Source organism: Magallana gigas, chromosome 10, assembly GCF_963853765.1.
Source record: "Magallana gigas chromosome 10, xbMagGiga1.1, whole genome shotgun sequence".
NCBI classification, from domain to species: Eukaryota; Metazoa; Mollusca; class Bivalvia; order Ostreida; family Ostreidae; genus Magallana; species Magallana gigas.
In genome coordinates, this window is record NC_088862.1 from 32,565,722 (window position 1) to 32,637,810 (window position 72,089).

At 31.6% G+C, this 72,089-nt stretch overlaps 2 protein-coding genes and 2 long non-coding RNA genes across 4 annotated transcripts; 2 read left to right on the forward strand and 2 right to left on the reverse strand.

Annotated features, from left to right (window-relative positions):
* Positions 1-12,462: 12,462 nt before the first annotated feature.
* LOC117685654 (uncharacterized) lies at positions 12,463-36,665 on the reverse strand. Its single transcript, XM_066072681.1, has 3 exons — positions 36,502-36,665; positions 13,043-20,762; positions 12,463-12,597 (listed from the first exon to the last, which is right to left on the reverse strand). Exons 2-3 carry the CDS (start codon positions 20,759-20,761, stop codon positions 12,463-12,465), a joined length of 7,854 nt encoding a protein of 2,617 aa, XP_065928753.1. The 5' UTR covers position 20,762; positions 36,502-36,665.
* An 8,074-nt stretch (positions 36,666-44,739) lies between these two features.
* On the forward strand, positions 44,740-49,525 carry LOC105333026 (uncharacterized). The gene is made up of 8 exons (XR_010710343.1): positions 44,740-45,131; positions 45,238-45,296; positions 45,412-45,549; positions 45,944-46,027; positions 47,726-48,319; positions 48,445-48,506; positions 48,597-48,734; positions 48,870-49,525. It is a non-coding gene; the product is annotated as an uncharacterized lncRNA (long non-coding RNA).
* Positions 49,526-53,286: 3,761 nt separating this feature from the next.
* On the reverse strand, positions 53,287-56,029 carry LOC117683591 (uncharacterized). Its single transcript, XR_004597587.2, has 3 exons — positions 55,736-56,029; positions 55,491-55,628; positions 53,287-55,195 (listed from the first exon to the last, which is right to left on the reverse strand). It is a non-coding gene; the product is annotated as an uncharacterized lncRNA (long non-coding RNA).
* A 2,335-nt stretch (positions 56,030-58,364) lies between these two features.
* On the forward strand, positions 58,365-65,808 carry LOC136269783 (uncharacterized). Its single transcript, XM_066074122.1, has 8 exons — positions 58,365-58,501; positions 58,902-58,985; positions 59,353-60,129; positions 61,411-62,954; positions 63,084-63,145; positions 63,236-63,373; positions 63,505-63,594; positions 64,735-65,808. The coding sequence occupies exons 4-8, from the start codon at positions 62,869-62,871 to the stop codon at positions 64,899-64,901; spliced, it is 543 nt and encodes a 180-aa protein (XP_065930194.1). The 5' UTR covers positions 58,365-58,501; positions 58,902-58,985; positions 59,353-60,129; positions 61,411-62,868; the 3' UTR covers positions 64,902-65,808.
* Positions 65,809-72,089: the final 6,281 nt, after the last annotated feature.

Below are 72,089 nucleotides of genomic sequence, written 5' to 3' on the forward strand. Positions count from 1 at the left end.
GGTATCTGGCACAAGAGATGAGCTGGCTATATGAATAAAAACGCATCAGAGCCGTAATATAGCAGCTCTGCTGGTATATTCCCGAGAGACTTGAAGATGCTATGGATGGTACAAAAATAGCCAATGGGTAATAAGTATAAGTCCTGCGAGTTAATTAACTTTGCAAGCAAGACTATAACCCCCAAACGTTACATTATACCTTTAAAGGTATGTTTAAGGTATTGCTTTCTTCGTAAATGTCCTTTTAATGCAATACATATATGTACATTTATAGACTTTTTAAATAGAAAAATTAAAAAATTATAAATAAATAAATCATTGAAGTTTTTATAAACAATCAGGGTAATTTGATAAAACTAATTTAAATGAAGAAGGAAGGAAATCATTATTTCGATGACAATGCTATCTACCAAAACGTGTTAATTAAGGTTTCCTTACATTTTCTGAACAAGATTTTAATTATATCATAAACAAAATGAAAGCGATATTCACATTCCGATTAATGGGTTAATGATTTGTTGTGATTTTTTCTTCGAATTCTTCCAATATGTGTTCGGGGTGAGCTTAATGTCCGATTCCCCTCTTATGCAGTAGTCATAACCATTTTTTAACAAATATGTTTTGTCCGCTAATGTTGTAGCCTACATTGAACATGTTGCTGTCAGCAATTTATATGGGATCACTACCTTAAAAATGTAAAAGCATAAAGCATAATCATTTGATATAAGTTACGATATTTCTTGATATGATATGATGTATTTTAGAACAAGTACAGAAAAAACATACCGTTAAAGAAGACGGCATTGTGCATGAATCTATTTTCACGATCAAGGATTCGGTAGTTTAGCAAGTAGCTGCAATTTAGCCAACTAAAACATCCATATGCCCCCCCCCCCAAAAAAAAAACAAAAAAAAAAAACAAATACGGGATAACCTGAACATTATGATATAACACTTATTTCTTTGTTTTAGTTATTGCCTTTCGCGACGTAGTTAGGTTAAGACAACTCCAAGTTTGTAATGTAAAAAGATGGTCATTTAAACATTGTTTATTAAAATATTACAAAAACGCTTACTATTGATAACAAGTAAATGTGTTCATTTATAAATCATATTTATAATTTTAGTATTCAGTACGTATGTAATAATGATTTAATCGACTCTCAGTTCATTTTTATTGGTATTGCAATAAAATAATGTTGTTGATCGTGTTAATTAAATATTGTTATTGTTGACCGGATACCCTCTCAACACTGTAAATTTTGTAGAAAAAAATTATGAAGGTATTATCATTTACCAAACAAAATAAAATAAAAAACAAAAAAACAAACCAAAACTAGAACTTTTTTTTGTCTTCAACAAAAAGTAAGGGCTTTTCGACAGCCCCATTATCCCTTTTTAATTATATGTTCAAAAAGAAATTATTCTCTGATTTATTTCTAAGTGTTCTTAACGCGTTGGTATCCCTAGTTGCTTAGATAGGAACTTATGATTAGTGCAATGTGAAAAGAAAGATAACTCCAGAACTTTACAGGTAGCTACACTTCTAATTTCCAGAGGAATATTTTCAAAAAATCATATTAAAGTAAGTATTCAGTCTTCGGACACAAAACTTAGAATGCTTATAGTATTTGTGCTCTACATTCTTACAGCAAAGCGAGATAACTCTTACTAAAAAACATTTTGAAATTTAAACAAGTGATGATCTTCGTGCCTTCCAAACCCCTATAAGGAGTCAAAAAGTGGCCCCTTGGACCATAATTTTAAGATTGTACTCTTTATCCCTAACAATAAACTGAAAAGATTTTTAAAATTGGAAGAGAAATAAAAAAGTTACAGCTTAAGTGCTGTTTTGCACGTTGGCCCCTGCAGATCACTAATTTTCTCAAATTGTCTTCCCAAAAACTTTTCCGGTCTGCGTATTGTGTGTACCATTATACATCTGAAATATTGTAATGTTAACTTGAAAACTTTTTGAGAAAACGAACGACGCGTGATTTTTGTTTAACATTGAAACTCCCATAGGTGATTTTCATCGACCTATAAAACCGGAAGTAGTCAATATATGTCAATGAAACTCGGAATGTACGTTTATTACTTCTATCTTAACAATGGTAAGGTATAATTTAAATTTTTAAAGGTCATCTGAATTTTTTTGTTTTTCATCCCCCCCTTTTCTAAAGTTTAGGATTTAATATCTCAAAAACGGTAAGATATAGAAGGTTGTCTACGCTTACAATTTTGTACAACAAGACAAAATGTATCTAATTCCAAAAGCTGAACGTTCTAATTCAAAAACTAAACAAAATATTGCGTTTCGTTCAATTTTTACAATTTTCCTTATATAAACCGGAAGTACCGGAACTGGAAGTTCAAAACCTTACTTTCCATAAAATAATATATTTGCTGTAAGACCGTTCCATAATTGTATCTATATACCTTCCAGTTTTATAGAAATCGTTGACAAAAAACTGTCGAGAAAATAATAATAACTAGAACTTTTTTTGTCTTCAACAAAAAGTAAGGGCTTTTCGACAGCCCCAGTTTCCCTTTTTAATTTAAAGTGTCGAAAAAAAAAATATCTCTAATCTATTTCCAAATTTTTTTAAACGCCTCGGTATAACCAGTTGCTTAGATAGGAGTTTATGAGTACTGCAGTGTGAAAAGAAAGATAACTCCAGAATTTAAAAAGTAGCTACACTTCTAATTTTCAGAAGAATATTTTCAAAAAAATCATTCCAAAGTAAGTATTCATTCCTGGGACGCAAAACTTGGTATGCCAAGAGTATTTATGCTCTACATTCTTGGAGCAAAGCGAGATAACTCTTCCAAAAAATAATTTTGAAATTTAAACAAGATGTGATCTTTGGGCCTACAAAAACCCTTTAAGGAGTCAAAAAGTGGCCCCTCGGACCATATTTTTTAAATTGTACTCTCTACTCTCAACTATAAGCCGAAAAGATTTTAAATATCGGATGAAAAATAAAAAAGTTACAGTTGAAAGGCTGTTTTACACGATGGCCCCTGTAGACCCCTTATTTTTAAGAATTGTGTACCCAAAACTTTTTCCGGTCTGCAAAGTGTGTGTCTCAATATACAGAAAAAATATTGTAATATTTAAATGGAAACTTTTTGAGAAAACGAATGACGCGTGATTTTTGTTTAACATTGAAACTCCCATAGACGATTTCACCGACCTATAAAACCGGAAGTAGTCAACATATTTATACAAAACTCGGAATGTATGTTAATAACTTCCATCTTAATAATATTCAGGCGTCATTTAACCTTTTAAATGTCATTTGAATTTTTTTGTTTTTTCATCCCCCCTTTTCTGAAGTTTAGGGCTTTATATCTCAAAAACGGTAAGATATAGAAAGTTGCCTACGCTTACAATTTTGTACAACTAGTTATGATAAATGTAATTCTAAAGTTTGAACGTTCTGGATTGAAAAATAATCAAAATATTGAGTTTCAATCAATTATTGCTATTTTCCTTGTAAAAACCGGAAGTACCGGAACCGGAAATCTGAAACCTTACATTTCATAGAGTGGAAAATTTGCTATAAGACCGTTGAAAAATTGTATCGATATATCTTCCAGTTTTCAAAAAATCGCTGACAGAAATCTGTCGAGAAAAATAATAATAATAATAATAATAATAATAATAAAAAAACACAAAAACAATAGGTCTTTTCGACCGAAAGTCGAAAAGCCCTAATAAAACTAGAACTTTTTGGTCTTCAACAAAAAGTAAGGGCTTTTCGACAGCCCCATTATCCCTTTTTAATTAAATGTTCAAAAAGAAATTATTCTGTATTTTATTTCCAAGTGTTCTAAACGCCTTGGTATCCCCAGTTGCTTAGATAGGAACTTATGATTAGTGCAATGTGAAAAGAAAGATAACTCCAGAACTTTACAAGTAGCTACACTTCTAATTTCCAGAGGAATATTTTCAAAAAATCATATTGAAGTAAGTATTCACAAAACTTAGTATGCTTATAGTATTTGTGCTCTACATTCCTACAGTAAAGCGAGATAGCTCTTACTAAAAAAACATTTTGAAATTTAAACAAGTAAATGACCTTGGGGCCTTCCAAACCCCTATAAGGAGTCAACAAGTGGCCCCTCGGACCATAATTTGAAGATTGTACTCTTTATTCCTAACAATAAACTGAAAAGATTTTTAAAATCGGAACAGAAATAAAAAAGTTACAGCTAAAGTGTTGTTTTGTACGTTGGCCCCTGCAGGTCCCTAATTTACTCAAATTGTCTACCCAAAAACTTTTCCGGTCTGCGCATTGTGTGTATTATTATACATTTGAAATATTGTAATGTTAACTTGAAAACTTTTTGAGAAAACGAACGACGCGTGATTTTTGTTTAACATTGAAACTCCCATTGACAATTTTTCATAGGCTCATAAAACCGGAAGTACTCAATATATTTAATTGAAACTTGGAATATATCTGGAATACTTCTATCTAAACAGTGTCTAGGCGTCTTATTAAATTTCTAAGGTTTTTTGAATTTGTTTTCTTTTTCATCCCCCCTTATCTCAAGTTTGAGCCCTAATATCTCAAAAATGATAAGAGATAGAGAAATGGCTTCGCTTATGATTTTGTACATCTAGACAAGATGCATCTAATTCTTGAATTTGAATGCTCTAACTATAAAAAAAAAATAAAGATATCGTGCGTCAATGATATTTCAGTATTTTCCTTGTCAAAACCGGAAGTGCCGGAACCGGAAGTCCAAAACCTTACATACGCGTGCCATTTAAAATTGCTATAAGAGTTTTGCATATTTGTTTTAATATGTCTTTCCGTTTTCAAAAAATCGCTGACGAAACTTTGTCGAGAATAATAAAAAATAACTAGAACTTTTTTTGTCTTCAACAAAAAGTAAGGGCTTTTCGACAGCCCCATTATCCCTTTTTAATTAAATGTTCAAAAAAAATTATTCTCTAATTTATTTCCAAGTCTTCTAAACGCCTTGGTATCCCTAGTTGCTTAGATAGGAACTTATGAGTAGTGCAGTGTGAAAAGAAAGATAACTCCAGAATTTTACAAGAAGCTACACTTCTAATTTCCAGAGGAATATTTTCAAAAAATCATATTGAAGTAAGTATTCCTTCCTCGGACACAAAACTTGGTATGCCTATAGTATTTTTACTCTACATTCTTACAGCAAAGCGAGATAACTCTTACTATAAAACATTTTGAAATTTAAAAAATGTAATGATCTTTGGGCCTTCCAAACCCCTATAAGGAGTCAAAAAGTGGCCCCTCGGACCATAATTTTAAGATTGTACTCTTTATTTTAAACAATAAACTGAAAAGATTTTTAAAATCAAAAGAGAATTTAAAAAGTTACAGCTAAAGTGCTGTTTTGTTTGTTGGCCCCTGCAGATCCCTAATTTTTTCGAATTGTCTACCCAAAAACTTTTCCGGTCTGCGCATTGTGTGTATCATTATACATCTGAAATATTGTAATGTTAACTTGTAAACTTTTTGAGAAAACGAACGACGCGTGATTTTAGTTTAACATTGAAACTCCCATAGACAATTTTTCATAGGCTCATAAAACCGGAAGTACTCAATATATTTTATTGAAACTTGGAATATATGTTAAATAGTTCTACTTAAACAATATTTAGGGGTCTTATAAAATATCTAGGGGTTTGTTAAAAAAAATCTTTTTCATCCCCCCTTTTCTCAAGTTTGAGCCCTAATATCTCAAAAACGGTAAGAGATAGAGAAATGCGTACGCTTATGATTTTGTACATCAAGACAAGATGCATCTAATTCTTAAACTTGAATGCTCTAACTCAAAAAATAAAAAAAAAAATAGTGTGCTTCAATGAATTTTTAGTATTTTTCTTGTCAAAACCGGAAGTGCCGGAACAGGAAGTCCAAAACCTTACATACGCGTGTCATTTAAAAATGCTTTAAGTCTATTGCATGGTTGTTTTAATATGTCTTTCCGTTTTCAAAATATCTCTGACGAAACTTTGTCGAGAAGAATAATAATAACTAGAACTTTTTTTTGTCTTCAACAAAAAGTAAGGGCTTTTCGACAGCCCCATTATCCCTTTTTAATTAAATGTTAAAAAAAAAAATTATTCTCTAATTTATTTCCAAATGTTCCAAACGCCTTGGTATCCCCAGTTGCTTAGATAGGAACTTACGAGTAGTACAATGTGAAAAGAAAGATAACTCCAGAACTTTACAGGTAGCTACACTTCTAATTTCCAGAGGAATATTTTCAAAAAATTATACTGAAGTAAGTATTCATTCCTCGGACACAAAACTTGGTATGCCTATAGTATTTATGCTCTACATTCTTACAGCAAAGCGAGAAGACTTTTCTTATAAAAAAATTTGAAATCTAAACAAGTAATGATCTTTGGGCCTTCCAAACCCCTATAAGGAGTCAAAAAGTGGCCCCTCGGACCATAATTTTAAGATTGTACTCTTTATCCTGAACAATAAATTGAAAAGATTTTTAAAATCAAAAGAGAAATAAAAAAATTACAGCTAAAGGGCTGTTTTGTACGTTGGCCCCTGCAGATCCCTAATTTTCTCGAATTGTCTACCCAAAAACTTTTCCGGTCTGCGCATTGTGTGTACCATTATAAATCTGAAATATTGTAATGTTTACTTATAAACTTTTTGAGAAAACGAACGACGCGTGATTTTAGTTTAACATTGAAACTCCCATAGACAATTTTTCATAGGCTCATAAAACCGGAAGTACTCAATATATTTTATTGAAACTTGAAATGTATCTTGAATACTTCTATCTAAACAATGTTTAGGCGTCTTATAAAATTTCTAAGGTTTTTTGAATTTGTTTTCTTTTTCATCCCCCCTTATCTCAAGTTTGAGCCCTAATATCTCAAAAACAGTAAGAGATAGAGAAATGGCTACGCTTATGATTTTGTACATCAAGACAAGATGCATCTAATTCTTAAATTTGAATGCTCTAACTATAAAAACAATAAAGATATTGTGCTTCAATGAAATTTTAGTATTTTCCTTGTCAAAACCGGAAGTGCCGGAACCGGAAGTCCAAAACCTTACATACGCGTGCCATTTAAAATTGCTATAAGTGTATTGCATTGTTGTTTTAATATGTCTTTCCGTTTTCAAAAAATCGCTGACGAAACTTTGTCGAGAATAATAAAAAATAATAAAACAGAACAAAAACAATAGGTCTTTTCGACCGAAAGTCGAAAAGCCCTAACTAGAACTTTTTTTGTCTTCAACAAAAAGTAAGGGCTTTTCGACAGCCCCATTATCCCTTTTTAATTAAATGTTCAAAAAGAAATTATTCTCTGATTTATTTCCAAGTGTTCTAAACGCCTTGGTATCCCCAGTTGCTTAGATAGGAACTTATGAGTAGTGCAATGTGAAAAGAAAGATAACTCCAGAACTTTACAGGTAGCTACACTTCTAATTTCCAGAAGAATATTTTCAAAAAATCATATTAAAGTAAGTATTCATTCCTCGGACACAAAACTTAGTATGCTTATAGTATTTGTGCTGTACATTCTTACAGCAAAGCGAGATAACTCTTACTAAAAAACATTTTGAAATTTAAACAAGTGATGATCTTTGGGCCTTCCAAACCCCTATAAGGAGTGAAAAAGTGCCCCCTCGGACCATAATTTTTAGATTGTACTCTTTATTTCTAACAATAAACTGAAAAGATTTTTAAAATCGGAAGAGAAATAAAAAAGTTACAGATAAAGTGCTGTTTTGTACGTTGGCCCCTGCAGATCCCTAATTTTCTCGAATTGTCTACCCAAAAACTTTTCCGGTCTGCGCATTGTGTGTATTATTATACATCTAAAATATTGTAATGTTAACTTGTAAACTTTTTGAGAAAACGAACGACGCGTGATTTTAGTTTAACATTGAAACTCCCATAGACAATTGTTCATAGGCTCATAAAACCGGAAGTACTGAATATATTTTATTCAAACTTGGTATATATCTTGAATACTTCTATCTGAACAATGCCTCGGCATCTTATAAAATTCCTAAGGTTTTTATAAAAAACAATTCTGTTTCATCCCCCCTTATCTCAAGTTTGAGTCTTAATATCTCAAAAATGGTAAGAGATAGAGAAATGGCTACGCTTATGATTTTGTACATCATGACAAGATACATCTATTTCTTAAACTTGAATGCTCTAACTATAAAATTAAAAAAGATATTGTGCATCAATGAATTTTTAGTATTTTTCCTGTCAAAACCGGAAGTGCCGGAACCGGAAGTCTAAAACCTTACATACGCGTGTCACTCAGAGATGCTGTAAGACTATTGTATAATTGTTTCGAAATTCTTTCGCGTTTTCAAAAAATCGCTGACGGAAATTCTGTCGAGCATAAGAATAATAACTAGAACTTTTTTTGTCTTCAACAAAAAGTAAGGGCTTTTCGACAGCCTCATTAGCCCTTTTTAATTAAATGTTAAAAAAAAATTATTCTCTAATTTATTTCCAAGTGTTCTAAACGCCTTGGTATCTCCAGTTGCTTAGATAGGAACTTATGAGTAGTGCAATGTCAAAAGAAAGATAACTCCAGAACTTTACAGGTAGCTACACTTCTAATTTCCAGAGGAATATTTTTAAAAAATCATATTGAAGAAAGTATTCATTCCTGGGACACAAAACTTGGTATGCCTATAGTACTTATGCTTTAGATTCTTACAGCAAAGCGAGATAACTCTTACTAAAAAACATTTTGAAATTTCAACAAGTGATGATCTTTGAGCCTTCCAAACCCCTATAAGGAGTCAAAAAGTGGCCCCTCGGACCATAATTTTAAGATTGTACTTTTTATTCCTAACCATAAACTGAAAAGATTTTTAAAATTGGAAGAGGAATAAAAAAGTTACAGCTTAAGTGCTGTTTTGTACGTTGGCCCCTGCAGATCCCTAATTTTCTCAAATTGTCTACCCAAAAACTTTTCCGGTCTGCGCATTGTTTGTACCATTATACATCTGAAATATCGTAATGGTCACTTGAAAACTTTTTGAGAAAACGAACGACGCGTGATTTTTGTTTAACATTGAAACTCCCATAGGTGATTTTCATCGACCTATAAAACCGGAAGTAGTCTATATATGTCAATGAAACTCGGAATGTACGTTTATTACTTCTATCTTAACAAGAAAAAGGTATAATTTAAATTTTTAAAGGTCATTTGAATTTTTTTGTTTTTCATCCCCCCCTTCTCTAAAGTTTAGGATTTAATATCTCAAAAACGGTAAGATATAGAAAGTTGTCTACGCTTACAATTTTGTACAACAGGACAAGATGCATCTAATTCCAAAAGCTGAACGTTCTAATTCAAAAACTAAACAAAATATTGCGTTTCGTTCAATTTTTACAATTTTCCTTATATAAACCGGAAGTACCGTAACCGGAAGTTCAAAACCTTACTTTTCATAGATTAATATATTTGCTGTAAGACCGTTGCATAATTGCATCTATATACCTTCCAGTTTTATAGAAATCGTTGACAAAAAACTGTCGAGAAAATAATAATAATAAACTAGAACTTTTTTTGTCTTCAACAAAAAGTAAGGGCTTTTCGACAGCCCCATTATCCCTTTTTAATTAAATGTTCCAAAAAAATTATTCTTTTATTTATTTCCAAGTGTTCTACACGCTTTGGTATTCCCAGTTGCTTTGATAGGAACTTATCAGTAGTGCAATGTGAAAAGAAAGATAACTCCAGAACTTTACAGGTAGCTACACTTCTAATTTCCAGAGGAATATTTTCAAAAAATCATATCGAAGGAAGTATGCATTCCACGGACACAAAACTTGGTATGCCTATAGTATTTATTCTCTACATTCTTATAGCAAAGCGAGATAACTCTTACTAAAAAACATTTTGAAATTTAAACAAATGATGATCTTTGGGCCTTCCTAACCCCTATGAAGACTCAAAAAGTGGCCCCTCGGACCATAATTTTAAGATTATACTCTTCATTTTGAACAATAAACTGAAAAGATTTTTAAAATCGAAGGAGAAATAAAAAAGTGACAGCTAAAGTGCTGTTTTGTGTGTTGGCCCCTGCAGATCCCTAATTTTCTCAAATTGTCTACCCAAAAACTTTTCCAGTCTGCGCATTGTGTGTACCATTATACATCTGAAATATTGTAATGTTAACTTGAAAACTTTTTGAGAAAACGAACGACGCGTGAATTTTGTTTAACATTGAAACTCCCATAGGTGATTTTCATCGACCTATAAAATCGGAAGTAGTCAATATATGTCAATGAAACTCGGAATGTACGTTTATTACTTCTATCTTAACAATGGTGAGGTATAATTTAATTTTTTAAATGTCATTTGAATTTTTTTTGTTTTTCATCCCCCCTTTTCTAAAGTTTAGGATTTAATATCTCAAAAACGGTAAGATATAGAAAGTTGTCTACGCTTACAATTTTGTACAACAAGATAAGATGTATCTAATTCCAAAAGCTGAACGTTCTAATTCAAAAACTAAACAAAATATTGCGTTTCGTTTAATTTTTACAATTTTCCTTATATAAACCAAAAGTACCGGAACCGGAAGCTCAAAACCTTACTTTCCATAGATTGATATATTTGCTGTAAGACCGTTGCATAATTGTATCTCTATACCTTCCAGTTTTATAGAAATCGTTGACAAAAAACTGTCGAGAAAAATAATAATAATAAAACTAGAACTTTTTTTTGTCTTCAACAAAAAGTAAGGGCTTTTCGACAGCCCCATTATCCCCTTTTAATAAAATGTTTAAAAAAAATATTCTCTAGTTTATTTCCAAGTGTTCTAAACGCCTTGGTATCCCAAGTTGCTTTTATAGCAACTTATGAGTAGTGCAATGTGAAAAGAAAGATAACTTCAGAACTTTACAAGGAGCTATATTTCTAATTTCCAGAAAAATATTTTCAAAAAATCATATTGAAGTAAGAATTCATTCCCCGGACACCAAATTTGGTATGCCTACAGTATTCATGCTCCTTATTCTTACAACAAAGCGAGACAACTCTTTCTAAAAAAAAATTTGAAATTTGAACAAGTTCTGATCTTTAGGTCCTTCAAACTTTTATAAGGACTCAAAAAGTGGCCCCTCGGACCATGATTTTAAAATTGTACTCTTTATTCTAAACAATAAACTGAAAAGATTTTTAAAATCGGATGAAAGGTAAAAAAGTTACAGCTAAAAGACTGTTTTGCACGTTGGCCCCTGCAGATCCCTAATTTTTTTGAGTTGTCTACCCAAAACTTTTTCAGGTCTGCGGATTGTGTGTGTCATTATAAAGATGAAATATTGTAGCAATTACTTGAAAACCTTTTGAGAAAACGAACCACGCGTGATTTTTGTTTAACATTGCAACTCCCATAGGCGATTTCATTGACCTATAAAACCGGAAGTAGACATAATATTTTAATGAAACTTAGAATATATATATGTTAATTACATCTATGTTAGTAATATTTAGGCGTTAAATAATTTTTTAGAGGTCATTTGAATTTTTATGTTTTCTCATCCCCCCTTTTTCAAAGTTTAGGACTCTATATCTCAAAAACGGTAAGATATAGATAGTTGTGTACGCTTACAATTTTCTACAGCAAGACAAGATGCATCTAATTCTAAAAGTTGAACATTCTAATATAAACACTAAACAAAGCATCGCGTTTTAGTCAATTTTTACACTTTTCCTTGTAAAAACCGGAAGTACCGGAACCGGAAATCAAAAACCTTACATTCCATGGAATAAGAGATTTGCTGTAAGACCGTTCCAAAATTGTATCAATATTTCTTCCAGTTTTCAAAAAATCGTTGACAAAAATCTGTCGAGAAAAATAATAATAATAACTAGAACTTTTTTTGTCTTCAACAAAAAGTAAGGGCTTTTCGACCTCCCTAATGTTTAAAATAATGTTTAGATCTAAATAAAAGAATTAATTCGTTTAAATTCTAATAAACGCTTTGATAAAACTGAATTTCCATTCATGATTTGTAATGTCACCAAAACGAACTGATTTAAAACTATTTACATCTTCAATAATAAACATAAAATGAATTTCTGGGTTTGTTAAGAAGCTCAGAAAATTGCTAATTCAAGTGCTTCATGGTAACTATAGTATGTTGGAATCATTGATACTCTTGCATTTATATCTTTGCCATACACGTGATCTATCATGGTTCCACCATCAGTTGTTATTTCCGTTACTAGTTGAGTATATCCATTTCTTTCCATTAACTGCTTGATCGAAGAGATGCCATTGTTTATGTTTTGATTAAAATCGCCCATAATAAGGCAAGGAAGATTCAAAGTCTGAACAAATACTAACATTTTATTCATCTTTTTCAAAAAACATTCAACAGCATACGATGAAGGTCGGTACAATGTAATAAATAATACATTACTCGCTTTAAAAGCTATATATTCTAGATTGTCAATAGGTAAAATAACTCGTTCATACTGGCATTGTATGTTAAGCTTTCTGTAGACACATACTCCTCCTTTGCCCTGAGCTTGTATTGCATTGTCTGAAGTGTATGCATTTCTGCGAAGTTGATGGACTGATGAAAACAAATTCAGTTCCGTGTCAGGAGTTATTTCATTTGTCACCCATGTTTCTACTAAACAAATGAAATCAATACTTCGGTTTCTTAAAGTAATCTTAAGATCCTCTAAATGGTTTCGCAAACCCTCTATATTGTGATATAACACTGTCAGTCTCTTTTCAGTCACCTCTTTGTCTATGTCAAGAAACTGTTGCATTGAAGCCAGACATTCCGGGATACATGGATTTGAATATATTGACTTTTCATTAAAATCTCGCAATGTCAAACCTTCCAGGGAAGTTACACGACTTAAGGCAACATAAGCTTGTCCTGGTTGAAAAATCTTTTTCAATGACACAACTGCTTTAGAAACGGTTAAACCTTGCACTTTATGAACAGTACATGCCCAGGCGAGTTTTAATGGAAACTGTTTTCTAACAATGTTACTGTTTTTTCCTACCATCTCTTCTACTCGCTCGATGAGTACTCTAATTTCGTTATTTACTTTTGTTCCACGTCGCTTACCAACACTTTTGTTGTCAAAACATACTTCTACTAACTTCACTTCCGATGCATTCGTACTCTTTCCATGTACCAATTTTGTAACAGTTCCAAATGCACCGTTAACTAAACCATCTTCGATATCTATGTTATAAATCAGCATAACCCGTGCACCAACACATATCTGAAGCTCTTTTGCTAACCTGAATTGATTTTTTACCGACGAAAGCGTATTTCCTTTCTCTTCTCCTCGTGAAGACTTTTGTTTGATACAGTCTTCCGCTCTTAAAACCGTTGGTTCTATTTCATTGTTTGAACAGAGTGAAGCTAATGCTTGTGCATTGAATTCATTGACTTGAGCATTTGTCGAAAATATATGCAATGCGTTAATAATTTCGTCATTTTCCCTGCTCTGTAGTAAATCTTTGTCCTGCGAACTTAAGTTTTCCTTCTTAACCTTTATTCTACATCTGTTGAGAAGCTCAGCAAATTGTTTATCTTCTTTTTGTCTCATGATCTCGGTCAAAGTCACAACTTTAAAAGAATCATTCCAAAGATCAAAGTAGCAATCGTGTATGAAAAGAGGCTTTCCCTTAACAGGCGGTAACTGAAAAAAATCACCAAAGGCTAAAACGCTCACATTTCCAAATGGTGTATAATCTCCAGTTTGTTTTATTTGTCTTAGACGGCCGTGTATGTAAGTCAACAGTTTCTTATCAACCATCGAGATTTCATCAATTATCAACAACTTTAGCTGCCCAAGTTTTGTTCTAAGCGTATTTAACTTGTCATCACCAAGTGGTTGATATTCTAATGGCAAAGCGCTGTTTCCAGGTATAGCAAATGTACTGTGAATAGTTGCTCCTCCAATATTAAATGCTGCTACACCCGTTGGTGCCGTTAACAAAACTGATATATCGTCTGGATTTGCTAGGGAAGGAGCAAATAATCGTGATAACTCATAGTAAATGCTTTTAATCAAATGACTTTTCCCAGTTCCAGCACCTCCTGTGATAAAAACTTGTAATTGCGAAGGTTGTCTTCCACCTATTGTTTCAACACACCATGATTTTAGTTTGTAGAAAATCCTTTGTTGAGTTTCATTCAAAGATTGGATAATTTTTGTGCCTTCATCTTTTGAAATTAAAGGTTGGGAAATTTCAACCGATTTCGAAGACTTTTCTAACAAATCAGGAACTTGCAGTTCTAATTCATTATCGTCGGTTTCTTGAGCTTCTTTCTCAATTATACATTCAAGCCTATCAACTTCTGCTTCTGGACAAATCTGTGACCATGCATTTTCTCGAATACCACCATTTTCAAGTGTTTCTTCAGCCTTTTCTAAGGCATCTATATCCATTTCAAATGAACTCCGGTTTCTTTCAACAATTTCTTTAACACCTGGAGAGTTATAAAATTCCTCGTAGCTATTTCTAGATTTAAATTCTTCGATTGATCTGTGAGGACAAAATAATTGCAAAATACCGAAATAATATTTCTCAGGGGATTTATCTGGTGAAAATCGGGGGTATCGTATGACAGCTTTTTCAGTTAATGTTCTTTTCTGAATGTAACCCAAGTTCTTCTGCAATAAATAAATGGGGCTTCTTGGATTTTTTGATACCTGCGATGAAGCTAAAACTCTATACTCAGAGCAGAATGCAGCTAAGCACATACTATCAAATTCATTAGAGACGGGTCTTGCAATGTACTTCTCAGTGAGGCTTGACATCCAAATTTCTTCATCTGCATCTGATTTCTTTTCCAAAACTTTTAAAGGTAAACTCATACGAATCGGATTTTCACCTACAGGTATAAACTGAACTTTCCTTGAACATCCTTTCAACTGCAAATTGCAAACTCTGAAAGCAGCTTCTTGTGCACTAACCTCTCTGTGATGTAAATATGCGGTTCCAAGTTTTTTCATGGCAGTTCTTGCTTCATGATTACCATCTCTTGCTTCTCTTTGGGTGCAATCCAAAATTTGACTCATTTCTCTTTCTGCTTTTGAAATGTACGACACTATATAGACTACGCATGCATATGCATCAGTTACATATTGAATGTCCATATTTGCATTCCAGCAGGAGAGTAGCTGTGCGTTATACTGATTAATCCATGATTCTTTAGGATTCCGTTTAAGGACAACACATGTTGACTTTGTTAGAGAGTTGTTTGCTTCTTCAAACTGTTCCTGAGTAATACCTAATGTCTGGAACAATTCTTCAGCAACCATCTCTTTCGAGTCATTTTCCTTGATAAAATTCCAAATCCTTGATAACAACTCCTTTGATCTATCTTTTCGGTTGGTCTCTTCAATATTGTGTCGAATAACTTTATCGTATTCTTCTTCGGACATATTCAAGTCAACAGTCTTTATGTTTTCTTGCTGAGGATGACACACAAAAGTTTTGTTTGATGGTGGTCGTGGAAAATTGAATCTACATTCTTTAGAACCTTTTTTACATGACTTCGAATGCGACTTGCTGTGCGTTTGAACGCTTTTAACAATTTCATATGTTTCATCATTTTCACAAGGAATTTCACAGGTAACATATGCATCAATAAAGTCAATTACCTCACAATCAGCATCTGTATGCAATTTTGGCGCATCTTCAATCCAAAATAGACAATGTGTATGCGGAGATCCTCTTTGCTGAAATTCAACTCGATAAAAGTAATCTTTAACTTTTCCGATAGGATTTGCATTTGATAAAATCACTTTCTTGAGAAAGGTTTGAAACCGATAATCAAACATGCGTGAAACAGTTATTGGATTCTTTTTAAGAAGTTCCCATTTTTCTGAAAGTGTCAAGTCTTCAACATTTTTGAAGTCATTCTGTTGTTTTAAGATAGCTTCGAATATTTCTGGCCATCTCATTTCAGCAGCAGAGAAGGAACAAAACCATGTTGGAAGACCCAGTTGTCTGATCATTGCAAAAAGATCCTTTTGTGCTGTCTGCCAAAATGGGGGAGTCCCTCGAATCGGTTTTAGGAATTTATACCCGTCATCCGTTTTAAAAATTTCCTGCAGAGATTCTTTGTTTTTTAATGATTTCAAAGTTAACTTACTTCCATTAAAACCTTTCTCTGGTGTCTTTCTTAATGCTATTGAAACGTTTGATACGACTTGTTGCAATTCTGTTATATACTGAGAAAAGAAAATGAAATCGGTATCATTTGCGTATCTAGGGTCAACATTCATTAATTTGTTTAAAAGATATCTGGACAATGTTAAACGGACGTCTCTTTCATCGTCAAATACATTTTCACCTGTTGGGAAGTGACATGGAAAGCACTTTGTGTCTATTCCTTTTTCTGTCAAAATGCTAACTGGATTATTTCTTTCACAAGGTGCAAAACAAAATATTTGATCGAAATATTGATCGAGAACTTCTTGACCTAAATCAACTGGCTGCAGACAAGTATCATGTGGCAATGCATGATTCATTTCGTCATCAACAGTTTCGCACATTTCTTTTTCGTGTACACGTTCCTCGTCAGAGACTTCATCTTTAGCAGTAGACAATTCAATGGGATTTTCCCATGTCTCGTCAAATTTAAGGTCTTTGTAATATTTATTTGCTTTACACAAATACTCAATTGCTCGTCTGACCTTTTGAGTGTTAATGAACTTGAAATCGCAATGTCCTTTATAAGAAAGTTTTCTTTTTAACTTCACTTGAATCAATTGGTTATCATTTTCAGGTCGTGGCAGTGACTCTATAGTATCAGAAACATTGCTTGGAACGCATACAACAGGTCCTTGAACACCAAGCTGACCTCCTTTAGGTAAAGCCATCATTTTCCTGAATGGAATGATTCGCGAGACAAGGTGGCGCTCAACAGAATTTAATTCTTTCAAAACTTCTGGTACCTCTACATTTTCTAATTTATTCATATAACATTCACTTGGCATAGTTCCAGATTTGAGTTTTCTATGGCAAGTGTAGCAGACCCACAATTTACATCTAGAAGAACACATATGTGATTCAGTCCCTGGACAGCTTTCTAGATACTTTCTGGATACACATGCATGTCCTAATTCAGTTCCTTCTGGTGTTTTCTTGTCGTATATTCGAGGCTCGCATATCAAGACTTGTTTTCTGAATAATAGTTTGTTACATACGGAACACACATGATCGGGGTACATCTTCATTTCATTTCGAAACTGTTCTTGCACAAAATTCCAGTTCTTTTTATTTTCGTGATATTTCTTTCGTTTTGCATAAACAGAGTTCTTAATCTTTTGTCTGTAAACTTCGCTTGATTTATAATGTTCATAAGTAGCTCTTTTAACTTTGTCTTTGTGAATGATATCGGTTTTGTACTTTTTTACCGAAGCTTCTTGAACCTTTGTTCTATGATTATCGTTCATTTTGTACTTTTTGATTGATGCATCTTTTATCTTGTCCCTGTGATGCTGATCTACTCTATATTTGATTTTTGAATACAATTTTAAACTCTCTCGTAGCTGTTCGCTTGTTTTATATTTTTGTTGTGATGCATCGATCTTTTCCTGTTTGTATTTTTCATCAAGGATGTATCTTTTAGATGCATAGATTCTTTGTTGATCTTTTCGTTTATCTATCTGATTAATACAATCAAAATCATTACAATTGTTAAGTTTTGCTATTTTCTTTCTGTATAAATTCAAGGTTTCAGTACTTTTTCTTTTTCTTCTCGATTTCAACGAGTCAGCAATTTCATTCTGGTTGAGAGTATGACTCGGATTATAATCTTGAGAATCTGTGTTTTCAATTAAGGTGGACAGCTTTTGGCCGTTTTCTGAATTTGTTTGTTCTAATTCAATTATATCTACCTGATCACCGGTTTCAGTGGTGGAAGTGTCCATTTTGCATAAATACGAATTCGCAACTTTTACCCCCGTGATCTCAAACTGTTCTAACCTAGTGACTCTCATAGAATTTGCCAACTCTGTACAATGCAACCTAAGCTCTTCTGTTGTGTGAAACTCAAGAAGTATACTAGTTCCACATCCCGACACTTTACCATACATATCTCTAGAGTGAGGATCAAAAACATAGAACGAATTTCTGTCCTTCAGAATAATGTAGGTATTACCTTTGAATGTTACAAATGCACCATCAGATTCGACAAGAGCAATATCCAATGCTTCATGCACTGTATAGCTTTGAAATCCAGAATCGTGCACACAATTCCCAGGATTTATCAAACCATACAATGAATCAGCAAATTCAAATGTATATTCTTTATTGAAGCATTCAATTTGTCTAGGAATTTCTGTAACTAAAACATAATCATTGTGCATGGTAGAACTGCCTGCCAAATACTGATACAATTCATTTCCAGTATTCAATACAATATTCATGTCATTAACATTCCAGTCTCCGGAGTGCTTCACTTTGCAATACATCAAGGAAGCTAAACTGTTCAAAACACATTGTTTTCCTGCAGATGCACCGAACTTAGGATGTCCCTGATGACAACTGCCTTGAAGAATTTTTTTTCGATATTGAAGGCTACCTTCACCTGTGGTGCTTTGCTGGAGCTCTTCCATCATATTGTCAGTACTTGCACATTGGTAATAGAAGGTCTCGTTTTCTGTAGATACTTCCTTTGTAATGGGCATGGCTGTTTTTGATGCCAAATGAACTCTCTCCTCTGATGCTGTAGTTGCCGGTAGCTGTGAAAAGTTTTTATTTTTCTCCTCCACTGATAGTACAACTTCGTAATGTGCCCTGTAACAATGTTTAAGATAAATACCCTCTGTTTCAACACTTAATCTGCAATTTGCTTGCTTTCCTGAATACCTTGACCAAGATTTGTTGTTAACATCAAAAACAAAAATGTCAGTTTGTAGCAAGTGCGCTGCAGCAAACATTTCAACTTCGGTTGCCCAGGTACCATTTTTTAACATTCCTTTTTTCAGAACATAACTGCAGACTGATTGATATCCTGATCTTAAAAAGCTAAAAAATATATCATCATTCTTCAAAAGGTGATTCACAACAATGCTTCTAATCTTAAAATGATGGTATTCTTCACCAAAGATTGCAAATGAAAGCGCTCTAAAAAAACAATTTCCGTCCCCTATAATAGCTCTTGTTCTCGAAGGAAATGTAAGCAATCTGTCATTTGATGTAGATTGTTCTTTTAATTGACTTGCAACGACGATTGAGTTTGTTCGTTTTTGCAACCGTTCTTTTGTGGCATGCGAAAGTGGACAGAAATTAAATACGTTTTGTTCACTGTCAAACACATACACTTCTTTATCCTCTTCTTTTTGTTTTTTAGTGTCCCCAGGGATTTTAGTTTTCGGCTTTTGTTTCAAAACATCAATTAATCTAACTTCCCGTTTTCCATAGTCTGGCTCTGATAACTGGCGAAGTTTGCGTTCAATTTGATTTTGAATATCGGTTGAAATTGAAACACGTTTTTTCTTAGTTGCATCAGTAATCTCGCCAATCCTTACTTTGTCGCCCGTTTGAGTTTTTTTCCGCTTGTTTGACATTTTGAAATCACTTTCTAATCTCACCGAGTTGATTTCATCGTATTGAGTAACTTTGCTTGGTCTAGTTGCACATTTTGTTTCCTGCATTCCAATTTTTTGTTTGGATTTATTGGTAGGTTTTCTTCCAGTTCTTAGTATTGCTTTTGTTTCTTTTTCATAGTTCAGATTTGTTTTTGTCCCCATTTCTTTTTCTTGACTCAGTTTTGTTTCTTTTTTATTTTTCAGCATTGCATCTTTTTCTTTTTTATTGCTCAGCTTTGTTTTTCTTTCAATGTTTAGTTTTGTTTCCTTTTCATTGTACAGTTTTGTTAGTGTTTCACTGCTCAGTTTCGTTTCTATTTTATTGCTCAGGTCTGTTACTTTTTCGTTATTCAGCTTTGTTCTTGTATCTGTTTCATTGCTCAGTTTAGTTTCTTTTTCATGGTTCTCTTGAATTCTTGTTTTTGTTTCATTGCTCAGTTTAGTTTCTTTTTCATGGTTCTCTTGAATTCTTGTTTTTGTTTCATTGATCAGTTTGGTTTCTTTTTTCTTTTTCAGTTTTGTTCTTGGTTCTGCTTCATTTTTCAGTTTGGTTTCTTTTTTATTTTTTAGTTTTGTTTTTGTTTCTCTTTCATTGTTCAGTTTAGTTTCCTTTTCATAACTCATTTTTGTTTTTGTTTCCGTTTCATTGGTCAGTTTTGTTTCAGTATCTTTGTTCATTTTTGTTCTTGTTTCAGTTGTATTGCCAAGTTTCGTTTCAGTATCATTGTTTAGTTCTGTTTTCGCTTCAGTTTCATTGTTCAGTTTTGATCTTGTTTCAGTTTTTGTTTCATTGTTCAGTTTTGTTCTTGTTTCAGTTTTTGTTTCATTGTTCAGTTTTGTTCTTGTTTCAGTTCTTGTTTCATTGTTCAGTTTTGTTCTTGTTTCATTGTTCAGTTTTGTTCTTGTTTCAGTTTTTGTTTCAGTTCTTGTTTTTGTTCTTGTTTCAGTTCTTGTTTCTGTGTCAAGCTTTTTTAAAGAGGACTTGACAAGCCTCTGGCCACTAACTTTGTTAGTTTCGGCCATAGTTCCTCTCAAGGAACATGAGTTGCCAGGGTTTTTTAACGAGTCACCCTCTAAACTCGGGAGGTTCTCTGTCTTTGACTTCCTTCTTTCTTTTTCCTTTGCTGCTCTCTGTGCAGCTGACATTCGTTTTGACCTCATCCTAAAAAGATAAACAAAACAGGTTACCAATAATTAGTGGTATTTAACAATCGGGAATTTAGCAATTATTTACAAAACTATGCATATCTAAATATTTCAAAATTTTCCATCCTATGTTTTATACAACTCCACTTTTCACACCTTATCAATTGCTAAAACACAACTCTCTTTACAAAATCAACAGTAATATCCAATGAAGTGAAGCAGCATAATTAGAATCACATTTGTTTATAATAACTATATATTTGTTATTTCTATGTGCTTAAGGCGCTTTTTCCCTGCTAGAAAATTCAATGTAAAATATTGTGATTCAAGCACAAAAAATTGCATGTGCAGTCATATATTTTTTTAATAACCTTAACAGCATAAATGAGAGATAAAGTGGCAATGTTTGAGCTCTTCATTGCTTTACAAAGCCATTCATGCAAACAAAAGGCCCATGGGCCTGACAAATGACCCGAGTATAAGGCAAACGAAAGTAATGTCATTAAACGAATTGGAAAACTCGTTATGTATACAAAACAACGAGTGGATCTTCCAGTACCAAAGACAGTCTAAAATTAAATGATATCCCAAAAAAATTCTTGGTACGACATCACAAAAATACGAATTATATTTGGAACGGCTTTAAACTGTTAGTTGTATACTTAATAAAAATTCGATTAATTACAAGAACGACTTGAAAAATTACTATTTTCTGATACCGGGAAATTAAAAATGCCTGAAAATTTGATTTTTAGACTTTAATATCTCTGACATGTTTCCTCCGATTTTAAAACGGATTTCAGTTTCTTGTTCATTATGACACACTTTACAAAATGCAAAAAATGTATAAATAAAAAATGTATAAAATTCGGTCAAAATTTTCTTAAATGGTTCCGGTGTAGAACGAGAGTTGCGGAGAGTAAATTTCAGACTTAACTCAGAAGTTCACGATAAATAAAACAAAATAAAGTTCAAGTCTATCCAGTGGCGTAGCTACATTGAAGCACTGTAAGGCAAGTGTTGACAAATTATGTTTTGAATCTCAATTTTTTAATCATTAAATTTTATTGCCAAGCATGAATTTAGAAAAAACACTAATAAAAGCAAATGTATGATTTTTTATATATATGTAAATTACTGTAAAACAGAATGGTTAGAACACTTTCGATGTCCGCTACTGTTTCATTGGAAGCGGAAATGATTGGAATTAACGGAAAGGGATACCCCACGTTATTCAGAGCAAGATGTCTTGTAGTTACTTTATCGCAGGAACAAAATCTTATAATAATACTACTTACTTGGTTAAATCGAAGGTTCGGGTATGGATTTGAATCCATGTACAATCCATATACAATGAATTAGCAAATTTGAGTTTCACTACAATTGGCGCATCAATCCATATCAAAATAAAAAGGAGTCTGAATAAAGGTTAAAATAAACTGCCACATCACTTCAAAAAGAAAATAAATACATTTGCATCATATTTCAATTTTTATTTCCTTACTAAACAAATATCAGGTACGTATGTGATTGGTTTTTTTTCTTTAGTATTTCAATTTCTTAGTTATTTTTTGGTTCCAAGGTATTGATAATTTATGTAGACAGAAAGAAAAAAAATAACAAATAAAAATTAGAAAAAAAATCCCAAAATTACCACTGACTGATCCTATCTCAAAAATAGCTTTTGCCGGACAATTACAATATCGGGGTTGAATGCTAAGCTTCTGGAAGGGGGGATCTCTTGCACCCAGGCCCCTCTGTTAAAAATGGTATCTATAAGAATTAAACAAAACATCCTGAACAAAATTTAAAATTGACGTACCGTTAAAAACGGGATAACGTCAACGTTAAGTACGTTAAACACTTTTATACATGTATTTCTTTGAGGCAATATAAATTTACATAACCCCTAAACCTCATCAGTTGTGTTGAATAAGGAGTACTGAGCGGTTACTACAGATATAACTGCATACGGCTCTTTTTAGAGCATATGTAGTAATTGGTTGTATATTTTTTGAGATATAAGGTAATCTGTAAATAAACTAAAATGCAATTCCAATCGAATAGCTAACGAATAAAATGACAAGTCTCTATTGTCTTCAGAAGGGAGCTTCCTTAGGGCTCAGCTTTCCCCTATTACCTTCTTAAAACCTATTCTGCGTGTTCTGCGCATAATTGTCTGTAGGTTTTGACAGAAGTTCGGAATGAGTCACCAGGAATCCACAGTAGTCTTTAATGTTTGGTTTACTAAGTGTGAAACCACCATGCTTAATTGAAATAACACTTTCTACATTTGGTTGAGTAAGTGTACTTTTTTCATTGAAAAACGTCGATCTAATGTGAAAATTTTCATTAAATATCAAAAGTGATTTTTTAAAGATACTATTAAGGTAGTCCTATACTCGGCACTAAATGGGCTCAATCATTAAAATCTTAGCTTTAAATGATAAATATACATTCTAGCAATACATATACAAAAGAAAATATGTATGTTTACATGCTAGTTTGTTTGTTATCACCTCTCAGACGGGTGTACCCCCTTGCGAAAATTATTGACAATTATGAAATTTGCCAGACGTCCGTTTTTCCTAAAAATAATTACCAATTTTGGGAAAATTAGAACTGAACATATAAAATAGAGTACAAATATTTATTTAAGCCATATCTCATCAATAATGTTGCGCAAATTTTTTAAAGTAAGTACGCTTTATGGACCTGATGTATCAAAATAGAATACAAAAATGCAATGCTTGTATCGCGTTTGGTAATTTTGTTACTATTTTATGGACTCAAACTTAAATTCATGGTGTTTATTATATAGATTTACATCTTAGAAAAAAGATTTGGTAAAATAAATTATATGTTGACGGATTACTTTTCACGCTATAAGCTCTAAACCAAGTAGACCCTGACGAAAAAATCCGTAAAAATCACATTTTGCTACAGTTTTCTGCCTAGATCTGTCAACAATGTTAGATATCATTTAAACATTAATTAATTGACGATTGATTAAATTCGAAATAGCTTCCGTCTCTAAATTTAAACCGGTTTTAGTAAAGAAAAAGAAAAATTCAGGGGGGGGGGGGGTAAAAAAAAAGAAGGTATAAGCATACCTGAGATCCTGGTTAATCAGAAGCTTCGTTTTTCATTTTACTTTAACAGAATCGAGTTTCTCAACATTATTTCATTTCTATCTCTCATAGAATATATATATTACCGTTCTAATTGCTTATTATTGCCATTGTTTACAGCAGCGATGTAGAGCAAAATCAATACCGGGTATCAAAAACGCTTTGTAAAAGTCGAACCAATATTGTAAAATCCGTATTATGACGTAGTGCGATACTCGGACTACTTTAAAATACTATTCTTAATCTACATCAACAATGCATGCCACACTCCCTCACTGTTTCACGTTTGAGAAATCTCGCCATTTGCTGGGATTTCTCAGAATTTATTTACACACGTTCCGGGACTCAGGTGCCAATTGACACCTTCGTTATTCCCAATCTTTAATAAATCTTTCATTCAGCAATCACTAGCTTGCATATTATTACCCTACACGATATTAAACAATTTATATTTCGTTATGGATAAATATGATTATCGATATACTTGAAATCAAAGGCCGGAACGGCCACTAAGGCGTCGAGCTGACATTGATATGGTCAATAATTTGAATATCTGTACTAATAGTCGTATATCAAATAATAATAGAATAAAAAGTAAATTAATTATGTTTTGTGCTTCTTTAAAAACAAAAATCAGTACAGTTCCTCATAAAATAGGTAGTGATGCGTTTATAATACATTCTACTACAGTTATTGCCGAGATCAAAGAGATGCCGCGGACATTATTCTCCAATATACCACGAACGTCATCAGTAAATTATCAGATCAGAAATACCTATTTGTCTCGCACTGATCATGGAAGTACCACTTCAAACCGTAAAAGGTTTTAAAACCATGTCAATTTCACGTGTTAGTTCCAGTCAAAACAATGTGTATTACCTCAAATCTTTATTCTTAAGAGATCAATGCGGCTGTTCCTAGGACCTCCCTAGCACATTTTCACGGCGTGTTTTTACATAAAATATATAACGTGTTGTAGTAATAATCGTATTAAATTGTCTTTAAAATATTAGGAATGTGATTCAAAGATATTTTATAAATAAGTGAAGAGTATTAAAATCCTAAGAAAAAAGTATGTCGTCTGCATGTGATTCCTTTGATCGATACACATGTAAACATTACTAACAAAACCGTTGGGGTTACACGGAACAGCCGTCAAAATGACCTAGATCGTCTCTCTATAGGAGAAACGATCTGTAGAAATACTGGGCTGTTAGTAGAATAGAAATAAAGTTCTTGTTTTCATGAATGTTGCAGGATAACCTCCTCGGTCTCGAAATGTTGTTTGAAATATAAAAGCCTCGGCTAACTCCTCGGCTTTTATATTTCAAAACAACATTTCTCGACCTCGGAGGTTATTCTGCAACATTCACGAAAACTCGTACTTTATTTCTTAAATAACTCATCATGGTTACAAAAATCAAAGAAAAATAAATTATTTTCTTTCTTCTTTAAACAGTCTTTGAACAAAGCTCACAGGTTCATAATTTGAATACATAAACAGTGTGTCCCTCATTATAATTATAAAACATACTTTTATTTATTTTAATTCCCGTTTGAAACAAGATTCCCTATGGTATGGTTGATTACAAACAAATCCACACCACGTGCTATCAAAGGTAGCAGGGGACAGTTTTTTATGCATGTAATTGTGGGGTGGGGGTATCACCATTTAGCACTATGTTGCGGGAAAAATATAATTTGCACCTGGATCAAAATGACTTGTAACTACCTGTATGACTGTTACGGGTTAGGAAGGGCATTACGGTTAAAAATTCACCCAAATTGACACCCATATCTTTTTCTGGTCAAATAAAGTGTCTAATTGAACTCCCTATGTAATGTCAAAATTTTACCAATTTTGGCCCATTTAGACCCCACCCTACCGTATTCCCTGCAGAGAGATGACCCCTGGACAGGGTGCAACCTGTAGTCTTACATGTCCCCTCCCTGCCAGTTTGTACCGCCCCACCTCCCATCCATGTCATTTTCACACTATATCACTTACCGTTTGCCCTACTTTCTTCTTGCATAAAAAAGTGAGCACACCTGTCAACAGCCGCCGTTTCGCATCTGACTCCCAAACACCCCCTATAACACTATGGGACCTACATGCTTTACATCAAAATACAGGAATGACTCCCTGCTACCATAAAATTATCACCTATAATCAATTCACTAATTTTCAAAGTACATACAGGCCATCAAATACAGTAACACTCATTTTTACTTAAATATTGACGGGCACTTAATAAGAAACTGTCCCTTGCTACCTAAGACCAAGACGTGTTTGTTTAATGCAACAAAATCACTACATACGTTCACCGCTTTTATTCATTTTGGAGACCGTGCCCGATAACAAATAAATTTACATATCAATTTATTTCCCATCGGGCGCGGTCTCCAATTAAAATGTAAGCGATAAACTAAACTAATGTATAATGAATTTTTACATTTTATTGTATTCGTTCGCCATATCTTGATTAAGGTACATCACTACACCTGGACTTATACTTTTTAAGACACTAAGTCACGAGATGGCTATTTAAATGTTTTGTTAAACTGTTTTTTAAAATTAAATTTTTCATCCAAAATTGCAAATATTTTTGCCTTTTTGACTTAAATACCTCTTGTCCATAATGATATCTATCACAATCAAGTAATTTTCTGCTGATTCGAGAAATATTTCAAGGTGAAGTGAGCCACCTTCAGCAAATTTATACTTATGCAATGAGTTGTCAATAACCAGGGAGGCAAAGACCTTATTCTTATGTGCATTAAAAAGACGGTGCAGAATATGAATTGGGATGATTGCCAATCCAGACGATCGCTAGAATGCTGCCGAGCACTAGCCCGACACCTTAAAACAAGAGGCCCATGGGCCACATTGCTCACCTGAGCGACAATAGACATTATAAAATCATCTTTCCAGAGTAATATACCAAAAAAATATATGGACATGAAGTCTTACAGATCCTTTATAAAAAAAATTCAATTTTTTCCCTGGATATTCTGTTTATCATTGATCCCTTTTTCTCACAGTATAGTCATTTCACATGTTGAGCATTACGGTTCCTAAGAATATCTAAATCAAATGGGATATAAACCTACATTAAACTTGTGAAGCCCAAGAATTGTCCAGATGCCAAAGTCTAAACAATTTTAAAGAATCAAAAATATTTCAAAATGCTTGCATATAAGTTGACCCTCCACCCCATGTGGCTCCATCCTACTCCTGAAAAAAATGATTTTGACAAAATTTAAATCTCCATTATCTAAGGTTGCTTTCACTACTGTTGTACCTTTTCTAAGAAAATGTTTTTTTATAGAAAAAGATTTTTCTCAATATATTCCTTTGTAAAGATTTAACCGTTCCCCATTGTGCCCCTACCTTACACCTGTAGGGTTGGATACCGGTACACGGTACCAATACCTTACGGAATAGTTGCTTTAAAAATACCGGTAAAATACCGTTTCATTTAACACCGGTACTAATAACGGTATTTCTGTATCTTTAAAACCTTTTTATACATTTAAATTAGTGCGACCAAACAATGGCTGACAACCAGGTAAAGCGCTCGGCTGTCTAGTCTCATTTCAGTAGGAAATCAGATGGTGGTGTTTGCAACCATTGTCAGTTATTTTGCCTGGGAAAAGGGGGAAACACCAGTAACTTTACTAAACATTTGAGAATCAGATTCAATTTATTTGTTTGTTAATCTTTTATTAAAAGATTGAAGCATAAACATAGTTTGTAAACTCGTATGTTATTGTAAATACATGATACTTTCTTTATAAATTATAACACTGAAAGATCAAAAACACCTTTATTGAAGAAAAAAACATTATTCTCATTTATTAAGGTCTAGTACCGTATCGATAAAATACCGTATCGTTTCAAAAATATCGGTATGGTATCGTACCGTTTCATCCTTAACGGTATCCAACCCTATTAACACCTGGGGATCATAATTTGACCAAACTTGAATCTACCCTACCTGATGATACTTCACACAAGTTACAGCTTTTCTGGCCAAATGGTTTTTCATCAGAAGATTTTTGAAAAATACCACCAAATTTTCAATAAGGCCTATAAAAAATTTGTGTATTTAGGGTAACACTGATGAAAAAATTAGGTTAGGTAGGTAGGGATCTTTTTTTAATTTTCTCATATTTTTATCTGCATGTATCCTAAGAATGTTATATTTAAAAACAGATTTTTTAATAGAAATTATATAAAATTCACAATCGGATAAAAACAGACATCTTAAAATGGTAGGATCAGGGCATTTTTGTAGGTAACCCTAAACACACAACTTTTTTTTAGTCCTAAATCTTGATTTTTTTCCCCTTAAAAAAGAGCATGTCCCTTTGTTTTAACAAACTTGAATCCCCTTTACCTAACGATGCTTTGTGCCAAGTTTGGTTGAAAATGCCTAAGTGGTTCAGGAGAAGAAGTCAAAAATGTAAAAAGTTTACAGACAGACAGATGCACAGACAGACGGACGCCAGACAAAATGTGATCAGAAAAGCTCACTTGAGCTTTCAGCTCAGGTGAGCTAAAATCCAAACAAACAAACAAACAAGAGACCCATGACTACACTGCTCACCTAAGAAACAGTTCCAAACTTTTTGTAACCCTTTTCAAAATTTTACATAGAGTTTTGAATTTAAGTTTTTTAAAACACTTAACAATATTTTTCTCTATACTGACTCTGTTCCAGTTATCGGCTAAAATTTGACGTTTTCTTTACATATTTCCTTATTTCTTGATGTGATGGGATAAAATTTGACATATGTTAAGTGGTGAACTCCTTGTTTATCCATCTGTTAGATCATATCATTATAACAAACTCAAACCATTTTAGTTTGTGTGCTTTTTAGCACAACCTGAATTTGTTTTACGATTTACTGTACCAGTTATCAGCCTTGTGATAATAACATAGAAAAATCCCTGTACATGTTGATTTGATACTCTGCAAAATGTAATTTAAAAGTAATTTGAATTATGCCCCTTGTAGGGTCAAACTAAAGATCATAGGGGTTATGATACATAAACAAAACTCATTATTACTCGTTTGTGATCATATGGTCAGGGCTCTACATTAACTTTTTTTCCTACTTGTCCATTCGGACAAGTGACCAAGATATTTACTTGCCCGAACTTCAACTTCACTTGTCCGAAAAATGTTCAATATTAAAGATAAAATATTGTCAACTTGAAAACTACAGTTCTGTAATTTTACTAAAATAAAGTCATTTATTGATTATTCTTGCTATAATTAAAAACCTGACTTTTTAAATGGAAACTTAGTGTCTTTCCTAAATGTATTTGTTCCATATAACTTTAAACATGATTTGTCAGCATGTAGCTTTGTCATGGCAAATTACAAGACATTTTAAATTTAGCATCAAGTTTAAAAATACATGTAACTGTTATATCGATTTCTCAGCTGTTTTTTAAACTAAACATGGAAAGTCATCATAGTCTATCAATGATGAATGAAACCTAATATAAATTACATTTCTTTCCATAATCCTTTATCTTTGCTACCTTTCCTTCCTTTCTTTTTCTTAACATGTGTGTTTAGTACTTTGTAAGAGCTAGGATCCACACCTTTACAGTTCAATATTGAAAGTTGTTTGAAATTAGTGAACTTCAATCCTGATCAAGACTCAAGAGTAACTAAATTGCATTGCAATTAGATGTCGGGATCGAAATTCAAAATAACTAATCGATAAACATAACTAATCAATTACGGATAAACTTATCACAAAATTTTCTTTTCTTTTTTAAATGTTTGAGACTTCTTTACATAAAAATGCACTTGTCCAGTTGGACAAGTGGCCAGCAATATTCACTTGTCCGTATATTTTTTCAACTGGTACCGGACAAGCGGACAAGCGTTACAGTCAGTTCAAGCATATCTTTTACAACATACACCATAGCATAGCATAGCATTGAAATCTCATAGCATAGCATTGAAATCTCATAGCATAGCATTGGAATCTCATACCATTGCATACAATCTCATAGAATCGCATTCGTCACATCATACCATAGCATAGCATACAGCATTATTTTTACCCGGTTTTAAATGTTTTTTTTGAAAAAAATAAATGTTTACATGATATATTTGTGGTAAACTTTGGCTTCTTATTATTTTACTTCGAAATGTTTGGAACTCTCCTGTGTATGGAGGCGTTTTTGTTCAAATCTCATAGCATACCATAGCATAGCATAGCATACAATATCATTAATCCCTTCATTTCAATTTCTCATAGCATAGCATACAAATCTCATAGCATAGCATACAAATCTCATAGCATATCATTAAAATCGCATACCATAGCATAGCATTAAATTGTAAAAGATATGCATGAAATGACTGTAATGTCGTGCCCTGATGGTACATGTAATACACAAAATTTACAAAAAGAGTATTGTTCAATCAAGTGTTCAACTGCGCTATGTATCTCTCACATAAGCATAAAGCGCAGTATGATTATTTGTCTGCACTGCTTGGTGTGTTACAGGACCATCAAAATCCAAAAATACGCATTCAATGCTTATATTGATAATCACACTATGTCTATTTTTATGAAATATGTGTATTGTTGTTGTAAAGCCATTATATACATTTTCAATCAGGGATATGAACCATACATGGAACAGCCATATTATAATAACAGGTAATTAATAGTTAGCTTCCGTGACTAAAAATATAGTGCCAGACACTTTGTAGAGAAAAATCTTTTATATAAAGGAGAAGATATAATTTAATGATTATTTTTCAAAAGTACTGACATATCAAATTGGTAATGTAAAATTTCCAATGCAAACATAAGAGGGAAATATACACTAAATGTAAAAATTATTTAATGAATTTTTTTTGTTTATACATATTATATGTATTGATATTATATGTCAAACCATAAGAGGTATATAATAACATATTACAAAGAGGTTATATTCTATTTTGAACTTGAGGTTTGCCTTCCAAATCAACAGGATCTTCTTTCTGCAATTTGGTGTTTGCAAAAAAAAGTTCACTGCAAAAGTTAAAAAGCTTTTTGTGATATTGCACAGAAACAAAATTGTAACAGACAGAATGATGGACAGACAGACTGAAGGATTGATAGATTGATAGACAGACAAACCCAAATTAATATCCCACTTTCAGTGTTAGCAGGGGAAAGAATTTCTACAAAGTGTTTTTTAATGTTGATTCTTTCATATTTCGCTCATTATAATGGTTTTACTGCTTTTTATACCTCCCCAAAATAATTCTCTGAAAAGAGTTGATACTCTGTGCCATATACATGTCCAGATAACAGTTCAGAAATTTACTGTTGTATAGTTTTTTATGGCCCATCTACCATCTTTCTGTGTTATTTCACCTCCCATCTGTAACTTGAAATTTAAACCTAACAGTTAAAGCCACAAGTTTTTTTTTTTTACATTATTCTTGATTACAATGTACTCACATGTTACAAGAGGGACTTACCGGTACATATTGCATACCAACAGAAAACATCTCTCTTATCATGAAAAATCATTTCATGAATTTTACAGACACTCAAAAGCCTTTATACTCAGCAATTTCCTTTTTTTTTATTTAATGGGTATTTTATCCAAACACTATCATTCTATGAAAAAAACAGTCTCTCTCAGTATAAAAAAAAAGATTTTTCAATTTTTAGAAAAAAATAAACCAAATATTGCCAATTCCATTGAGGATTAAGAAAAACATAGCCAATTAAGTAACACAGAGTCAGGTAGGGTTTTCCTTATGTAAAAGATATTTACATAATCTTTTATAGGTCAATTAATGTTTGACACATTTGTTTTATAAGAAACAGTATTCAACACTGCATGTATCTGCATAATATTACATTTATTCCCTCTCCCTTTCTTTTGATTTTCTTAAGAAGTAGCACTTTGATATGTTTAACCTAAAATTATGAAACTCATGGAAATTTCCCAAAGTTTTTTGTCGCTTATCATTGAAAACAAACAATAATTATACTAGAAATTTACCTTTTTGATTAAATGGACCCTATTAGGATTTTTAGTGGCAAATAGACATTTCGGCCATGCATAAGATTTCTTGTTTTTGTTAAAAATTAAGCTTAAAACAATATTTAGCCAATATCCTATCTACTTTGGTTTCAATTATCATATCAACCATGCTAAACAATCAGTCCTACAACTTTGATATCTGAGTATAATGGGAAAAAAATTCAAACGCACCCAGGAATTTAGAGACAGATTAGAGTTTCATGAAAACAAGCTAATATTTTCAACTTTTTCTAAATTTAAAAAAAAAATACAATTAAAAGTTTAAAAAAAAATTAGGTTTCTTGTTCATTTCAAATTATTTTTTATATCCAATTCTACTTCAAGGTAAAATCTTACATGTAACAATTTGAATCATCTAAATCATTGTTGTCAACAATAAAGCAAATTGCATGGAATGAATGAAAGAAGAGGCCAATGGGCTACATTGCTCACCTGAGCAACAATGGCTTTAAATGGGCTTTTAAAGGATGTTTTGCCATATGGCCATATACTTAATCTTTGACAAATGTACCTTTATGGAATACCATTTTTACTGAAAATAAGAATACTTTGCAAGATATGTGACTAAATCTTCTAATTCCCTTATTTAGCCCCCTCCCCCTAACACTTAATAAATTATTCAAAACATATAAGAGCATATTGGTAAATTAAAAACATTAAAATTTTTTAATTTTTTCTCTCCCACAACTGCTGTTTACCTGACGTAACGTTTTATAACTCGCTTAATCGATTTATACACTTGACTAAAAATGTTATCTGATATATTAAAGAGCTTTTCTAATCAAAGTATTGACAAGCATATCACTCTAATGTACTGTTGTAGTTGGAGCTAAATTGACCGTCTGCTTGGATGAGTGAATGGCTATGTAGTAGGAGTTATTAGTCCTATGGTCACAGTTTTCACAATTTATAATGTACACTATCTTAGGGTACTTGTATAGTAATATCACTAATTGTAGCATTGTAGTCCTTGAGAATATATTTCTAAAAACCCTTTTCCCTATATATTTCTATGTTAATTTCATCTTTCATTTAATAAACTTTGAACCCCTCTTGGGACCCCCGTATTGACCCGGGGATCACGATTTTTAAAATTTAGAATTTTCACTATATATTCAAACTTTGGTGTAAATATTGGCATATCTGGTGCAGTGGTTCTTGGGAAGAAGATTTTTTAAGACACCCATCCAAATTTCACAGTTTCGCAATTACATGTATCTCCCTTTTAAGAAGGGTTGTGCCCTTTCTTTTTATAATTTAGAATCCCCTTCCTATTAGAATGCTTTGTTCCAAGTTTGGTTAAATTTGGCTCAGTGGTTCTTGAGAAGAAGTCAAAAATGTGGAAAACTTACAGACGGATGGACAGACAGACAGACGAACGACGGACAACAGGTGATCAGAAAAGCTCACGTGAACCTTAGGTTCAGGTGAGCAAATAATCTTTATGTAGAAGAGGGTAAGAACTATTAAATTTTTTTTGTTCTTTATTTTTTAAAGATTTTATACATTTCCTACTCTAAACATGTTTTTGATTCATATCAATTAGTAGCATGTTTTAAGGCATAGTCTCTCGATGCTCAAGACAGTACTGTTACACTTATCTGTCACAAGCATGCGCTACACGGTGAACGTTTTCAAGGGCAATATATGAAAATTTTCCTTTTGGCCTTAAAATACTAAATTATATCATTTTATGGTGCATGTTGAATTTGAAGCTACAACACATATTAGAGAGAGAGAGAGAGAGTTAGTTTTAGTTTTCTGTTAAACAAGGTACTAGTATACAAATTAAACTTCACAAACACAGTATATCAACCATCACAAACAGTGTAAAATATGTTTTTGTTTTATTATTGTTAGACTTACTTCTTAGTTTCTCTACTTGAAATGAGAAATAAAATTAATAGAAGTAAGAACAAAACTTCTTAACTTTACCATGGAAGGAGCATGTGGTGCAGCTGGCGAGCTGATTTGATTGACAGGTAAAGCTTATGTTAGATTCAATCACAGTGTAGATCTACCATATTTTTTTAGGAATACTAAATTTATGAATATATAACATTAGTAGAAATCTATATGTCTAAACTCATTCTCTCTCTCTCTCCTTCATCTCTCTCTTTCTCTCTCTCTCTCTCTCTCTCTCTCTCTCTCTCTCTCTCTCTCTCTCTCTCTCTCTCTCTCTCTCTCTCTCTCTCTCTCTCTCTCTCTCGCCTCTTCTGTAGGATAGAAAATCTCTTACATAAGATAGAAAATAGGCATGTTGTATGTTTATACAAAGACATAGGCAATTTAGATTTTTTCTTTTGTCTTGAACATGTGCGAAAACCTCTGAGGGCATGTCATTTTCTACCCTGGGTTTGTTTATCACTATACACAGGAAATGATCGCAACTTAAACTTAATAAACAAAAGAAATCCAACAAAGCATACTGATTAAAGCATCCAACAACTTCATATCTGTATAATAAGTTTATTATTTGAAGGAAAAACTGATTTGTTAAGTTGATTCCCAACACCTGTTCATTTCACAATTTATGACATGAATTTTACCAGTGTAATCATCATGTTTTTTGTAATTCCAAAGTATTCTTGATTTTATGAAATTCTTTTTTATAAATATATTAATTTCATGTTAATATAAACCACAATTTATTTAAAAGTTAAACGTAAATGTTGTAGTAAATTTGAAGTCACAGATAAAGGACAAACAAAACAAACAGCAGGAATAACGGTAAATCACATCGTTGCGGTGTCATCACGGTTGCTATTAATGCCGCGATCAAAAACCCCAATGGTGTATTGTGGGAACAATAAAAATACTGTGGCAGCAACGCGGGCCAATACGTGATTCATGTTGCCTGTACTGTATTTGGTAAACTATGCTATACTCCGTCACGAGTTTTTGCTTCCACCACTTTCTGCTTGATATTTCAATAATCAAATACCTTTGTGCTCAATTTATGTTCATCAACTAATATGAAAAATGTCCAGATTATCTGTTTTAAAACGCCCCCTCTACCGCTTCAGGTTTCAATACACTTCCAAAAATCGAAAGTCTAAGGGGATATTGCATTGCATTAGCTATGATAAGCCCGGATGATCACTTTCAAAAAATTGCGCAAGATTTCCAGAGTACTTCTGAATGGAAAAAAGATGTAAACATCTCCCATTATAAATTGTTCAAAGAAGATATCTTGGATTTATTCCCTTTTATCGATTTCAACTGTATTTCTTTCCAAGGTATGTGGGTTTTTTAAAATTAAAAATCATTAAAAAGCGATGGAAGCAATAACTTGTGACAGACTATATATATCGCATAGCACCCTAACTCCGTCACTACCCTAACACCGTCACTTTCGGGAAACTCCTCGCCGTTTGAAATCAAGTGCGACTATGGCGTCATTTTTTGCATGTCAAAAATCTTCAATCAAATGTCAACAATTTACAACGGTTAAATTTAAGAATGTGTTCAAACATAACAAAATTACACCCTGTTCATTTTATGCAACAATAATTGCGTGAAATCAGCTAACACCTTTTTACGGGTGCACTAAAATAACGATATTTCTGAAATGCGGGCCTATTTGATTATTTACTGTGGTCAATCATTTTAAGAGAGGTCAAGATGAAACATTTCACACGTAATTTATTTTTTATTACGGTTATTGATACATTTTTTTCAGTCCGCAATAGCGTTTATGCACTACACTGATGATAACGTCAAATCGCTCATGCCGTAATTTTTGCCTTATACAGGGTTACAGATATATACGGTAATTATAGAATTTGCTACATTTATTAAAAATGTAATAAATAAATAACATAATCATTAACATATTCATTATTGATATGATATATTTGAAACATATAAGGACAGAAATCAAATGACATCCATACATTCTGAAAAGGTCGTTGTGATTGTTGTTACAAGGACCAAATTTTTTCTATTCTGGCAATCATTTCACTTTGATGAAATGATATACAATTTAAATTGTTTACACCGATTTTACTTATTATAACTTGGTCTAGATACAAGTCGAGTTTAAACTAAATTGTTGATGTGTCTTCATTCCCTGGCGTATCATAGATCATGTGGGTGACGGAGTTAGGTTCATAAGTTATGATAGCACGTGTGATAAACGTCGTTTTCAGAGGGCTTATTTGAATAATATTGTGACTATTTTTGTTAATAATTTTATAAATTATAACGTTTCATGTTATATTTAGTGATTGCAAATGATAAAAACCGCAAAAAATAATTTGCAGAGAAACGCGGACTGTTTTCCGCTTATGGTGACGGAGTTTGGGTACTCGGGGATATTGTTATCTATATTACAATGTATTATATACATGTATATACATGAACCTGTTTGTATTTGATTCAAATTTGTGCTGCGCTCTCCCCAACGGTCGCACCGTAAAACATATTATGCATTGAATAATCCTGTAAGTTTTAACTAGTTCCTATATATCTTTAAACATCTTCATGCCGTAAGTCCACATCTTTCTCGAATGAACAGATGAAATAAGCATTTTACTTACACAGTTTCTATGTAGGTCTCTTTCTTATATGACTTGTGGATCAACTGTACAAAGTACTGCCTTTACCAACTCTTCGGCGCTGGCTCTCGGCGTAAACAACTCCTGTGGTTGTAGTACTTAACTCTTTATCAGTGTCGTCGATGTAATTGCTCAAATACGTACTATGATGTTGGGCTGCACGAGGAATATGAGCTATTTTTGTAATCCCGAACCCGATGGAGTGATTTTGCTCATCACATCAACAATTAAAATATATATTTATATTTTGTCATTATTGTACATATAATTTTGTATATATATGACGTGTTGATTGCGATCTCTCTCTCTCTCTCTCTCTCTCTCTCTCTCTCTCTCTCTCTCTCTCTCTCTCTCTCTCTCTCTCTCTCTCTCTCTCTCTCTCTCTCTCAGTAAAGAACTGCGTCATATTTTAGAATAATTTTAATGGAAACGAAAACTGAAATAACTATTCTCAGAACAATTACTGCATTTAAAGTTTTTTTTTACCAGTCAATTTGAAGAATGAAAAAAATATGGTGCCCATTTTCATATTCAGACCGATAAAGAAAATTTACCCCCCCCCCCCCCCCAAATAAAAAAAAGAAGAAAAATCCATCATCTACTAATATGTAGATTTTCTAATAAATGTAATAAAAGAACTCCTGCCTCCGTTGCTTTTGCATGCATCTTCGTATTGCCAAACACATAAATAACATGCTATTTATGTCTCTGGTATTGCTAATTAGATTAGATGAAATGAAAAAGAGCTTTAATTACTACTATTCTTTTAGCCATAAGTTCAAAGTTCAAATTCCGCTGGGGCTTTTAAGTAATATTTACCCCTTCGACATCCCCTTTCTTCTTGTTATCTTTTATCTTCTTTTCTAAAATGTCAGGAAAAATAATAACCCCCCCCCCACCACCAAATTCTTTAACGCTTTTGCATTTCCAATCGACTGAATTAAAACTTATAAGTAATATAATGCCAAAAGAAAGATAACCCCAGAAGTGAATACGTAGCTATACTTTTATTTTCTTTAAGAATATTTTCAAAAATTCATATTTGAGTAAGTATTCATTTTTCAGACACAAAACTTGGTATGAATAGAGTATTTATGCTCTATATTCTTAGAGCATTGAAGCGCGATAATTCTTTCTAAATCAAATTTTGAAATTTAAACAAGTTGTGATCTTTAGGCCTTTCAAACCCATATGAAAAGTCAAAAAGTGCCCCCTCCGACCATAATTCTAAGATTGTAATCTTTATTCTTAACAATAAACGGAAAAGATTTTTAAAATCGGAAGAGAAATTAAAAAGTTACAGCCAAAGGGCTGTTTTGCACCTTGGCCCCTGCAGATCCCTTATTTTCTCGAATTGTGTACCCAAAAAGTTTTCCGGTCTGCGCATTGTGTGTATTATTATACATCTGAGATATTGTAATAATTACTCAAAAACTTTTTGAGAAAACGAATCACGCGTGATTTTAGTTTAACACTGAAACTCCCATAGACAATTTTTCATAGGCTCATAAAACCGGAAGTAATCAATATTTTTAATTCAAACTTTGAATATATGTTCAATAGGTCTATCTTAACAATGTTTAGGCGTCTCATACAATATCTAAGGTTTTTAATAATTTTTTTGTTTTTCATCCCCCCTTTTCTCAAGTTTGAACCTTAATATCTCAAAAACAGGCAGATATAGAGATATGCCTATGCTTATGATTTTGTACACCTAGACAAGATGCATCTAATTCTTAAACTTGAACGCTTTAACTCAAAAAATGATTAAGGTATTGTGCTTCAATGTATTTTTAGTATTAACCTTGTCAAAACCGGAACTGCCGGAAACGGAAGTCCAAAACCTTACATACGCGTGTCATATAAAAATGCTATAAGACTATTGCATGGTTGTTTTAATATGTCTTTCCGTTTTCAAAAAATCGCTAGCGAAACTTTGTCGAGAATTGTTATAACAAGTTACTCAAATAGCAACATATAAGTAGTGCAATGTGAAAAGAAAGATAACTCCAGAACTTTACAAGAAGCTTCACTTCTTATTTCAGAGGAATATTTTTAAAAAATCATATTGAAGTAAGTATTCATCCCTCGGACACAAAACTTAGTATGCCTATAGTATTTATGCTCTACATTCTTATAGCAAAGGGAGATAACTCTTACTAAAAAAAAATTTGAAATTTAAACAAGTAATGATCTTTGGGCCTTCCTAACCCCTATAAGGAGTCAAAAAGTGGCCCCTCGGACCATAATTTTAATATTGTACTCTTTATTCTCAACAATAAACTGAAAAGATTTTGGAAATTGAATGAAAGGTAAAAAATTTACAGCTAAAGGGCTGTTTTGCACGTTGGCCCCTGCAGATCCCTTATTTTCTCGAATTGTCTACCCAAAAACTTTTCCGGTCTGCGCATTGGTTGTGTCATTAACCAAAAAAAATGTTGTAATAATTACTCAAAAACTTTTTGAGAAAACGAAACACGCGTGATTTTAGTTTAACATTGAAACTCCCATAGGCAATTTTTCATAGGCTCATAAAACCGGAAGTACTCAATATATTTTATTGAAACTTGGAATATATCTTGAATACTTCTATCTAAACAATGTCTAGGCGTCCTATAAAATTTCTATGGTTTTTTGAAATTTTTTGTTTTTCATCTCCCCTTATCTCAAGTTTGAGTCTTAATATCTCAAAAATGGTAAGAGATAGAGAAATGGCTACGCTTATAATTTTGTACAACTGGACAAGATGCATCTAATCCTGAAATTTGAATGCTCTAACTCAAAAAATAATAAGGATATTATGTTTCAATGAATTCTTAGTATTTCCCTTGTCAAAACCGGAAGTGCCAGAACCGGAAGTCCAAAACCTTACATACGCGTGTCATATAAAAGTGCTATAAGATTATAGCATATTTGTTTTAATATGTCTTTCCGTTTTCAAAAAATCGCTGACGAAACTTTGTCGAGAATAAGAATAATAACTAGACCTGTTTTTGTCTCCAACAAAAAAAGAAGGGCTTTTCGACAGCCCCATTATCTCTTTTTGATTAAATGTTCAAAAAAAATTCTCTAAATTGTTTCCAGGTGTTTTAAACGCCTTGGTATCCCCAGTTGCTTAGATATGAACTTTTGAGTAGTGCAATGTGAAAAGAAAGATAACTCCAGAACTTTACAGGTAGCTACACTTCTAATTTCCAGGGGAATATTTTCAAAAAATCATATTGAAGTAAGTATTCATTCCTCGGACACAAAACTTGGTATACCTATAGTATTTATGCTCTATATTCTTACAGCAAAGCGAGATAACTCTTACTAAAAAAACATTTTGAAATTTAAACAAGTGATGATCTTTGGGCCTTCAAAACCCCTATAAGGAGTCAAAAAGTGGCCCCTCGGACCATAATTTTAAGATAGAACTCTTTGTTTTGAACAATAAACAGAAAAGATTTTTAAGATCGGATGAAAGGTAAAAAAGTTACAGCTAAAGGGCTGTTTTGCACGTTGGCCCCTGCAGATCCCTTATTCTTTCAAGTTGTCTACCCAAAAACTTTTCCGGTCTGCGCATTGTTTGTGTCATTACACATGAAAAATATTGTAATATTTACTTATATACTTTTTGAGAAAACGAATGACGCGTGATTTTTGTTTAACATTGAAACTCCCAAAGACAATTTTCACCGACCTATAAAACCGGAAGTAGTCCACATATTCTGATAAAACTCGGAATATATGTTAATAACGTCTATCTTGATAATATTCAGGCTTCATATAAACTTTTAAACGTCATTTGAATTTTTTTGTTTTTTCATCCCCCCTTTTCTAAAGTTTAGGGCTTTATATCTCAAAAACGGTAAGATATAGAAAGTCGACCACGCTTACAATTTTGTACAACTAGTTATGATAAATGTAGTTCTAAAGTTTGAACGTTCTAGATTGAAGAATATTCAAAGTATTGAGTTTCAATCAATTTTGGCAATTTTCCTGGTAAAAACCGGAAGTACCGGAACCGGAAATCTAAAACCTTACATTTCATAGAGTGATAAATTTGCTATAAGACCATTGCAAAATTATATCAATACATCTTCCAGTTTTGAAAAAATCGCTGACAGAAATCTGTCGAGAAAAATAATAATAATAATAAAAAAAGACAAAAACAATAGGTCTTTTCGACCGAAAGTCGAAAAGCCCTAATAAAACATCAGAATAACAATAGGTCTTTTCGACCGAAAGTCGAAAAGCCCTAACTAGACCTATTTTTGTCTCCAACAAAAAGGAAGGGCTTTTCGACAGCCCTTAAAACCCCTTATTTAAATTTATCATATTTTCTCTCAGAATCTGTATATCAAAAATTAGGAAAATATCATGAGCATATACCCACACGTTAACATTTAAGAAATTAAATGCCCAAAGAAAGACAACTTCAGAATTTTTTATCCAACTATATCGTTTGTTTCCTGAAATACAAGTTCTAAAAATTCTTATATAAGAAAGTACTCATTTAAGATTCAAGAGTTTTGGTATTCCAAAAGCTCTAATGCTAATCATTCATTGAGCAAAGCGAGATAACTCTTGAATTTTAATTTTTTAAAAATGTGATTAAGTTATCATTTTCAGGCCCTTAAAATCCCTATAAGGAGTCAAAAAGTGGCCTTTTGGACCAGATTTTTAAATTGTACTCTTTATTCTTAACTAATAACTGAAAAGAGTTTGAAAATTGGGTGAGTAATAAAAAAGTTATAGCTAAAGGGCTGTTTTTAATACTGACCCCTTCAGGTCCCTTATTTTTCGGAATTTTTTTCCACAGACCTTTTCCGGTCTGCGCATTTAGTCCATCATTACAAGTACAAAATATAAAAATATTTGCTTAAAAATTGTTTGAGAAAACGTTACATGCGTGAATTCAATTTAACATAGAAACTCCCTTAGAAAATTTTCATCGGCTCATAAAACCGGAAGTACGGGACACTATTCAACGAAACTTGGAATATATCTTAATTACGTCTATTAACACAATATCTATCATAATTATATATTGAGCAAAGCGAGATAACTCTTAAAATTGAATTGCGATACAGTTATCATTTTCAGACCCTTGAAACCCCTATAAGGAGTCAAAAAGTGCCCCCTCGGACCATATTTTTTATATTGTACTCTTTATTCTCAGCTATAAACCGAAGAGATTTTGAAAATCGGATAAACAATAAAAAAGTTACAGCAAAAGGACCGTTTTAAATATTGACCCCTTCAGATCCCTTAATTTTTTGAATTTTTTTCCCAAGACCTTTTCCGGTCTGCGCATTAGATTCCTAATTGCAAATTCAAAATATAAAAATATTTGCTTGAAAACTGTTTGAGAAAACGTTACATGCGTGAATTTAATTTAACATAGAAACTCCCGCAGACACTTTTCATCGGTTCATAAAACCGGAAGTACTCAATACTATTCAATGAAACTTGGAATATATCTTAATTACATCTATTTAAACAATATCTATCCGTCTTAGAATATTCCTAAGCTTTTCTGAGTTTTTTATTTTTTCATCCCCCCTTTTCTCAAGTTTGAGGCTTAAAATCTCAAAACTGATAAGAGATACAAACTCGCCGCCGCTTTACTTTTTCAACAACTCGACATGATTGATCTAACTGTAAAATTACAATGAATTTCCTTTAAAAATAAAAACAATATATTGATTCATTCAATTTCTACTATTTTGCTTGTGTGAACCGGAAGTACCGGAACCGGAAGTCCAAAACCTTACATACTGGTGACATTTAAAAATGCTATAAGACTATTGTATAGTTATTTCTGAAATCCTTTCCTTTTTCAAAAAATCGCTGACGGAAATTCTGTCGAGAAAAAGAATAATAATAATAATAATAATAATAATAATAAAACATCAGAATAACAATAGGTCTTTTCGACCGAAAGTCGAAAAGCCCTAATAAACAGAAGAATAACAATAGGTCTTTTCGACCGAAAGTCGAAAAGCCCTAAAAAGACAAAAACAATAGGTCTTTTCGACCGAAAGTCGAAAAGCCCTAATAAGAAACAGAAGAATAACAATAGGTCTTTTCGACCGAAAGTCGAAAAGCCCTAATAAAACATCAGAATAACAATAGGTCTTTACGACCGAAAGTCGAAAAGCCCTAAAAAGACAAAAACAATAGGTCTTTTCGACCGAAAGTCGAAAAGCCCTAAAAAGAAACAAAACGCAATCAACCTAGCATCAGTTCTACACTGCGTTTATAAATAAACGTGACGTAGCAGATGGCGCGTGGATTATTTTTGTTTTAAAGCAGCCACGGTTAGAGATGAGCCAGTAGAGACTCGGAACCTTTGGTTTAGACGATATTCACGTACATGATTTAATGCATGATACATTTAGTTAAGTGTCAGTGATGTCAAACATTTCTGTTATGAACATTAATACCTATATATTTATACATTTATTTTATAATTTTATATACTATGCAGATTATACATTTATGTATACATGAAGAAAATGCAGTAAACTACAGCAAAAATAATTAAAGTCTGGAAACCTGTCTGATTTTTCCCCCTGATTTTTCTTTCTTTCTTTTTCTTTCTGGACAACTAATCTATGGTTTTCTAAGCTGAGCTTATAAAGAAGTTTATTGTATGTTTTGTCTTTATGCAAAATCCTATAGTTCAGTTTTGCTGCTTATCCAGTTCACAAAATGACAAAGTCCAATTTGGTGTTGAACACTGATTTATTTTAACGTGATCGTATATTTTTTAACATTAAAGCAATTCCCAGACTGACAGTTCTCAGTCCAAATTCTAAGCCTAAATTTATCAGCCTATCTAAATTCCAATCTCGTTCTAAAAACTGACTTGTATTAACATGGGCTTTTATACTTTCATGTACACAAAGAGGGAATAATTTAGATTCGTTCTGTCCAGCTGGTTTAATCATAAATAAATTACCTTAGAATTATAAACAAAGTTTTAGTCACACTGAGTATGAAATCTATGTTTAAGCTAACATTTATATAGATTAGCCCCATGGCTTTTACCTCATTTGTCAAAATTTGTCAAAGTTTTCTTTGACTAAAACAAATTAACTATACTTGTCATAATGTATTGCTAAATTTATGGTTGTCGAGGGGCTTAACATAATTAACTCAATTTCAGCCTTCAAAATCTGCTTCCTGACTACATTTTGCGTTAAAAATTTTCAATATTGTGCTTTAGTTTTATTTAAACCTTAATGCGATTTTTAGAACAAAAATACTTTTGAAGTCCATTTGGACTGTAGGCACACATAAATTACTGAAGTTTTGTATGTGGAAAGAAAATTACATTTTTACACAACAGTTGGACACATCATCGCCATCAGAACAACATGATGCCTCACCTACAAACAAACAAATTATAAATTGTAAACTGTATATTTATTAGAGACTAACACGGCCATTTGTTGAGCATTCATATTTAGTTTAAAAAAAAAATATTTCAAAACATAAAAAAAATCAGATAGAAGCATGGTCCTTAATTTATCCAACACATTCGAAAACTCTGTTTTTTGTAGATATATAATATTAACATTCATAGTCAGTGTGTATTTTTCTTAAAGTTTGCATCGGAATTATGTGATATTTATTGTTCACTAACACACGTCACACCCGATCACGGCGTATAAGCCAAGAAAACGTCATCACGTGTTTTTTGAATGTATATATTATTGTTGGACGCTTATTTGTCTGTGTATCGTCGATCCATCAAAACATACCAAGCTACGCACAAAAATTAATTTACCGCACAAACGCACAATATTTAATTTGTTTGCACAGCCTGTAATGTTATACGACCGACGATATTATAATCCTTTAATCATCTTTAGCAATTTTACGTAAAATGTGTTGTACGTAAAGGCAATAAATAAAAATGAGTTGTATATGATTTAATTTTTAATACCATGTCGAACCGCCACAGCCCTCTTTCTCAAAACATAAATTTATATTAAAAAAAAAATCTGCCGACATAAAAAAGATCATGCTTCGGAAGAGACTAAGGAGATACTATTGTCGATCAGTATATGTAAGTAGATATTGAAAAGTAAAAATGACAAAGTAACATATGATCAACAAATGCAATATGTTTGTCGCTCAGATTGTGAGTGTTTATGTGTGTCTTAATGAAATATTCATTTCCGTGTTAATCGTATCAATTCAAAAAGAAAGGAGTTATTAACCTTTCCAAGTAAATGTTCAAACTACATATATAAATATCAATTATCTACAAGTTATTAAAGAATAAACATGACTGTTTCCGCTGTGATTGAGAACCAAGAATAATCAACAAAACACAATACATAACAATTTTTGTGAATAATTATGTGAACGAAAGGCCAGTAGATTTATCATTTGCTATGCCATTATAAAAATACACGTGTCATGATATATACAAGGAAGCAAGTGTTTTGTAAAACTTGACTAAATATGGGCAAAACTGTTTATGGATAAGTATTTCAAAAACCGTACTATGCTATTCAGCGGTCAACAAATAATCTAAAAATGAAAACTTGTGCGGAGTTTTCTTTGCTTTTAATAATTTGGATTTCTATGTTGCAATCCTTATTTGCCGAAAAGTAAGTAATGAATCTGAATTTCTGAGTTGTTTTGTGAGTTTAAAATGCAGTTACTTAGGTCTGGCTCCAGACTCTCTTATATGTCACTGTTCTTTTGTTGTAATAGAGGACAAACTGCATGTATTGTGGGATACTTGTGGGATCAAACAATCAAGAAATGTAGACGTAAGTAAAGTTATGATATTACAATAATTCAAACCATTTCGAATGATAAAGCTTGATTTAATTTTTTTTTATTTGTTATGCATGTACAATTCTTAAACCACTTGGACGTACCCAGCATGTAGTCCTGGATATTATGGGGAGAACTGTGAAGGCGAATGCCCGTTTCCATTTTTTGGTCTGAAATGTATGTTATACTGCAAGTGTGCTGATAGAGTGTGTCATCATGTTGATGGGTGTAAACAACTTCCAGATGGTAGGCATGCTTGTCTTATTGTTATCTTATTTTAAAAGGTTTTGTAGTTGTTGCTTTATTGTTTGTTCATCTGTATGAATCGTTTTATATGAGGAAATGTAAGTTGAACCCCAGATGTTTATTGTTACTCTTTAGTTTCAATAATTGTTTACATTTACAAATATTCTTCCCTATATAAACATATAGAATAGTGAATACTTTAATTTAACTTTTTAATGACGTCACGATGATTACCACACGTGTTCATCGTTTGACGAGAATAAGTCAAGGATATAAACAATTCAATAAAAACAAAATATCCTTTTCTAAAAGTTATGATCTATCGCAAAATTTTATCTTATTACACCGCTGTTTGCAATCTACAGTAATTGGAAAAAAACCTCTTCTGTTATAGAATATACCAAGATATCGACACATATTTCTGATGAACAAAATATCACACAGTCCACGTCAACGATCATATCCAGTCAAAAAACGGGTAAATTCAAGCAATGAAAATTTTCCTTAACGCCGATTAGTGAAAAGTTTAATATTGCGTTTAGTAAGAAAATAAATTTATTATTGTTAAACAATTATGATCCTGAAATTTATTCTCACTTCAGAAGAAAGCACGTTAAAGTGAAGTACAGTTATGGTTATCAAACGTTAGTTGTGAAAGTATGAAGGTTTTCGTTAATACAAATCTGACAAAATATTTGTATTTGGAAAAATGTAAATACTTAATGTAAGTACACCATGAGATAAAGGCAAAATATAAACATCAATTGTTATGCAAAATAGACTTTTTTTAATCTCCAGGTATATTTGAAGATACGGTGTTCGATTCAAAACAAAATCAAACATTGTTACATCCAACAAACACAACAGAAAACGAGTGGGTACGCTCCGTTTTGTTTGGAATAATCGGACTAGCAGCGGTGTCGTTTTTCTTGACAATGATTTTTCTCGTCACATATAAACTTTGGAAACGTCAAATTACCACGAGGACTCTAAAGTGGGTTTAGATAAAAGTGAAGCAATACGGATTTTAATTGTTGGTTTAGATTGTTGATTTAGAGACAAGTTGAGCATATATAATGTTATTGATAGGAGGACTTTATACAGGATATAGAGACAAGTGGTGCAATGCAATAATATTATTGCTCTGATGACTTCATATTGAGTATAGAGACAAGATGAGCATGTAAAATGTTATTGATAAGGACTGTATACTAGGTATAGAGACTTGTTGAATATTACAGAGTGTTCTTGCTATGAGGACTTTATACTTGGTATATAGACAAGTTGAATATTACAGAATGTTATTGCTGTAAGGACTTTATAGTGGGTATAGGGACAAGTGGATCAATGCATAATATCATTGCTCCGATGAAACCAAAAAAACTTGAAATTCCATTTTCGGCAGTAAATGTGCCCAGGCTCCACCGTCACCAAAATTTTCGATTCCCTCAACTCGTTTCTCAACTCAAATTATTTAAAAATGTAACAAAAATTCAATTTTTTATTGCTTCCGTCTTTACTGTTATTTAAGTTCTTAACTATATTAAAAGGCACAAGCAGGATAGCAATTTTTCAACTTAAAGGGGTATAACAAAGTTTGTATGGCATGTCAAACGTTGCAATAATAGATTTTTTCTATTTGAATAATATTTAAATTGTACTCTATGATTTTATATTTGTATTGTTTAATTTTTGTTGTAAAAAAATCAAATATTTGAATAATATATATTTTATTGGTTTTCTTTCCTTGAGATTATATTCATTAGTTTGTTCATAGGTTTGATCAGATTTGTTTTATCTCATTCCCACTATTATTCGAACTAAGTAATGCTCGAGGTGTTTTGTTGGTTATTGGGAGGTAAAAAGTTTAAGCTTTTTTTTCTCGAAGAATTGTTAATAGTAATGGACTTTGAAAAACTATGAAAGACTAATTTGCATGTTGTACATGGTTTGCGCACATATTTTATTCATTCATTTTTAATGGTGACGGAAATTTATGAGAAAATTTATGATTTGTAAAGTACATTACATGTACCTCGCAGTACAATCCGTTGGCTATTACTGAATGCATAAAGACGTGACTTGTTTAGGGTTATTTGTCAAGTTTTCTATGTACATGTAACATTGTAACCTTCGGCAATGTACTTTACTATACTTGTTCACTCTCTCCATCCAGGGGTAAAAATGGGTACCTGACACAAAAACGAGATGGCTATGTGAACAAATGTGCATTAGCGCCGTAATTTAGCAGCTCTGTTTGTATGATCCCCAGGGAGTTGAGGATGCTATTGTATGTACAGGTCTCCCCAGGAGGAAATAGGTAGAAGTCATGTGAACAATTTACTTTAAAAGCAAGACTATAAACCCTACCTTACCTTTTACATTAAAAATATGTTTAATATTTTGCTTTCTTCGTAAATAAAATTTAATAGATGGTTGTACATTTATAAAATTTGTTATGAATGAAATTAAAGATCAATGAGCAATTGATGTTTTGTTATTCAATAAACAATAAGGGTAATTGGATAACATTATTAATAATTAAAATCAAGCAGGAAGGAAACCATTTAGTTCCATAAAATTGTTATAATTGTTATAAAACGTGTTAATTAATGTTTTGCAACATGTCGGTACAAATGAACAATACCTCTGAGTCAGTACTTAATTATATCAATATCGAAATGAAAATAATCTTCGGAACATTCTGAAAAATGTGCATAATAATGATTTTTGGAATGTCCTCTTCGACTTCCACTAATATGTGTTCTGGGTGAGTTTTAGTTCTTCTTTTTGAAATATCTATAGTGATTTCGGGTTAAGGTTTAAGACAGTATTTATTATTATATTCATTTATTATATATTTAAAATCTATTTCATGGTTTTCGAATGTTGTAGCCTGAATGGAACACTTTGCTGCCCGGGATTTTTATGGGATCACGATCTTAAAAAATGTAAAAGTAAGGAAGCATAAACGATTGGTTATTCATTTAATATTAGCACCAGTAACAATAATCTTTTGTATAATTAAACTATTTAATCATAATCAGGTTGTAAAGCAGGATTTTATGTAATAGATTGCAAAGATAATTGTATATTTCCTTCGTATGGGTTGGACTGTTAATCAACGTTTAAGTGTACTGACAAAGACTGTGATCATGTCAAAGGCTGTGATGGGAAGTCAACAGGTATTTTCCTTTTACATTGAACGTTGTTCAGATATTATATTTCGTTTCTTATACTAAAAAAACCATGCAATGTACTATGTAAATTTCTTCTTACTTGAAGAACCAACATGTAAAACAAACATTTGTCTTCTCCAGAGAATCCACATGGATATCCCTTCACGTTTGAAATCGACAACACGTCCCCCGCAATCGCAAGATCAACAATACAGAACAGAATATTAAGTGGTAATAAATCTGTCTGTCTGTTTGTCTGTCTGTCTGTTTGTTTATTAGTTTTGTAACTTATTTATTGAGCATGAGGCAACATCGATTCCTTTTATTAATCAAACAAGATATACATTGTTACAGTAGAAAAATGTATTTAAGTACAAATACATAAATGCATATTGTTTAGAGTGACAACCTTGTACGTAAATTTATACTCAATTGCAGTTAACATAAAAATAATGCCGGAACTGCGCACTGCAATAGACGTAACAGATGACGCGTAATATATATATAGCTTTACGATACTTTATGTGTTCAAACAGCACTTGTAGGGGAGAGCTATGCGGACTCCGGACGGAGGCTAGAACGATCGCGATGTGCTTTATGCTTTCACTAATGATACAATTTTAGGGTGAATATATGGGTGATAGGTGATATCAAATATTTCTGTGATGTACACAAACATCTATACATTTATACAATCTTTATTTTATGATTTTGTAAATAATACTTGTATGAAGATTATACATTTATGAATGCATGGTGAAAATAAATGTATTCGATTCTTATGAAAATAATAAAAGTCTGGAAACCTGTTTGATTTTATTCTGATTTTTCTATGTTGATAAATTGTTCATCGAATTTCAATTTTTTGTCAGGCAACTGATCTACATCTTTTTTTATATTATTTCTTTAGCTTGCTTAAAGCTTGTCTCTGCAATATAATCAAGATAAGAAAACATGTAACTGAATTATACCTTTTTAAAGTTAATTTGAAATAACTGATCAAAGTCCATTTCTAATCTCTATACTTTTTTGGCCATGAACAGGAGGAAAGTGCATCTCTCAGAAATGAACAAAAGATGCATTTCCTAAGCCTTTAAATTAAATTGTTTATAAAATAAATCATTTGGAAAAATATGAGCATGTCATAAAGCTTATCGTTCAATTTTTCTTCATACATGTATTTGAAAAAATAACCGAAAAGAATGACATTTAGTTTAAAAAAAATAAAATAAGAGTTGAGGCAAAGTTTATTGATACATAAAATAATTTACAAAAAAACCACTATTAGTTTTTAGCGAAATGAACAGTTACTTTGACGTAAAAAAAATAATTTATTCTAGTGTGGAAAACTGACTTGTTGATAATTTGAGCTTATAGTTAATCCTTTCTGCTTTTGCATTGTAGAATTTCCAAAATAGAAAAATACTGAACTAGAAACAACGATGATTGGAATTGTATTGCTCGTACTGGTGTCTGTCGTCTTGATATTTTTAATCTTGTGCACATATCTACTGAAAAATTGTAAAATGATGACAAAATTTCACGATTCTATTCAAAGGCCCAGCGTTTGAGAACATCCTTAACCTATCTTTATTAACCAGTAGAGTTAAAATAACAGTTTCCACTGGTTTAGTTGAATAATGTAGGGTAATACTATCGGAGTTTCCAAAAATGTGAAAAAAAAATCCCGAACGTCTACATTTGAAGATATCAAATGTTTGATATGAATTTTTAGTAAAACACTTATTTTCAATTTTGATAGTATAAAGCAATGTTAAAACCACAAAAATATCTAAGAAATGCCAATTTTTCTATCGTTATTTTCATCGATTAACTAAATCGTAAAACAAATTTCAACCTTTTTCTACTTTTTAGCTGTATGCTTAAAATAATATTCCACAGTTCCGTTTTTCAAGTTTAAAATATATTTTATGATACAGTTTTTGCTAAATATAATCCAATGTTCACCTTTTGAAGTCATATTCTAAAACCAAAGTTCAGTGGTCCTCTTATAAATGTAAGAATGTACAATGTAAGCAAAGATAAAATACAAATTGATTTAAAATACTAATACTAATAAAGATAATGTTAGAAGACATTTTTCTAACAAACTGTAAATGATCACATAGAAATATTTAAAACAATATTTCCACAACAAAAACCACTGTTGGTCACATAATTATGGGAATAATTTTCAATCAAATATGCATGAAAAAATATCAAATTAATTTACTTTACGAGGATTAAATAGTACATTGGCCCCTGGTTTCGTAAAATTTTGGGCGCACAATTTAGTTATGGTGACAATTATGCTTGTAAATATTAAATTAACCAAATTAACGGTAACACTGACCTTTGAAAATGTTGAAATTAAATTTTTTAAAAACATAAAGCTTATGTCTGCCTTTTTTCATTTTTTACAATCAATTGTTCAATCATTTAGATAACGATCAGTCAACTAATATGTTTGTTTACTGGCACAAGTGAGAAGAACTTTTAAATCTGTTTTAGTTTGTTTGTATATATTATAGTATAGCGGTTATCTAATTTTGTTAACCTATGGCGAAGTATAATGGTATACCATAGTACTTCCATCTCGATACGATCCGGTCCCCATACCTACTCCACCTCTCAAATGCACTGACATAGTACCACTGCTCCGTACAAGAGGTATGGATTGTCCTGCAGTTTAAAAATAAATAAATGTAAATAAATAATGGACCACCGGTGTACCAAGTCTGGTGACAGTGGTACAATTTTTTCAGTGGCCGGACGCATATAAGCGAGGTCATGTCAAACTCAAAATTAAAATCATAATAAATCATAGTAAAAATGATGATGAGAATATAAATTTAGAGTTTTACTATAAAATTGCTAAATTTGCTAATACCTGTGTACAACATGGTATAGTTAAATTGAATAGGATTTATGATTTTATAATTATATGATTTTATAATTATATGAAATATAAAAATTATATGAAACAGATTATGATTAATTTTAATTATAATAAAGTAAATGAAACAAGAAGTGATTTTTTGATTATATGATTTTATAGTTATATAAGATATATAATTATATATTTCTAATATGAATGATTACATACATGTATAATATTATAATTATAATAAAAATTATACCATTATACTTATATATGAAATAAGTTATGATTAATATAAATTGTAAAAGTAAAGAAAAATGAAAATATTTGATTTGTGTTTATGTATGTATATGTTAAAAAAATGATAAGGATAAGGACCAAGGGAGAGCCGCCAAAGATGAATTTCGTAAAAGAGTGCTACAGTATTAAAGTTATATTACCAATATGAATTTTGAGGTCTTCATCAGGTGCTACACTTCATGCCCTATACCATGTTTCAGTAGCTAGTACCAGCCGTAGCACGACATGGTTCTTTGATCCGTATACGACAGTATGAAAAATGTATGAAAAAAAAGGATGTACTATGCAAAATTAGTAAATATTATTAAAAAAAACTTGCATGCTGTACATGTAACATTATATTGACTACAATGGAATTTACTAACTCTGAATACAAATATGTTTACCTAAGTAAAAAACTTAATGCTAAAAATTTACAAATTTTATCTAAAAATTGATAAACAGAAAGTTTCAGCTTTCGATTACTGGCCTTATGGTTCCTGAGAAGAAGATTTTTGAAAATTTCTCGAAAATTTTCCTAATTATCTCCCTTTGCAAAAGGTGTGGTCCTTAATTTTCACAACTTTAAATTCCCTTAGCCTAAGAATGCTTTGTGCCAGGTTTGGTTGAAATTGGCCCAGAGGTTCTGGAGAAGATGTTGAAAATATGAAAAGTTTACAGACAGACGGACAGACGGACAAACGGAGAAACAGACGGACGACAGCCAAAATTTGATTAGAATAGCTCACTGGAGCTTTCAGCTCAGAAGAAATAAAAACAATGAAAAAGAAGTGAAGGCATCAGCAATACTACACCCTCTTTATGTACTTGACACATGACTTTAAAAATACTGTATCAGATCTATGGAATGCACCGAAGGACTCTTTTAATGCCCTTTGATAGTTATAGATTCAAGGATAATAATCTTATTAACACGTTTATCCATTTATCATATTTTAATTATTGATTATGTCTTTTTTAATATTTTAATTAATATAACATATTATTAATTTTTATATAACAATGTTAGATTATGATGATTAATTGGGTAACTTTAAAATGCTTTTTTAGTATTTTCCCCTAACTTACAGTTTTTTCAAACATTTTGATTATTATTTTTTCCTCATGTCAACCCAATATGATTTTAACTTTATTGATTTTCTTCAGACTCAATTTTTTTTAAAATTATGATCATTGACTTTAAAGCATATATTTTCTTCGGTGAATGGATATAATATCAGAAAGTTTTCCTCATAAACAGTATCAGCAGGGTAATATTTCACGAGAAAGGATAGGGTAGAATTTATACATGCTAGGGGAAAAATACAAAATACTGTAAGGGCTGTTACACGAGTTGACGAGGGCGTGCATAGCACGCTTAAGGCAATTAAGGCAAGTGTGTAACATCCACTTTGCCGTTTTGTTTTGGTTCTTGATAGAATGATTGAAATTAAAAGGGTTTGATTGAAAGGGACTGTAATTTGATAAACAGTTACTTTCTCGGATTGGCCTTGCTGAAATAACAACTATTTTTTTTAATTTTTTTTTTTATTTCAGTTTAATAAAAACATTTAATCATCCTTAGTACTAGTTTTACATAGAAAATATGTAAAGGTTTTCGTTCACTGATTAGTTGATCCGTAATGACATCCTCGATGGGCTTCAAAACCATCCGTCCAAATACACGTATGACAGGCCAATGTTGGATCTGTACTGTTGAATAGATAAATGAATAGCTGAATATTTATGTGGTTCCATTGTCCTTAAGAACTGGTATACTAAATACGGAGTTCTCGAAGTACTTGGTTGTTAGAATACCATATATATGTATTTCTTGGTTTTGGGATCTATTTTAAAATAGTATACATATCATAATTGTATATACCATACATGAGGGCTATATACATGTACTATGCACGATTTTCCACATACATGTACATAATACATCATTTCTTTACATATGTATGCAGCTGCCATATTATGCCTTCATATTTTTACGCATGTTTTTACTTGTATATTTTTACCTGTTTGTTTACTAAACGTTTTAACATTTCATCTATTCTAAATAAGATTTACAATAGTCTTAAACAAATATGTTTTTTCTATTTCTAGCACTTTGAATTTATATCCCGTTTAGAGTCATATCTCACAAGGCCTATTTTATCCCATTTAGGATACATACCCTTTATAGCCTCTTTTAAATAAACCTATTATAGCTACTTTCATGGTCCGTTTAAAACACTAAATTAAACAGTTAACTGTTTATGATATCAAATACCTCTGCATGTTAATTAATCTATAAAAAATATTAACATGTTTAATAATTTGAAGGAACATATTTTTCCAATCATGTAAACCTTACCTTGAACATGTAACTACTTGGATGTCTAAGATCAGCCTGAGCAAATCCATTGACTGGTTAAACAGTGCTGAAAACTGGGTCGCGTAAATTTCAGTCTTACCAATCTTTAAATTAATATATTATGGTTAATCTTTAAAATGAATAGAATAGAATATGTCTAGTAGATGTTGATATTCAAAACAAGCAACAATCACAACAAAATAATCATCTTCTAAAATGAATAAGAACTGATTAAAAAGCTCATTGCCACGTGTGTGTAAATAATTCAAGCAAAAACAAATTGAAAATATATGATATGATTGAATTAACATTTTTCAAACAGACACTATTTTGTAATCAACCCAAAAAAAATCCTTCTTAACATGTACCTCAGGTCATATATTGTTATCCCTGCTGAGTTCTTTGCTCTCACAGCTTTGTAAAATACTTAAGGGAGAGATTCCTTTTGTGATATTTTTTTCTGCTTTGTGAGAACGATTTTAAAAAAAATGCCTAATTTTAATTTACCTGAAATGACCGACTTTAAACATACATGAACAAAGAACATAAAATATTATCTTAAAATATTTGCTTTACTAAAATAGACCGATATTTGAGGTATCGACCTCTTTGCAAAATTATACCACCTGCTTTTTGTGTCTCAAATACGTTTAAAATTCATAACAATACAGACAAAAATAATATAAAGTGAATAAGCGTGTTTGTCGCTGTTGATGTGAAGAAGTTGAAGATGTGCTTGTCTGATTAAATTTTTGAATCGTCTCAGTAAAAAATGCAATATTTCGTAATATATCTTTAAAAAATTAAAATTAAAAGTCTTTAAAGTCCTTAAGTATTTTAAAAATATCATAAAGCTAGTACCTTTTATTTGCTGGTTCTCTTGAGTAGATATAGCGATTAAAGTTCTCTATTCATAGGTTATTGGTGTTAAATCAACACGAACATCTAGTAAATATAAAAGGCTTAGGTTATTCATACTGATTTATTGGCAGAACTTGTCATGACTGCATAAAACTTTTTTTTATGATCAGCGTATATTCTTACAAATTGTAATACCTTCAATTAAACACATTGAATAAGTGCAAATAGTAATTGGTTTGTCCGAAATGTCTTAGCAAGACTTTCTATTTCATAAATTTATTTAAGATAATTTACAAATAATTAAAACATTACAAAAGCCGGTGCATCAGAGAGTAAATCAGTATATACAAAACGAATTGAAAAGAATAATAAGACATACCTTCTTGAGATAATTCACAGCCGTAAACATGGTGGCAGCTATTTTCAGTACAATTGCATTCTGACTAACATCTTTGACCGAAGTATGGAGAAGGACACTTATCCTCACAGTTTAGACCATAATATCCAACTTTACAGGCTGAAAACAAGTAAAAACGATTTTTAATCATTTAGGAAAAAACCGTTTCGGCTTGAATTAAAAAAGTGTAATCTTCTAATGTCGATATCATGTAACTGTTTACTTACAGGTACAGTTTTCATGCTCCTCGTCCCATTTATATCCTGGGCAACAATGGGATTCATTTGTGCTACTTTAAAGACATGGATTAAAATCATAATCATACTAAACTTAACACATAAACTTTTACTTTAGAAATCTCACCTAACGGTCACCACAGATTTTTGCGGGTATCTCGGGCAGCAAGATCATATTCAATACTATCAAATCAATGAACACGATTGCTATGCTATTCATTTTTATCAGAATCCAAATATTTGATTAAACTAAATGGCATTAGTAAAAATGGTGAAACATTCAGGTTGATAGGCATTGTGTCATATAATCATAATATTTCCTTATTCCTTGTGATAGATGTTACAATGCATTACTTTTTTATTAAATTAATTAGGCACGTACCTCACCATTGACATTTTGTACTTCGATTTAGTATTTAATATTGATAGTTCTAACACGTGCAATTTTGTCTAAAATTAAATACTATAATTAATTATTCAATTCAATTATGGTTAATCATTAAATCGAAATCATTCATTATGAGATAAAACTCCTTCAACGTTTCGAATAGTTCGAATAAATAATGTTGCTTTTAATTTTTTTTTTATGAAATAGTATTTTTGAACTTTGAACTATAAAAATCATTTTAATGTGGTCAAAATTGCTCGAGTTTATCTTTCAGGAATACAAATGTAAACACTCTACATAGTATATTACTATATAAAAAATGTTAAGCTTGTTAGTACTTACTATACTGTATAAAATTCATAGTTGACTTAAATGATGAAATCATTATCAAAAACAAAAGTATAACAATTCATCAAACAAGGAATAAAATAAGACCAACAGAAAAACAAATACATGGAACAATATAAAAATGAAATAAATTCGATTTTTTGTTGTAACATCAATGAAATCCAAAAAAGCTCTATTGGATAATGATGTCATTATATTGAGCTCATCTGCTGACATCTGTTTTCTCAAGGACTTTTATTTTATTACAGAATGAAGAGGAAACATTCATTTCAAGGACTTTAGATTAAAAGTTTGAGAATTGTTTATTTTAAGAACAAGCCGGAAATGCATGAGAATAACATGTACTTGAAACTAAACATTCAATTTATGAGAGTAGAAAAAACCCACTTTTTTGAAAGCATCCAATTTGAATAATTAAGTGAACTATTTTAAAAGAATTTATAGAACTCCCTTATCAAATGTCTATTATTATTAAACCTGGGTAAGCCAGCACCCTCTGTAACTCAACCATATTTTCCTGGTACGACAGCCTGCTGGTGTGGAGAGATTTTACATGTACAAGAAATTTCATTAACTACATTTCTCTCTTTTTGAATTTCGTGAAGTATATCACAGATTGCATATGTGTATATACAAAAAAGGGTATCTTTAACAGTTCTTTTAGATATGTATCTGTTAGATTGAGAATTAACTTATTTAATTTTTACATTAAATAGTACATGACCAAAAATGGCGTTAAGATATCTAATTAGGTAAGAAGCGGTCAGTAATCAACGGTTATTTCTGTAAAAAGTCTTTTAAGTAATTTGTTCATAAGTAAAATGAAATTCTTTTACACAATCAAAATCCCTTAAGATTGATAAAATGAGTGTTTATTTTTGACAGAGTTTATCAATATAATTTATATGCTTCTTGTGCTTACAAAAGTAATGCTTCAAAACCATTGACAACTATCACAAATTACCACATACATTGCAAATAAATAAAATATGAATGGAAGGACACTATAACAGTAGACATAATCCAGGACATGTTAATGAAATCAACTCTTAATTGCATTAGGCCAGAAAATTTGAATTGAAGTGTTTATACTTGTGTAATAATACATTAAAATACGTGGTTTTTGATACAGGCTGAAATGAACAATTTCTTTTAAACATGCTCAAGTTCACAACATCATATTTTGATAACCAAATTTTAGTTAATTTCAAACAAATATTGTGATTTAAACAAAGAAATAAATTCAACTGTAAGAATGAATATAAATGTCATTAATTAACTATGTCAAAGAAAGCCAGCATACATAATTATATAAAATAAATTGCATCATAAAATATGCAAGGAACAAGGAAGCAAAATGTATCGTATAAGTGGGCAAAACTGTGTTCTGGTAAGCATTTTGGAAAAACGTATTTCGTTATTCAGTGATCAAGCGATTATCGTAAAATGAGGAATAGTACAAAGCGTACATTAATTTCAATGCTTTGGATTCCTATTCTTCAATCCTTTTTAACCGAAGAGTAAGTGGAATATATATATATATATATATATATATATATATATATATATATATATATATATATATATATATATATATATATATATATATATATATATATTCGAGTAATTGTATAATTTAAGTAGTATGGAATCTAATGCTTCAAATCTGTTCTTTTGTTGTAATAGAGGACAAGCTGCATGTATTGTGGGCTACTTGTGGGATCAAACAATCCAGTATGTATGTATGTATGTATGTATGTATCCAAATGTATACGTAAGAGTGTTCAAATACAGCATTAATTAAAACCACTTTGAATGATATAGCTTAATTTCAATTTTTTTTTTTCTCATAAACAATTCTTAAACGACTGTTATGTTGATAGCCTGTGGTGCTGGATATTATGGAAAGAACTGTGAAGACAAATGCCCGTTTCCACTTTATGGACTAAAATGTTTTTTAAGCTGCAACTGTGCTGAGAGAGTGTGCCATCATGTGGATGGTTGTAAACAACTTCCAGATGGTAGGCATAGTTGTCTTATTGTTATATTATTTTAAAAGGTTTTGTAGTTGTTGCTTTCTTGTTTGTGCATCTCAATGAATCGTTTTATATGAGGAAATGTAAGTTGAACCCTAGATGTTTAATTTTACTCTTCAGTTCCAATAATTGTTTACTTCTGCAAATATACTTCCTTATGTAAACATATAGAATAGTGAATATTTTAATTCTGTGTGAATTTTTAATGAGATCACAATTATTACCACACGTGCTCATCGTTTGACGAAAATAAATCAAGGATGTAAACAATTTAATAAAAACAACACATGCTTTTCTAAAAGTTATGATCTATCGCAAACCTTTAGTTTATTACATCGCTTTTTGCAATCTAGAGTGATTGAAAATGAAACCTTCCCTGTTTTAGAATATACCAAGACATCGGCACCTATTTCGTATGAAAGAAGTACCACACAATCAACGTCAACGATAGCATCCAGTCAAAAAACGGGTAATTTCTAGCAATAAAAATATTCAATGGTGCTGACTTGTGATGAAAATTTAATTTTGCATTAGCATCTATATTTAAAAAATCATTTTCAAATGTATTACACTCTAGTAATTTCAAACAAGGTTGTCATGCTCCTTGAGATATGATCCTAAAATTTATTCTTATTTCAAAAGAAAACATTTGAGTTACTTAGATAAAGCGAAGTGCAGTTATGGTTACCAAACGGAAGTTGTATATGAATAAAGGTTTTTGTTAATAAAAGTCAATTACATTTGGAAAAATATAAATACTTACATAAGTACACTATGAGATAAATGCAAAATAAAACCATCGATTTTGATGCAAAATAGACTTTTCGTATGTCCAGGTATGTTTGAAGATACGATGTTCGACACAAAACAAAATCAAACGCTGTTTCATCCAACAAACACAACAGAAAACAAGTGGGTACGCTCCGTTATGTTTGGGATAATCGGACTAGCAGCGGTGTCATTTTTCTTGACAATGATATACCTCTACACACATAAACAGTGGAAACGTCAAATTACCACGAGGACCTTATAGTGGGTTTAAATAAAAGTGAAGCAATTCAGACTTTAATTGTTTTTATACTGGATATAGAAGCAAGTGGATTAACGCATAATTGTTATGCTCTGAGGACTTTATACCGGGTATAGAGACAAATTGAACGTACAGAATGTTTTGCTATGACTACTTTGGTCGAGGTGTGATCAAATCCAATAAAGCCCGAATCGCTTTATGATTGATTTGATCACGTCCCGACAGAAATTATCACCATATAATTTTCAAATAATGATTCCTAACTACTTATATTTATAAAACTTTAAGGCATCGTATGATTATGTATTTAAATATAAATAAGCAAACCCCACTGGCACCTATATTTGGCGTCATTTAAAGTTATGGGTTATGTAGTACAATATTGATAAGTAGTGTTATCACAGGCAAAGACACTGGAAAATGTAAATATAATGAAATAGATCCATGTTTAGAACTAAAGATTCCTAACCGTGAAGCGCTGAGCATTGTGTTTATTTTTTCGTTGAATGCAACTAGATTTGATTCGTCAGCTTGCTCGTATTGTATATCATTGATATAAATATATCGAGTAAAATCATTTAAGGTGGAATGTCCCTCTGATAAGAGAGATAACTTCTGTAGAAAATAATATCACTCTGTTTCTGTTAACTAACAATCATTAAGCCATGTTACAACAAGGGAGGTGTTGATGGGTCCCAAATTATGTTGGAAGGCGATACGCTTATTTAAATTCAAATATAGATATAGACAATTTGAACGGAACGAACTGAACCCCAGGGTTCTTTTGAAGCAGGGGGCAAAAGAGTAAAGACAACTTTTACAAAATTCTACAAGAAACGTATCATAATAATCAAGTATTTATGAGGCAATATCTACATGGCTATTCCTCCCCCTCTATCCCCCTCCCTGCCCCCTCCCCACCCCCACGATGGCTAATTTTTTTTAAATATAACTAAATTCTATGTACTAGTTCAGTACATGTACATTATGTACAGTACATGTTCGATGTTTTAGGCCAGAGAATAATTAGATGGAGTATTTTTATTTCTCCATTTATAGCTCGTTCACAGTTCTGAATGAATTATAATTGGGAAAATGTGACCAAGACAATTACAAATTCTAGTTATAATCGTTTGAAAATTATTACATTTCAAATGTTTAAAATTAAATAAGGTTTTTTTATTCTAAGTGAGCAGATATGGGAAAACAAAATTGAAAAAAAAACCAATATCATATTTGATTCCAGACATAATATCTCTATATTGAGATCATACCGATTACTGGAAGATTATTCACTTGATCCCCTTTTTGTGTTAAAACCAAATGCTCTGGTTACATTTTTAGGATTCTTAAATATATGGATCTATTATCTTATCCAAATTTAAAAACAGAAAACTTTTTCTGAAAATTTATAAAACTGTGGCAATTTACCATGCACTGTATGTAAAACATGCATGTAAAACCTTCAATAGTCTATGATAAAGAAAGCTAACTCTTGCTGATTGAAGCAATTTTTGTTGCAAACCTATACAACAAAGTACTATTCTGAACTAAAATGCAGCGCTTCAATATGTTTTGTAATATGAATTGAAAATGTATATAACTATATATCATTTTCATATTTACATTTCATAATTTTAATTTTATGCTGCGATGGTAAAATTTAGCTTATTCTAATCACTATGTCTAGTTTTCTTCATATCATGATTAGAAACATTATCAATTTTTGAAAAATCTAGCAGCGCTTCATCACTTCAACTTTGTTTCATATGAATCGGTTGATATTGACTTTGATGAAAATCAATATGATTTTTTTTTAAAAATGTATGGCAAAATCAATAGCAGAGGGATATTACACCTTAAGCATCGTTTCTCGTGTAAAGTACTTCTATTCTATCTTATAACGTCAACAGCAGAATCCTGAAAAAAGAATTGGAATTTGTATTTAAGTTTTCTAAATGTTTCTATTCTGAATCATTCGTACATTGTTTAAAAAGTGCCTAGTTTAATTTGTGGGTACAGGATTTTATTTTTGGTGTGCAATGTGTTTATTTAAGAATTAAATAATGACTGAAGATGCTCAGTTGACTATTTGAATGATTTATTTAAATGAAATTGCTGCTACGGCACGCGATGCATGGATAAAACAATCCTTAAGTTCTTTTTTTCGGCAATAATTGTGGCTAGTCTCTGGAGATGTCGCTGTAATATAGTCTACAAGTAACCTACAGCAGATTTTAAAAGCATTCGAAATATACATTAATGATACTTTTATATATTATGTTACATTCGAGACACTTTGGAACTGTAATTTTACGTTGAGGAAACTTATAAATTCGAGGTTTTGTATAAACGAAATTAATTCTAAAGCATTTTAATGGTGATTTTTTTCTTACACAGTAACTCTTTTTAGGATAATGATTCACTACAAAACTTGGGTGTTAGAATTATCTAAATAAAAAAAACATCTTTTTTCATTGCTACCGTCTTAACTTTTACTTACTTTCTTTACTATATTAAAAGGTGCAAACAAGATAGCATATTGTAACTTAAGGGGTGTCACGACCTTAATATAGCATGTCAAACGTTGCAATGATGGATCTTTTCTATTTGTATAATATTCGAGTTGTAGTCTTTGATTTTACATTTGTACTTTATAATTGTTTGTATTCTTCACTCTGTCATTTCTGTTGTAAAATATTTACTTGCATTGTATAAATGTCTTTTTGTAATTTTTATATTAGAATTATATATACTTTTATTGGTATTCTTTAACAAAGATTATTTTTATTTGTTTGTTACGAAAGATCTCATTCGTTTAATCGTATCCCCACTATCATTCAAAATGAATAATACTTAAGGTATGTTTGGTGGTTATGAAAAGATCAAAGGTTTTAGTTTTTTTCTCAAAGGAAATTGTTAATGATAATGGAGTTTAAGAAACTCTGAAAGACCAATTTGCACAGTGCACATGTTTTCGTACATATTTTCATGGATTCCAGATTGAACCCTCCTCTGGTGACGGAAATTTATTTACTTAGAAAAACTATTTAAGTTTTGTTTTTCTTCGTAAAAAGTTCAATTGATTTATGTACATAAACTTTGGTATGGAGGAAACTAAGAGTCAATAGATAATTGATGTTTTGTTATTCAATAAACAATTAGGGTAATTGGACAGAATTATTAATATTTAGAATCAAGTAGGAAGGAAACTATTTAGTTCCATAAAATTGTTATTTTTCTAAAACATGTTAATTAATGTTTCGCAAACATGTCGTGGCAAATGAATAATACTTAATTACTTAACTATATTATAAACAAAATGAAAACGATCTTCAAATTCCGAATAATGTGCTTAGTAATGATTTTTGGGATGTCCTCATCGAATTCCACTAATATGTGTTCTGGGTGAGTTTTAATTCTTCTTTTTGAAATATCTATAGTGATTTCGGGTTTAGGTTTAAGAAAATGTATTTATTATTATATTTTTTCCTAATATATATTTAAATTATATTACATGGTTTTCGAATTTTGTAGCCCGAATGGAACATTTTGCTGCCCGGGATTTTTATGGGATCACGACCTCAAAAAATGTAAAAGTAAGGAAGCATAAACGATTGATTTCTCATTTAATATAACTACCAGTAACACTATTTCTTTGTTTGGTTAAACTATTTAATTATAATCAGACTGTAAAGCAGGATTTCATGGAATAAATTGCAAAGATAGGTGTCACTTCCCTTCGTATGGGTTGGACTGTCAGTCAACGTGTAACTGTACTGACAAAGAATGTGATCATTTCAAAGGCTGTGATGGGAAGTCAACAGGTATTTTCCTTTTACATTACACGTTGTTCAGATATTTTCGTTTCTTATACTAAACAAATCATGCAATGTACTATGTAAATTTCTTCTTACTTCAAGAACAGACATGTGAAACAAACATTTGTCTTTTCCAGAGAATCAACATGGATTTCCCGTCACGATGGAAATCAACACCACGTCTCCCGCAATCACAAAATCAACAATACAAAACAGAATACCAAGTGGTAATAAATCCGTCTGTCTGTTTGTCTGTCTGTTTTTTAATTAGTTTTGTAGCTTATTTATTGAGCATGAGGCAAAATCAATTCCTTTTATTAATCAAACAAGGTATTCATTGAAAAAAAAATGTATTTAAGAACAAGTACATGAATACATTTTGTTTAGAGTGACAACCTTGTACGTAAATCTATACTCAATCGGGAACTGAGCACTGCAATAGACGTAACAGATGACGCGTAAATATGTAGTTTTTCGATACTTTATGTGTTCAAACAGCCACTAGTAGGAGAAAGCTATGCAGACTCAGGACGGAGGCTAGAGACGATCGCGATGTGCTTTATGCATTCACTAATGATACACTTTTTGAGGTGGATATATAGGTGATAGGTGATATCAAATATTTCTGTGATGTACACAAACATCTATACATTTATACAATCTTTATTTTATGATTTTGTAAATACTACTTGTATGAAAATTATATGTTTACGAATGCACAGTGAAAAAATGTATTCGATTCTTATAAAAAAATAATTCAAGTCTGGAAACCTGTCTGATTTTATTTTTATTTTTCTATGTTGATTCATTGTTCATTAAATTTCATTTTTTTGTGTAGCAACGTATCTACATTTTTTAATTTTATTTCTTTAGCTTGCTTAAATTTTGTATTTGCAATACACTGTATAATCAAAATAAGAAAACATGTATCTAAATTGTACCTTTTTAAAGTTAATTTGAAATTACTGATCAAAGTCCATTTTTAATCAGTGCACTATTTGGTCATGAACTGGGGGAAACTGCATCTCTCAGAAATGAACAAAACATTGATTTTCTAGCCTTTAAATAAAAAATTTTATAAAAAAAACAGGTTTGGAAAAATATGAAAATGTAAAAAAGCTTATCGTTTAATGTGTCTTCATACATGTATTTAAGAAAATACCCGATACGAATGATATTTTGTTTAATGAAATAAAATAAGAGTTGAGGCAAAGTTTATTGATACATAAAATAATAAAAAAAACCTATAATTTCTTAGGAAACTGAACGGTTACTTAGACGTAAAAAAAATAATTTATTCTAGTGTGGAAAACTGACTTGTTGATAAGTTGACCTTATCGTTAATCCTTTCTGCTTTTGCATTTTAGAATTTCCAAGAGAGAAAACCCCTGAACTAGAAACAACGGTCATTGGAATTATAGTGCTCGCATCGGTGTCTGTTGTCTTGATATTTTTAACCTTGTGCACATATCTACTGGAAAATTGTAAAATGATGACAACAATTCACGATTCTACTCCAAGGACCAGCGTTTGAGAACATCCTTAATATACCATTATTAACCAGTAGAGTTAATATAACAGTTTCCATTGGTTTAGTTGAATAATTTAGGGTAATACTATCGGAGTTTCCAAAAATGTGAAAAAAAAAATCCCGAACGTCTACATTTGAAGATATCAAATTTTTAATATACATTCCTAGAAAAACACTTATTTCAATTTTGATAGTATAAAGCAATGTTAAAAGCACAAAAATATTTGTAAGAAATGCCAATTTTTCTATCGTTATTTTCATCGATTAACTAATTCTTAAATCAAACTTCAACCTTTTTCTACTTTTTGGCTGTATGCTTAAAATAATATTCCACATTCCCGTTTTTCAAGTTTGAAATATATTTTATGTTACAGTTTTGGCTAAATATAACCAATATATAACTTTTGAAGTAATATTCTAAAACCAAAGTTCAATGGCCCTCTTATTAATGTAAGAATGTAAAATGTAAGCAAAGATAAAATACAAATTCATTTAAAATACTAATACTAATAAAGGTAATGTTAGAAGACATTTTTATAACAAACTGTAAATGATCACATATAAATGTTTAAAACAATATTTCCGCAACAAAAAACCACTGTTGGTCACCTTATTATGGAAATGAATTTTCAATCAAATATGCATGTAAAAATATCAAATTAATTTACATTACGAGGATTAAATAGTAAATTGGCCCCTTGTTTTCGTAACATTTTGGGTACAAAATTTCATCATGGTGACAAATATGGTTGTAAATATTAAATTAACCCAATTAACGGTAACCCTGACCTTTGAAAGAAATGATAGGGAATATTATTGTTACACAATATTCTGTAATAATTGTTTTTATTTAAAGAAATTAGATTAAAAAAAATAAAGCTTATGTCTTATTACGTACATCTTATTTACATAATAAAAAAAACCCCAGAAAAATGATAAATAAATTCACAAATCTTTTTATTTTCGTCGTTTTTGAGTAGTACAGTAAAACGTTACATGTTATAATGGTCTTTTCATATTATTCTCGATAGATTTATTGTATACACAGACACTAAAAAATATGATTAAGCGGTACGTATGTATCTTTAAAAAAATATAATAAATAAATAATAAAAGTTTAAGACTTTTTGCGAAAGAAAGAATATGTGGAACTTTCAACCCCCCCCCCCCCTTATGCTTGTCATTAATCATAATATTTCGGCGGATTTTATCAATTTTACCGTCCCAGATGAAATTAAAAATAATTTTTTGGATTTCTTCAAATTGTTCTGTTTTTGGGTCCGGCAGGACAGATAAACACTGTACTAATATCGTTAATACAAGTGTTTTGACAACAGTGATCTTACCAAAAATTGTAAGGTTTCTAAAAGCCCAGTCATGCAGCAATTTTTTCATAGAGCTAATTTTTTCTGTAAGATTATCTTCAGTAAAATTAACTTTTTGTAAATCATATATGATACCTACATGAAGCAGCTTGAATTTTCCTTCGTGATTTCAATATAGCTGATGGTTAGTTTGGTATTCCTCACCACAGCCCCTTTTTACCCAAATCCATAATGCTTGTATTTTATTAAAGTTAGCTCTAAGACCAGAATAGTGCGCAAAAGAATCTATACAGTCAAGAGCGGCATTTAAACTATCAGGATCATCAGCCAACGTTAATGCTGAGTCGTCTGCGTATTGGTTGATTAAATCTTCGGTGTTATTTACATTTATCCCTTTTATGTAAGTGTTGTTTTTAATTGAAGCGCTTAGAAGTTCCACCGTTAAAATAAAAATATAGGGCAAAAGTGGGTCCCCTTGGCGAACTCCTCTGCTAATCTTAAAAAATCAGTAAAAAAAGCCATTATTTAAGACTGTGGATGATATATCCATTTACATGTATAATATAGAGAACCAATGAATAAATGATGGACCAAATCCAACAAATTCTAATGTATTTACGATGAAATTCCACTCTAAAGAATAGAACGCTTTCTCAAAGTCTAAGAGAATAAGTAATCCGGGTATATTATCGGCGTTCGCTCGTTCAATTAAATCGTCAATAAATCTGGTGTTTTCTCCTATGGAGCGGCCTTTTAAAAAACCGGTTTGCGTTTCGCTAATAAGTTTATCTAGAATGGGTTTCATTCTATTTTCTAAACACGCAGATGCAATTTTATAATCGACATTTAAAAGTGAAATCGGACGCCAATTTTTAATAAACTTTTTTTTGTTTTCCCTCTTTCGGTAAGCATGTTATTACACATTGTCTCTGGGTAATCGAGAAAGATCCAGATTGATATGCAAAATTTAGAGAGTTAAGTAAAAACGGGTGCAAGTCTGACCAAAAAAAAAAAATAAAACTCCGCGGTATATCCATCAAGTCCAGGCGATTTTCCGTTTTTGAGATTTCGAAGCGCTGATTAACATTCATCTTTCGTGATTATTCCCTCGAGAGACTCAGCCTCGTCTTTGTCTAGTGTATTTATTTACGGGTTTTGTTTGTCAAAAAAATTGCGCACGTGTTGATCGCGAATGTCGCAGTCTCGTGATGTGTAGAGATTTTCGTAAAACGATTTTTGGATATTCATTATGTTTTCAGTGTTCGTGAATTCTTGACCATGATCTATTAATTTAGTGATCATTTTCTCTATATAGTTTCTTTTTTCTAAATTACAAAAGGTATTCGTTGATCGCTCCCCTTCCACATTCCACCTGGCTTTTGCCATTATAATCATTCCCGGTATTTTTTATTTCGTATATGTTTCAGTTCATTTTCAACTTTGTCTAAGTTTTCTTTATCTACCGTTCCTGCGTTTTCATCCCTATATAATTATTTGAGTTTCCAAAACTTTTTCCTGTTTTTCACTTTCCCTTTTCCGATAGGATGCATACGGTATAGTCTGACCCTTAAAGCAAGTTTTAATGTTTCCCAGAGTAGTTGGTCGTTAACAGAGTATTGTATCGTTTCACTGTCTGAGAAAGTTTCATAGATTAGATAGAGTGTCATTAATACATTGCTTTATAAGTTTCAAATACTCTCTATCTTACAATAAACTGTTGTTAAATTTCCAACTACCTTTTCCGCGTGGTTGATCTTCTTACTTAAAAGAAACTTCTACAGGGTAGTGATCAGATCGGTACGCATAACCAATATCTGCATTAACAGTAAAAAGCTGAAGGGACGAGGAGACAAGGAAGTAGTCAAGTCAGGCCTGTTTACTCTGAGGGCCATGCCAGGTGAAGCGTGAAACGGAAGGATTACGCTCTCTCCACACATCTACAAGGTCGTGCTCAGAAATCATCTGTAGTACCCTCTCTCTTGCTTTTTGATTATTCTTTCTCCTATATAGTTTTGTATCACGGGAGTAGTCGAGCGGTACATTAAAATCTCCCCCAATAACTACAGACTCATTCCCGAGCGTTTCAATGTGTTTGGAAATAATCTAAAAAAATCCAGGTGTGTCTTCATTTGGACCATATAACACAACTAATGAGTGCTTGATATTGAAATATTTTATATTAAGAATTAAAAAATTACCCGATTCATCTTTCAAAACATCGAGAACCTCAAATTGAAAAGAATTTTTTAACATAATAGCAACACCCCTGCTACTGCTCGAATAGGAGTTAAAAAATGCTTTATAGCCCCACTCGTTGGCCCAACATTGTTCGACTTCTGGTGAACTATGAGTATCGACAAGAAGAGTAATATCATATTTATTTCGACATTTTGAAAAAATATCTCGTCGTTTTATGTGATCTGACGCCAAACCCCGACAATTCAGACAACCAATCTTAATAGTACTCATGTTTACAGTGTAAAAAAAAAGATATACAAGAGACCTGCGGATCATAGTACTAGAATGTAAAAATGAGTTGTACATGCAGTCATGCATAGTTTGATGCTTTTTTTTAAATAACAAAATTTCCCTCCCCATTATTTCCGATTCCTGTACCATACAAAAATCACACTTTCCCTTAACCCCCAGTCCCCGGTGTTTTAAGAAGAATGAAGTCACCCCATTATACAATACATATCTGCATGTAAATGTATACATCAATGGGCATGCTAAAGTATTTCATAGAATCAAGTATAAAGGACACGATACTATAACCCAAACAAATATTTGTGCTTACTCAAATGTGACGGGTGAAGTTTTTATTATCGCTCGCCATTGTTCACGTGGAAGGAATGGCGGAACTAAACCTGTATATCTGGTATAGAGTTCAAGAAAAGCACTGAATTATTTTTTGTTTTTTGTTTTGTGAGTTTCTTTGAGTTAGTAGTTGTCACAAAAACGTTCTTTTTTTCGGGGTACTTATTAATAACGTTCAATAAAAAACAACTCACCGGAGACCAGTGGTGACACGTCCTACCCCTTCATTTGCGGAACCGGAAGTCCCCCACTACTTTTTCTATGTACGCAAACAAACCGACTTACGTTAGAACACTTAACATTGTAATGAAAACAAATAATTAAGGCATAACGAACAAAAGTATTTATATCTTGTAATACAAAATTTTATTATTATTTTTTTCATTTTATAAGATCAATTGCGGGGACAAATGATCGAGACTTAGAATTCACATATGATTATGTGTATGGATCTGCATCGTAACAAAGCGTCACTGAAAATTATAATCGCAATTTGTCAAAGTAGTTAAAACTTAGTCATAATTCATGTCTGTTATTTCAAACAAATCCCGATCAAACTTGCAACACAATATCACAGATCTTTTGTGTATAATGTTAATACATTTTCAATCGCCTTTGTTTTCAAATTTCCAACCTCTCTTTGACTTCATCAGAAGAAGTATAATTCTGCCGAGCTTCAACTAATTTTTCAATTGTACTAGTGAATTTTCTTTACTGTTTCTTTTTATTATAATAAAAAAGTGTTGTCCTGTCGAAGCATTGTCATGCACTATATTGTTATCATTATTATGTTAATCAAATACTTGCAACTTTGTTGAACCATTTTTTGTTCCGTCATCTTAATCGAAGCGGTTTTCTATGGCATCACAGAAAAGAAATATGGATCAATGTTATCGCCATAATTTGCAACAAATGTGAACAAGAAAATATATTGAATCGTCAAATGGGCCGCAAACAATAAAATTAATGTTTGAATCATCGTAATTGTTTATACTTAAAAAACATACCACAAAGAAGACCATAACGAGTTGGAAGAACTAACTTTGATGGTAAATTTTAATATATTTTCAGCAACTTGTTTTGAAGTTTAACATTTTACTATTATCATTAAGAATCGAGTTCGTTACTGTAAGCATTTCAAACGGCAATTGTATGACAATTGTCATATCATGAAGTAATGGGAGCACATTGATTTGTACATTATTCAAATCAAAGTTCAACTCGTTATTATTCTCTTGGAGATTCTGTATATCAAACTATTTTTGTTGTTGTATTGTATCAAATTAAAACTTAATGCATTAGTTTTTATGATTTAAAGGGACCACATAATGAAAAAATGGATTATTTTAAAGGTACATGTAAGATCATGCTCATCCAGTTGAAACTGCACAATTTAAAAGGTAAAAATTAGGCTGGATAATTTTTCTCCTATATGAATTATAAATGTTATCTACACTTCATTTTATGAAGATAATCATGGCTATTGAGTTACATGAGGTTCTAAAAAAATAAAAATAAATCTGGTCAGCACAAATTTTTAAGTCATTTCAGTTGTGCAGGTCTTTCACATTTTTGCGTAAATAATTGGTATGGATGTCATTTCGTGATATTTCTCTACCATATTTTACATGGAAATATAATAAACACACGCATAAAGTAATTTTATTTGATATAGAATGTAGAAATTCAAATATATCATTTATATGAAATTTCATGTCATTCAGGTCTTTAGAAATTCAGATTTTTAGTATGTCCCGTATACCAATCCCGATACATTGATTTAAAAAGAATAAAAAAATCCGAAATTTTCCGAATAGATTTAGTCTCGAAGAAAAACGTGCCAAACACGAGTCTTTGGTCTACTTTACATTTCGATTAAACAAAAAAATATATATTTCATAATTTTAAAAGGCGTAAAACATATTTCTACATGCAAATTTAGTTTTAATTCATAAAATAAGCATGATATTAATTCCATAAAAAAATAACTTTCCAGCAGAAATGCAGCTACAATATCTTAATGTATGGCTGGCGGCCCGTTATAAAAAAAAATATATCACTTTTTTATGTATATCGGGATATGAATACGGGTTGGTATGTGATCAAATCTTCCAAAAATCCCTTTGGGCTTTCTTAAATATATAAAATTCAGAACAAAGAACCATTTTCTGCTTGCAAAAATGGTACGAAGTACAATTCCATATACTGTGGAATCATTTATTTTCGTGGGGGCCAATTTTCGTGGATTGCTAAAAGTTTATAGGTTCATGGGGACGTAATTTCGTGTTTTCTCTTAAACCTACAGAGGAAGTTTGACTTTATTATCCTAATTTATTATTTCGTGGAGGATGTTAATTCGTGGATGAAAGGTACCCACGAATTCCACGAAAATTGAGCCACCACGAAATCTAATGATTCCACAGTATATGTTGAAGCAGTTTTTTTTATTGTTTTTAATATTATAAACAGTTAATCAATCCTTTGTAAGTCGCAACGTTATTGACTTATTTTTTTATAACGCTGCTGCCTCGTGTCTTGCTTTAGCGAGATACAGATTGGTGAAGTTCACTGTCTAGTATACACCTAAAATCAGAATTTTGTAATTTTCGGAACGAAATCTTTTTATTACTGTAGTGAAAAAAAATCCCATACTTGTAGTTTTCTCACCGGACGAAATGGAACTTAAAAAATTAAATTCCAACAACAGACTAATTAATTGAAGGGGTAACTAAACCATTGTTTAACTACCTTAAATTTAAACTTCATTTTGTATTTTGTAACTCAGATCATTTGATATGATTTTTCCCCTTCTTGAGGTCCTTACCGTTAATGAATCACATGGTTATAAATGTATGTTTCATTTGTTGCTTTTTTGTAAACGATGATCTCATGATTCATTAGATGTCTGTACATTTAAAATCTCTCATATCAAGGATAGTAAAGATTAATGAATGAACGATTGAGGTATTGTTGTTCAATTATAATGGGTTTTTAGATAAAATTAATTAAAATTATGGAGGAAGGAAATCCCTTAAGTTTGACGTACTTA

Excerpts from the sequence above, each read along its gene's own strand:
- LOC117685654 (XM_066072681.1), bottom strand. The coding sequence starts at position 20,761 with ATGAGGTCAAAACGAATGTCAGCTGCACAGAGAGCAGCAAAGGAAAAA. Across the intron at positions 12,598-13,042 it reads TCGAGCGAGTAGAAGAGATG|TCCATCAACTTCGCAGAAAT; the intron begins GTAGGAAAAAAC and ends TGTTTTCATCAG.
- LOC136269783 (XM_066074122.1), top strand. The coding sequence starts at position 62,869 with ATGAAAACGATCTTCAAATTCCGAATAATGTGCTTAGTAATGATTTTT. Across the intron at positions 62,955-63,083 it reads TCCACTAATATGTGTTCTGG|CCCGAATGGAACATTTTGCT; the intron begins GTGAGTTTTAAT and ends CGAATTTTGTAG. Across the intron at positions 63,374-63,504 it reads CTGTGATGGGAAGTCAACAG|AGAATCAACATGGATTTCCC; the intron begins GTATTTTCCTTT and ends TGTCTTTTCCAG.